The sequence below is a fragment of the Empidonax traillii genome, unplaced genomic scaffold (genome assembly GCF_003031625.1).
Source record: "Empidonax traillii isolate 1590-97213 ecotype Southwest subspecies unplaced genomic scaffold, ASM303162v1 scaffold378:size984864, whole genome shotgun sequence".
Lineage (NCBI taxonomy): Eukaryota > Metazoa > Chordata > Aves > Passeriformes > Tyrannidae > Empidonax > Empidonax traillii.
In genome coordinates this window covers 223,751-295,839 of record NW_020955571.1, presented here as the reverse complement: position 1 = coordinate 295,839, position 72,089 = coordinate 223,751, and the positions used below count along the sequence as shown (strand labels likewise).

The 72,089-nt window shown below is 40.7% G+C and overlaps 1 protein-coding gene across 2 annotated transcripts; it reads right to left on the bottom strand.

The window, feature by feature from the left end:
* Positions 1 to 15,718: 15,718 nt before the first annotated feature.
* On the bottom strand, positions 15,719 to 53,634 carry STMN2 (stathmin 2). 2 transcript variants are annotated; one of them, XM_027893074.1, is made up of 5 exons: positions 53,385 to 53,634; positions 31,505 to 31,600; positions 30,720 to 30,892; positions 21,302 to 21,493; positions 15,719 to 17,080 (listed from the first exon to the last, which is right to left on the bottom strand). In XM_027893074.1, the coding sequence occupies exons 1-5, from the start codon at positions 53,401 to 53,403 to the stop codon at positions 17,021 to 17,023; spliced, it is 540 nt and encodes a 179-aa protein (XP_027748875.1). In that variant the 5' UTR covers positions 53,404 to 53,634; the 3' UTR covers positions 15,719 to 17,020. The 2 variants fall into 2 exon arrangements, with proteins under 2 accessions (XP_027748875.1, XP_027748876.1); XM_027893075.1 differs by lacking the exon at positions 53,385 to 53,634 and adding an exon at positions 45,081 to 45,086 and having other exon boundaries at positions 16,844 to 17,080.
* Positions 53,635 to 72,089: the final 18,455 nt, after the last annotated feature.

Genomic DNA, 72,089 nt, shown 5'->3' with positions numbered 1-72,089 from the left:
AGAAAGTTGAAAATCAAATAGTTGAACTGCTGGGATGAGGTGTTTGAAACTGGGTTGTTTTTTTTTTCTTCGGGACTTCTGCAGCAGTTCTGTATTCAAAGCACAGATGCTCTTGATTTTCTGGAAGAAACAGATGGTGAATACTCCTTCACATCAGTCTGAACTACTTTCCATGTCAGAGTTTCAGGCAATAAGAAGCACAGAGAACATTTAGGAAGACTTCTTCTAGTCTGCTACAGGACTTAAGCAAAAAAAAAAAAAAAAAAAAAAAAAAAAAAAAAAAAGAATCCAGTTTCCACATTACCCTTAATCCTAAGACTGTATTTTCCTCTCCAAAGTCTCCTAACACATTCAGCTCTTTTGGCAACAACTAGACCCCTTCACTACTCCCTGATGAAAGGAAATGCAGCCAGTGGTTGGAATGAAACAGGTTTTCTAGGCAAGATTAATGTTTCCCTTAGATGCGTTTTCGCATGTTCGACTTCAAAACTAAACATTGTATTTTTAACACAGTCTTTTGTGTATAATGTGCTAGGTATTAAATAAATTATTTGAAGGCATGACTTCACTTTTGATGACTCAAATCATCATGTGTATGGTTCATCAGTAGGGCTGAATGTCTTGGATTTGCTACACAGACCCCTTCAAAGAGGAGGGATAATTGGTAACACATGTAGGTTACCTTCATGTGGACCAGATCTAGAGAAGAGAGGGTTTAAGGGGAGAAAAATGTCTGTTTGAGGAGCTCTGTGTGATCGTGGAGGATGCACAGGTAAAGGTTCTGCTGAGATGGCACAGATCACCATTGTGGCACAGGATCATGGTAGAGACATGGGGACGTGCAAGCTGGGATCACAGTAGAAAATCTGCAGTGACAAAAATGTCTAGGAGGTGAAAACTGGCAGTTAGTGTGCAGCTTTGGGAGGAGTTAAAGGCATGAAAAGAAACTGGTTGGGACTGTGGAAAGAGGGTTGAAGAAAGGCCCATACGTGAAAGGAGAGGATACTCCCCTCAATCCTCCTCCTTTGCCAGAAATGTCATGGTGGTTTCCAACCCTGTTTGATGTATCAGTTATTCAGACACAAGAGGTAGGATTGCCGTCAGTTGGGCTGAACCTTGACTCTGACTGAAGTTGCCTCTGTTCATGAAATGAATGTAATTACCTGGATGAGAAGCTGGCAATAAAACATTACTCCTTTTGCACCAGGCGGCTCAGGTCCTGAATTTCTGCAGACACAGCTGTGCTCCTAAAGTCTTCCCTGGGCACAAGAAGTACCATGGTTTTGTTTTCCCCTGGCTAATTGCTTGTTTCCCTTCTGTTGCCTCTCTTGTTCTACTGCCTGATAACAGGAACAATGACAAATGTGTAGCACTAACAAACAACTAGATGCTTCAGCAAGGTATTTGTGCCTATGCATGGCTCAGTTGCTTCAAATGGCCAGTCTGTACCTTGGAGTGATGGCAGGGACATATTCAAGAAATCAAGACGGAGTCCTTATAACCTTGGACGAGTTGCCGTCACATGATGGTGTCAGGAAAAAAAAAGGCAATTTGGACAGGAGACTGGTTTAGCAATCCTTTGTAAGACTAAATCTCCTTAGAGTGGGTGGGAAAACTCTTTTCTGGAGGACATACAAAAATATGTCAGTTGTGTCTCTTCTTAGGGAGTGTACAGAAAACACAGATTAGTGTCTCCGAAACAATTTTGGTTTATGCTCTGGCTTTCACAAGACAGAGGAGGAAGGCTTTGAGGCAGCAGACTGACTGCTGTATTCAGTGGTGTGGCCCATGGGAGCGAAGGAGCGCCGTTTGGGGTGGGGGTGTTGGCTGAACAATAGCCATTGGATCTGTTTGGGAAACACTTTCATACAATTTTATGAGAGAGAGAAAATAGATGCCTATAGAAAAAACTTTTACAACTCTGTTGTTTTTAAAGAGAATGAGAGTGCAATGAGAGTGCTTTTGTTCCAGCAAAGAACTTTATAGTATGTATTGTATCCTGACATCTCTGTGGTTTTCTGCAGGTTGGGGCGCAGTGGGCTGACTCCCCTGGGTTTTCGTTCTTCTCCCTCTGAGGCCAGCAACTGTGTTGGGGCTCAATTCTAACATTTATGGCATGTGAGAAAAAGGGTTTCCTTAAAAGAACAAAACAAACCAAAAAAACCTTGCAGAGACATGGTATCATGGGTAATAATTAAGTTTCACCTTGCTGTCTTCAGAGGGATGAGGTCACTGTTGCAGTCTGAGATTGTTGTTTTTTTCCTGGGACCTGTGGGACCAAGTATGACATGATCAAAACGGCAAAATAATGAATTCAGTGCCACTGAACACTGAGAGATCCCTTAGTGTAAATAATCTAGTGTCAGAAAATATCTTTCTGCCCTGGAGTTGCCCTGACATCTCTGTGGAGCAACAGCATTACAGTACTGGAAATACCTATTCCAGATGAGAGGTTATGTTTATGCTCTGGTGAAATAGTCGCTATTAATAAGTTTGAATTAAGTGTTATTAAAAAATGAGAAAATAGTGAAATGTGTCAGGCACACTGAACTGTCAGAGTCTTGCAGGCTCACTGACAAGTACACCTAAAAAGTAACAGCAGTTGCAGGCATCACCACAAATCCTCCCTCCTGGCCCCTGAACTTGCTCCTATAACCTCAGAGAGAATCCTGCCTGTGCATCACACACAAGGGATGACACAGTGTGACCTTAACAACATACACACTCCTGTGGTGTTCAGATGAGCAGGTAAAGGTCAGTGTCAACAATTTTTTTCATAACAGATGCTATTTTTGCCGGACAAATTGTTGAAGAAGTGAGATAAGATTCAAACCACGCACACTACTGGCTGAACCAGCTCACTTTGACTTTTAGAGGCAGTGATGCCTTGATGAGAGAGGAAACCTGATGGCAAAGCACAACCAGAGGATTTGCATCAGCGATGCCTCTCGTATAACTAAAGTGCCAGATAATAAGCCCAGGCTTCTGGGAGGGAATGTTTGCCATCTGCTTCCCTCTGTTGACTGAGTTACTGAAGTACACTAAACTTGGGTACACTGAAGGCAAGCCTCACAGACAGTAAAGTGGGGTTGAAAGGCAGACAACAGGCCAGATTCCTGGCATTTGTGAATTGCTGGAGTTTTAATCACAATATTACAATGGCTGAGGATTGGTCCACTTTGCTCTTAGTTGAAGCAGCCCCCTTTACATAAGATCACATTCTCAAAATGAAAAGGCGTCTTCTGTGTACACACTTTCAGAGGTGTATCATCTTTTTCATGTCTAATAACACCCCAACCTAAACTTTTCTTTGTATCAAACTGTCAGTCACTGGGGGCACTTGGCCTAAAATCAGGGAGGAAAATGAAGCAGAACTACATATTTGTTGTTCCAATGTTGTTTTAAAAACAACAGCTTTCTATTAGTCACCACAGCTACCAAATGCGGGCAGCAGTTCAGGAGAGCTTTCCAAGAGTATTGCTCTCTGTCACTGAAATGTTGGTAAACTCACAGTGGCTGGAAGGCTCAGGTTCCAGTCCTTCACTGGGTGCTATGCAAATGTGATGTGCATTATAGAGAGATGCCTTTATTAAACCCTAACAATGCATTTCCACTGGAGTCGAACTGCATAATATCCATCATCCTGTCCTGCTCTGCCTTGACCACAGACTATGCATTTCCCTCCTCTGGGCAGGGATAAGTGGCAGCAGTGACTCATGTTGACACGTATATCATTTGACATGAAAACCATTTCCACTGGAGTCTTGCAAGACCCTGGCTTGCAGCTTCTTTTGTTTTCCCACTACTTGTCTGGCATCCTCCTACGTGACATTGTGTTTGAAAATGCTCAAAAGGGACACTCCGTTGGCATAAGATCCATACAATTTATTTTTTTATTTACAAAACAGTGTTACTCAAAGGAGCTTCAGCTCTCCATAAAGCACCCCTCAAATTTGAACTGATTTATATTTGCCCTGGTTGTCTGAGATGCACAGCAAAACAGTATGTCTGTGCCAAGAAACAGACTTCACCCGTAACAAAGGCACCTTCATGGCCTTGACACAATCCTCCTCTGGGCATACAGGTAACTTTGAGGTGTCCCCAGAGTTTGTTGCCAGAGCACCTTGAGCGCTGCTTTATCTTTTGGGAAGTGAGTTGACAGGCCCAATCTCCTCCTGGGTGCTTTTTCTCAGCTCTCCCTGAGATGCTGCTGTCTGGGAGAGAACTTAGAAATACTGTGGACCTCTTTAAGAGAGTAAATCTCTTAAAGCTTTTTGGCAACAAGATGTGATCATCTGCCCATTTGCAGAATGTATTGACTGGCCACCACCTGGCAGTTGTCAAAAATAGCCATGGGATCTCCTGAATGTGCCAAGGAATGCTGCAGCTTTTTCTTGGTGGCCTGTGATCACAGGCACGAGCTGATGCTTTGCGTGGCTCTGCTCAGCAGATAGATGTTTTAAGACTCTGGTTTTAGCTGTCAGCACCAGGCATGATTTTTTATTGTCTTTATGCCTGCTCTGGTACATAACAACTATCAGTGGATTTGCTCAAAGGTCAGTCATCTTTTAACGCTGGGATGAACCAGATTCTTCCCTCATCTGGCTCCTACATGGTGCTTTGCTCAGTTGGAATATCCTGCCAGAATCCTAAATAATCCTAAATGTCATGGGATCACTATTGAGCTCTCCTACTCCTAGCAGTTTCTTTTGGTTCCCTTAAATGTTCTGGGTGAGGGACAATGGGGAGCATGACGAAAAACATGTATCATTAAATCAAGTGAGCATAAATGTTCTATTATTTACATCTTTCTCCAAAAGGACTGATAAAGAAACTCCTCTTTGGGGTGGCTTAAAATAGATAGAAGTAATCTTTGTCATTATCTTCACAGATGCTTAACTACAATCTATACAACTTGTCCTTGACTTTAGGTTTAGTACTTAACATGAGGGAGGAATTGCATAGCACGTGCAGGACTGCAGCCTGCCTTCTGACTTTGGGGATAGGTTGGTTCGTGGCTGGGAGTTATAGTAAAGCAGGCAAACTCCTCCAGGCATTTTTTTTGCTGTCAACATGAGATCAGTGCTGCCCACATCCAGCACACAAGGACTCGCTCTTAATACATGCCACTGCTTAGGTACTTTATTGAGATGTAGAGTCTGCAATTGTTTGTCTGCCACCAGCTATTCTGATGGCTTCATTAACAGCACAACAAGAATTGAAAAACTCATGAGAGTTTGTCCTGGCAAGAAAGAAGGCAGGAAGAAGGTAGCTCACCCAGAAAATTCATCCATGCCAGAGAATGGGGAGATGCAGCTCCTGAGCTGATCACACATGAAGTCATAGGTACTTAACCAGATCAATTTTTCTGTCTTTGTAGGCAGCCAAGGACATTATTTCATTTGCTGATACTGCTGTTTTTTTCTGTTTGCAGTCAGAAACAGGTGCTGTTTGGATGTGTGATGAACAAAAGAATGACTGCCATAGTTCCAGATCAACAGCAATGCATTTCCCATTTTAGGGGAAATTATTTCATGGTATCTGGATAAAAAGATGATATTATCTGAAGGGTCTTGATGTGTGCCTTTTCTTATTTACTCAAGTGACTACAAATGCTTCTTTTTTGAAGTGACTCCCCTTTTCAACTATGAGATTTTGAGTTACCTATTTGGTTCCTGATTCAACATTTACTGACACTATGGAACAAATTTCTGTTGGTAAAAGTGCATATTCATGTCAGATCCTTTATTAGCCGCGCAAAGATCCAATGAACAACCACACCTCTTAAGCGTTATTTTGTCTTTTTCTATGAAGTTTACAGATAATTTTAAACTTTACTGGCTTTTAAAGTGTGATCAAAATGTAAAGACTTAAAACTATAACTGAAAGATTTTACTTTGAGGATGTTATATTACCATCCTTTTTCTTTAGAATAATAAAAACGGAGATAATGTTTCAACATCAAAAATTTATTCCATATTTTCTCAGGGATGAAAACATGAATGATCAAAACCAATTAAATGCTAATGTAATAATAAAATTTGCAGCACTTATTAGTGATATCCAGTTAAACAATTCCATATATGTGCAGATTGCCATAGTCGTTTCAGCATAGCATATCATAGCATAAAACAGGATGGAATAGACAGTGTCAGTTGAAAGGGATCTACAATGATCATCTCATCCTGATCATTCAGGGCTGACCAAAAATTAGAATGTGTTTAAGGGCATTATCCAAATTCCTCTTAAATATTGACAGATTTGGAGCATTGACCACATCTCTAGGAAGTCTGTTTCAGTGTCTGACCACCCTCTTGGTAAAGAAGTACTTCCCAATGCCCAGTCTAAGCCTCCTCTGTAACCCATTATCTTTTAAAAATTCATGAAAGTGATCCTGGTTTAAGTAAATTAAGTAAATCAGCTTGTGATTAATGGGAAAGAAAGGGAAAGAAACTTATCCTGAAGTAATTTTGCAGATCCACATCTGGTTTTGAGAGGCAAAGTTAACTCTTCACAAAGCAGAACACTTCTTCAGTTTGACAAATACTGGATTCTGTGCGATTTCTTGTGTGTGACTTAAATAGGTTTCCATAGGGCAAACAGTGCACTGTTTCAAGAAGTGCACATGAATTGATGAGGTCCAAACACCCAAAATGATGTGTTACCTTGTTATCTATGTTACTTTATCCCCTCTTCCAAATCCCAAAGAATGACCTGCATTTGCCATGAAACACTTTTACCAGGACTCGTGTTATTTTATATTATGATACACAAAATATGTAAACTGGAGTAAGCCAAAACATATTTTAGAAACTGTCTGCCTTCTCCTTTACATACTTTTCTCACTATGGCTTCTGAGACCTTTTTTTTTGCCAGAAAATGTTAAGTAGTTTGTAGTAAGGGGGGAGTGTCCTTCCTAGAATGTTCAGTAGCACTTGATAAGTTCATGGGTTCCCATTCTCTTATGACTGCTATGACAAATGAAGCCCAGTGCCATACACAGGTTTATTCAGAGGATGAGTAGCTTGTAAGGGCACTCAGGGCCCCTTGTTGTCTAGGGAACTCAGGTCATGAGAGAGGCCCACTTAACTAAGGTAGGGAGCATGTGAGTCATCCAAAGTGTGACTGAGAAGACAAAATTAGAGAAACTTTATTTTCTGCTTTGAGTTGCCTTGAATTTAATAATATTTATAGGAATACTGTCTATGCTTCCAGCAGCTTTCCAAAGGCAGCTTAAAACCTGTTACTGATGGACGAGTATTTGCCTGAATGGAGGACATTTTCATAGAATCACAGAATATGCCAAGTTGAAAGGGACCCAAAAGGATCATGGAGTTCAACTCCTGGCCCTGCTCAGGACCATTCCCAAGAGTCACACTATGTTCCTGAAAGAATTGTCCAAATACTTCTTGAACTCTGTCAGGCTTGGTGGTGTGACCACTAACCTGGGGAACCTGTTCCAGCACCCAACCCCCCCTCTTGATAAAGAACCTTTTAATATCCAACCTAAACCTTCCCTGACACAACTTGACATCATTCCCTTGGGTCTTGTCACTGGTTACCACAGAGAAAAGATCAGTGCCTGCCCTTCTTCCCCTCACGAGACAGTTGTAGACCGCTATGAGGCCTCCCCTCAGTCTCCTCTTCTCCAAGTTGAACAGACCAAGTGGCCTCAGCTGCTACTCATATGGCTTCCCCTCAAGGCCCTTCATCATCTTCATTTCCCTCCTTTGGACACTCCCTCATGGCTTAATATCTTTCTTATATCATGGCGCACAAAACTGCCCTACCACTGCTGACTCATATTTTCATATTTTCACAGTCATATTTTCACCAGAACCACGTACCTATCTGACCAGCTTTTGATAATAATGTGAAAATAATTTTATGATTCCATTTGGAGTTGTCGATGCCTCGTAGATTGTGTTACATTAGTGGCATCTCATGCCCAACACCTCTGAATGTGTGCTGTAAATAATAATTTCTCCAACAGCAGGCTGATTGCTACCCTTGCTATCGAAAACGCCATATTTGTAATATCATAGTAGATTTTATCCTCATACTTAAATTTAATGCAATGTCTGCAGTTACTGAAATGCATTTCTATGAATATCATGCATATTCATATTATCATTCACATACCTACTTGATTTTGTCTTCCTAAAGCCTCTTGCTTTATTTGTGTCCATCTTCGCAGAAGTAGCCCTCAAAACAGTAATATTCATGAGTCTTATCTAATGCAGGCAGAGCTGCTTAGAAAGCTGGAATACTTAGCTGATTTCTTGGTTTTGTCCTGCCTTTAAGTCTATTGGAGAATAGTCTGAAATGTGATGAAGAAAAAAAAGGAGAGAGACAGGCTACACTTATGTGTTTCACTCCCCTGGGAAGCAATTATCTTCAATTTAGAAAACTCTATCCTTTCTCTCTTTGCCTGGAGAATCCATGGAAGATTACAAGTAAAGTAGCATATGACGGCATAGTGCTCCCCCTGTATTCCATGAGAGGGGAAAGCATGAATCCCCTTCCTTTCTCCTTTGAACTAAGAAAAAATTTCTCTCGGAAAGGAGAAACAAGGGAAGATGAAAAAATAATTCCCTGTATTTTACTGGTTCAAATAAAAAGGGATGAATTTTTCCAGTATTAAAATGTGGAAAAAATTCCAATTTCCCATTTCATCCGGGACAGCACCATGCTTACAGCAGTAAGCAGTAGTATCTCTGGGTGATCTGTGCTAGCAGTGAGCTGGAGCCCACGTAGCCATGCTACAGCAGCCAAGTGCTTCCACAGGAGTGTCCTGGGACTCACAGCTTGGCTGGGGAAATCTTGTTTTCAAGCTGGCTGAGCTCAGCTGGCTCAAAGCCCAGGGCCAGGGCTGTTTGAATACCTCCTTGCACATGTGCTGCAAGGTGACTCAGTCAGTGCAAAGAATTTCATGTAGCCAGGGTTGCTTGCTGCATCTGTGAGCATTAAACATGTGAGGGAGTGGAGGCCAATCGGTGCAAACGGCCCATGTCTCAGTAAACAATCCCAGTGTCCAAACAGCACAGCTGCATGCAGGCTGCCTGGTAGGAACGTGGGACTCTCCAGCCCTGCTTGGCACATCAGCAGCTTGCCCTGGCCAAAAGTGAGCCTGTCAATACTGTAAGCTCTTCGTATTGCAGAGCTCTGGAAGAAGATGTCCAAGCTATCAACTTCTTTGTAAAATGGTCAGGTAGGGAAAAATGACACAAGGTGGCTTTTTTATTTTTAACTGTCTCCTAGTCCACCACAACTATGTAGCTTTGAAAGAAAAAAATCCCTGTCTTCAGCTTTGATGTGGAGTGGCTGTACCCCTTGGATAACCATAAAAATAATGGGAAATAGTGAGAAACAATCTCTCTAATTTCAGTGTTGTAAATTCCAGCTTGGTTTGCTGATAAGCTGTATCAAAGCTATGGAGGTATACTCCTGAGAGAACAGAGGTGCCTCCCTTCCTTCAAGAACTCATTATGAGTCCTTTTATAGAATAACACTAATGTTTGAAAAACTAGTCCAAGCACTCGATTATTGCATAAAACATGAGGGTAGAAGTGCACTGAAAAATACAGAAGCAGCATAATTTCTACACGGAGCCAACAGTTGTCCATAGGACATAATGCCCAACACTGATAATCTGCTGTGAGCTGAGGAGTGCAGGGCAGACACCCCTGTGGTAGTGTCGGTGCTGGAAAGCATCTTGGATGGTCCCAGGGGGCAACTCCCAGGATTCCCTGGGACTCCAGTGTTCTAGTTTCAGCTGGGATAATTTTCTTCCTAGTAGCTGGTACTGTGCTGTGTTTTGGATTTAGGGTGAGAATAATGTTGATAACATACTGATGTTTTAGTTGTTGCCAAGCAGTGCTTACACCAAGGCCAGGACTTTTCAGCTTCTCACACCACTCCACTTGGAGTAGGCTGGGTGGCACAAAGAGTTGGGATGGGACACAGTTGGGACAGCTAAACTCAACTGCCCAAAGAGATATTCCATACCATATGACATCATGCTCAGTATATAAATTGAGCATGCTGCTGCTTGGCAGCTGTCTGGACATTGGTAATTGAGCCACTTTTTTTGTATAGTCTATTTCATCATTATTATTGTTGTTGTTGTTATTACTTCCCCTTTCATTTCTGTCCTATCAAACTGTCTTAACCCATGAATTTTGCCTTTTTTTCCCCAGTTCTCTCCTCCATCCCATTGGTAGCAGGGAGTAAGTGAGCAGCTGTGTGGTTTTTATCTGCCTGCTGGATTAAAACATGATACCCATGCATAGATCACCTTTCCACATGACCCTCCTAAGGTCACAGGGATGGAGGGAACTCAGAGCAGAAGCAGCACCCACCAACTTCACCCTTGTCCTCCCTCAGCCTGGCCGCTGCTGCCAATTTTCTGTTGTCTCCCAGTGGCAGCTGTCAGCCTCTTCCTTCCCTGTATTTTCCAGAAGTCATCTTTCCATACAGCTTTGCTGCAGGCTGTAGCTGCATGGACAGGCATCCAAGGCGACATACCAGGTGGGTGAATCAGCCACTGATTCCCCCCAGCTCCCTCCAGCATTGGTAGGGTGCCTCAGACATGGCCCAAGAGAAACTGAGCTGGCCCTTCATGGGGACATCCAAGGTCTAACAGAAATTATTAATTCAGGCACAGGCTGTATTTTTTGAGCAAGCAGCTGTGTTGCCTCCAAACTTGTCCCTGGAGGCAGAAGATGTGCACCTATCTGGTGCTGTTTCCAAGCTAATACCTGTGTCAGGAATAATATGGAATCTAGTCACCAGTTCTTGGTTCATGGAGAGCTGTACACATGCCACTGCACTCCACCTTTTCTTTATAATTTTCAAACATCTAAGTGTAAAACACAGTGCAGGAAGGGATGTCCCAGCTGTTGAGTCAGGTTGCTTCTGCTGTGAGCATCACCCTTTCTCAGCCTGCTTGAAATCTATCTGAAAAACAGTGAGGTTTTCCTGCTTCCATCCAGCACTCAGGAGAGCTGGTTCAGACTCACTAGGAGTAGGAATCAGCTTCTAAGCTCCAGACTAGTGGAACAAGAAATATTAACCTTTTATTCATATGGTTACATTATGCTTTAGCTTATTTTAAATGCTGCCCAGTGCTGTATTCTTTAAGAAATGCAGCAAAAGTAATGAATTTCACCCCAAAAATTGTATTATCTTTTATGTTACCTGTAAACCCAAATCCAGATTTTAGGGTAAATACAAAACATCGGTCTCCATGAAGGAGGATTTCAGGAGGCTCCTAAAAATAAAACTTACCATCTGTATCTGCCTACTAAATAATCAGAGTTTGCCATCTTCTGGTCAAGAGCAGTTGTACATGGGGATTTTTTTTCAACCTATGTGAACCTGTGGAAAATATTATCTAAAAGACTTCTTGGAAAATGGTGTATTTTAAGAGCTAATGATTTAAAAATGTATTTTGCTATGGTGTGCTTATTTTTCCAAGTTTGTTTAAAAATCTGTTGCAACTATAATAGCTAAAAGAAATTCAAGTAATAGCTTGGCTGTCTCCTTACATCACACTTGTCTGGGCTGTATCTGGGATAATGCCTTTCATGTCCCCATCTTCAGGAGCTGCCCAGGAACTTCCTTTTCGGGGACCCATTTGACCAAATCCAACCTGTTTCAGCAGGAAGATATTTTCCAGCAGCTATTTACTGCCACCTGAAAGAAAGGGAGCATGGCATCATGTTGACTTAAAGCAAGTGCATGGCTTCTGAAGTAAATTATCAATCATATGCATTCCTGTGGTCTCTGAATAGAAAAAGGAACCTCTGTTAATTTTCCTGAAGGAAAACTTAAAGCTCAGATGGTATCAGAGCATCACTATGGCACTGAAGTTATGAATGGCTGAAGCACAAGCATTTCACATACATTAGAGAAACCTCTAATCCATGAGGAGTCCACAGCATACTCTGCTTTCTGCTGACCACAGAGCTATGGTAATATTTACATATATTCTGTAGCCTGGATTTTAGTCTGCTCTGTTTTGTGCCCTAGTTCTAAGTATTGGGGTGGGAGTGGAGAAAGGGAGACCTTCCAGCTTCAGGGATGACCATCCTCTCTCCTCCCCTGGGAGATGAGAACTACTTTTCAAACGTGAGAGTTGTTTCTTGTTTTTTTTTTTAGCCCCTGATTTGCTGATGGTTTTGGATGTAGCTTTTCTTGCTCTTTCCTGTACTTCCAATGTTCCTGTCTCAGTCTCTGAGCTGACCACTGTGCCCTATCTGTTGCTTTCTAGACATGTCTGAAATTTCAGTCATGCAGATGTCATAGTCAGGAGTGTTTCTGATGGTGGTGTTGCAATAATTGTTTATTCTGATTGCTCCTTCTTCCACACAAAAATATCAGTCTTTTTGGTCATGTCACTTCTGTTACAGTGGAGCTAAAACTGAAAATGTCTGGACTCAGGCTTTAGATTTCAAAGCCACCATCTACCTTATATAAAGACCCAGTGTAAACTGCGCAGCAGATGGAATGGATATCCTTCAGAGGAAATCCTTGCAGTCCCTGGTGTATTTAGAAATGCTCCCCCTTGTTCAGACTGACCACTGCACGGCAGTATTGCACCAGCATCACTGCGGCACCAGCCGTGAGGCATGCGAAAGATTAGCTAAAATTCTCCCGTTACCGCCTTGCCACTATTCCTTCTGCTGAGTGAATAGCTTCTCCTCTTACCGCTGGAATATGCTCAGAACGGGGCATGTGCTGCAAGATGGAAGTGGGGCCTGCCTCTTCTTGTGCAATCCTTGCTTCTCCATCAAAACCTGATGGGAGGGTTTGATTAGATATGATGGAATCTGACAGCAGCTGGATGAGAAAGATGTTCATGCTGCCCTAAATATAGTTTTAAACCTATGTCTTTCTCCTTCTGGGAGACGAGAGAGAAGTATGTCTCTTCTCTGTATAAATTAAGATGCTGGGATTAAAACTCTTTCCTATGCTGGTCAGGGCTGCGGGATGGAAGGCAGGCAGACAACTCTGTGTGTGTGTAGGATGTTCCTGTACATTAGTGGCATGTTTGAGGACTCTGGAGTGAAAGAACAGACATTATTTGGTTATAGAAGGGTTTGGGTTTTGTTCCAGTCATTCAATAAAACTATTCATTCAATGATAACGAAGGGGAAAAAAGGGCATTGCCAAGTTATGGACTGATCATGGATTTAAACCCTAAATCCAGCCTTCTGACTCTGGAAGTATTTAGGAGGTTGCAGCAAGGTGGGGGTTTCTTCTCCCAAGTGACAAGTGACAGGACAAGAAAAAATGGCCTCAAGTTGCACCAAGGGAAGTTTAGATTGGATATTAGGAAAAAATTCTTCACCAACAGGATTGTCAAGCATTGGAACAGGCTGCCCAGGGAAGTGGTTGAGTCACCATCCCTGGAGGTATTTAAAAGACATAGAGATGTGGCACTTAGGGACATGGTTTAGTGGTGAACTAGACAGTGCCAGGTTAATGGTTGGACTCTATGATCTTAAAGACTTCACTGCTTTTCAGGTGGATTTCAACCTAAATGATTCTATGATTATATGACTTGGTTTGAGCATAAATTTTGTGGCTTTGGTAGGACCACGTGAAGTGTGATAGGTTTGCATTGTTCTCTTTTGATTACTAAGGCAGTCTCCTCATGGCATCCTTGACCTCACTGATGAGTTAACCAAGAGGAAACAGGACCCCACCCCTTGCTGAAGGGGCAGTCCTGGGACCTGCAGAGGCCACAGGCCAGAAATGCCTCTCTAGAAGTGCTGCCCTGATTCTGAGCCATCACATATCCCAGTGAGAGGAGGGAACATCTGTGTGGTGCAGCACCAGTGTTACAGGCTCCCTCCTGTCCTGTGGGAGGTGTCAGGAAGCCTGGTCTGCTCACTGCTCGTGGCATGGAGTTGGGAATCTATGGTTAATCAAAGAAGAGGCCTGATTTATTTATCTAAAAGTCCTGAGCACTCTGCTTGCTGTTGAATTAAAAAACAAACTGTCTTATCAGAATGGTAAAGCTTTAAAAAGGGACATTTTGAATCTTTCATTACTTTTCAAGATCCTTAATCTGTAACTCCACACGAAGAAACCCATGGCAACAATACACTTTTGCTAGCACAGTCAGGGAGGAGCTAGGAAGGCACTACTGAAGCAAAATGTAAGGAAATAATGTAAGGAAACAGGAGCGAAATGAGGAAATGTGCATGCTGCCGGTCTCTAGATATTTCTTTTTCTTATTAGAGATGAAATATGCAAAGTATTTGCAAACAAGCTTTGAAAGCATACCTATACTTTAATAAAATGAACTGTAAACCCACAATTGTTAACAGAGCCAAGTGTGCAAAGCAGAGCATGGGCTCTGACATAGGTCAGCAAAACTCTCACTGTCTGGTTCTTCACTCATTTCCCTGGTGCAGCCTTGGTACCTTTTGAGAAGCATTTCCCAAGCAATGCCCAAGTCTGTGCTGGGAGCCATCCAAGCTGGCACTTTGGATGTGGACGCCCTCATCTGAGGGGGGAAGAGAGTTGAGCCTCATGGATGTGAGGCAGGCTGCCCTACTTGGACGCAGCACCAGAGATTTGTCCTTGGCCTATTTTCCCAACAAGCATAGCCAGTAGGACTAACGGGAAAAGGGCTTGAAGCGCTACAAGAAGTTGTTAAGTCAATGGACAGGAAAAACTGTAAGTGACTTGCCATTGGGAAATGAAACTAGAATCCATAAGCCCTCCTGGACCTTGAAATGAAACACAGTAATGTAGTTTTTTGTTGGGGCTTAAAGCAATATACAAACTTTGAATCTGGAAGACACGAGGTTCGATGTTGCCAAGTCTTCAAAGTCTGCTACCTGGCTTCTTGCCAGGTTTACTTCTGGTAATTTCACCAGAGAGGTAAGTAATTGATTCAAGAAAACCCCGTTGTCATAATAAGTTGGAGTACTCCTTTCATTCTGTGGTATGGAGCTCACTCGCACAGAGAGCTGAGCTCGCAGCCTTTCTCCTGGATCAACTTCTGCTGCTTCTTGACTGTGGGACATCACTTGGCTCTGAAATAAAATAGTCTGCATGGGTCAAAAAATGACTGTTGCAGATCTGGAACTTTATGGCCATCTCTCTGAAGGACCAAGTAAATGGTGCCACTTTCGTGACTTTTAAGCAGAAAACTAATCATAGAGGTAATTCTCGATCACCTGCCTAGTTCAAAATGTTGTCTGATTAAATTTTACATCTCAGCTCTTCAGCTCAGCAGCTACCTTAGTGATTTTTTTTTTTTTTTAATAAATCCTATAAATGAATCCTTTTTACTCTGAAAACCAGTGTGTTAGCACTCAGAGTCTTGATGCAGCTATTGATGTATGTACCCAGAGCTATGTTATTCACTTTTCTTTCCCTCACTTCCATTTTCCCCCCCCCAGTATTGAGACAGGACTAAGGAGTCCATGTGTATGTGTGTGTAGGTAGTTCTTTTTAATAAACTTAGTGCTAGAAATCACATTTATAGGCTCAGTTTATACAGTAATCTTTGAAAACAACCAGCCCAAGCACTGGAAAACACATAGCAGGGATTAGTCCTGTCTTGGTAGAGAAATAGGCTTGGTTTATTAACAGCTCTTATTTAAGTCTCATTTCCATGCTTTTATAACTACACTGGGTTTTCCCCTTACATGGGCACGTGTCAGAGAAGTAATGGAGCGAGAGAAGAGACAAGCCCTTTTTCAGTTCACAGAACCCCAATTCTTTATTAATCACAGCTTGCTCACAATGACATACAGGAAAATAGCACTAATGAAGAGTAGAATATGCAGGCAGCAACCTCCCAGGGGGGTAGGGACAACTTCAAAACTGCAGCTATTTTGGGGATGATGTGTTAGGTTTGGTGATACTGTACTTGGCACAAGCACCCTGTCTAGTCATTCCTCCTGCTTCAGCTCTCTTAGTCCTAGATGTCTGTCACTAGGTAGGGTTGGCTAACACTGAAGAGTAAAGGTCATAAATGGAAGTCAGCAGTGTCAAAGAAAAAAAGGTAACAACTGGCTCATGGGTTTCAGGAGAAATATTCAGTAGCTTCTTGTACTATTTATTACACATGTAATGTCGTAGCATCAGATAAGTATCATAGATCATGGCACCTACAGATAAAGCCACTTGATGCTATCTATTATTTAGTTGCTCCATCAATAAATTTTCAAGTGGTGAATTAAGCTCACTTTACAATTAGCATTTGTATGGTTGTTGGCATCATCCAGAATTTGCCATAGCTTGATGGTTACAATGTGCCTCGTAAACTTGTCTTAAACTGATCCTACTTGCTTTCATTCTGTTGGCACAGCTGTTTTTGTTGCCTCTGAATCTCGAAAAGCAGAAGCAACAAATACTCCATGTGACTATTTAACCTCAATCATACAGCACACTGCAGAGTCCTGCAGCGCAAGTTGAAAAACCATTTTAAGAGCCTTTTGTCTTGGGCAGCTGAATGTAAAGTCACAATACCTGTGACCTAGTCACTGTTTCAAGAAAGCTTATTGATGGCAAAGCGGTCTAGGTTATTAGGCAATGACTGGTCTCTAGCACCATAGAACTACTACTGACCTCATGGGGGGTTGGAATGAAAAGTCGCAGGGAATGGAATTAGACGTGAGGTGCTTCAAATGAACAGACCCAGCAAATTCAACCGAGTGGAAGTAGACAACATCAGAAGCCTGTTACAGGACATGTAAGATTATGAAATAACTTGCATATGCAATAATTGTATTTTTTAACAAAAATGTAAGTATTTACAAAATAAGATCCAAGTTTTTTAAACATCAAGCAAATCATTCTGCAAAGAGACCGCATCATTTTTGTTTTTATTTCTGTTTCTTTTTTAAAGTTTTTTTTTATTGAGTTCTTGATTTTTATTTTTTTTTTTAAACCATGTCATACATTTCCCATACTGATATCGCATGATCCATAATAATATAGGCAGGGGGAGTTTACTAATGGTGGGGATGGGTCACATCCACCATTTCTGTTTTCAGCCAGACAGTTCCACCTGGAGCTCCTTGTTTCTACGGACCTCTGCGGCATGCCTCTCCTGGAAAACATCAAGAAGGGAAAAATCAAACCTTTTTCTCATTCTGCCTGCCCAGAGAGGCTCATGCTGACAACCCATTTAGGTCATGCACTTGATGTTTGCACAAAGCTTGTTTTATACCACAATCACCTTTGAAGGATTCAACTCAGGAGAGGTGTCATTCACCAGACCAAACCTGAGGCATGCTCGGTGCTTACTTTCTACTGCTGCTCTTGAACTCAGTCTTTTATCTAATATGGCCTTATAATCCCCAGCATCTCACAGAGTTTCACTTCAAAAGGCCTCATAGGGAGGTGCTCCTGGCAGCATAAAATGGGCCATGAGCTCACATTTGCCCTTTGAATTCCTGGGTATTAAAGTAAATATAGGGAAAGATGACTGGGGAAATAATTGCCTTGATGTTGTATGTAGAAGAAGTGTTAGTTACAGTGTTATCTGTAGCATTTAGGAACCAGAAAAAAAAGGTCCAAGAATTTCAGTCCACCAAGATGGGTCAATTTGAACATCTCTAATATCCCCTTACTCTGAATGCTTAAGCTAGCTGCCCTCTCTATTCTTTCTTTAGCAATGATGAAGAAGGGACATGGTTACCAAAAATCAGTGCTAGGCTCTTCTGTCCACTTTCAGTAATATTGTCTTCTCTTTTACAATAGCAATTGTAATTAGTTTAACCTTATTAGAGACACTGTGTATTCAGATACTTCTGTGGAAATGGGCCTGTGATCAGTGTCGTGGTTTTGCCCCTCAGTCCATCCCTGGGGCTGATGATGGTTTTGTCCAGGTAATTTCCGGACAAAAAGGCCAATCAAAAGTCCAGGAACGCCTTTGCTAATTACATCTTCAAGAAAACGGAAGAAAAGGTTGTTGGCGCAGTTGGAATTAGAATAGCAGCCATGTAGGGGAGAGGAGTAGCGGGCCCGAAGCAGGACCAAACTCCCTCCTCCCCCGGCTTGGGCTGGGGGGGGGGGAGCAGGTGCAGCATAGAAGTCCTCCCTTCTCTCTTGTAAGAGAGTGAAAAGAAAAAAAAAAATTTAAAAGATGGACTGCTTAGACAGAAACTGCTGTGGAAGAATTCCAGCCGAAAGATAACGGAGCTTCCAAGGTCGGAGCTGGCAGCCGAAGCTGCAGCAAAGAAAAGTAAAGTGCGAAAGGGGGGAGGCTTGTTTCCCCCCTGCCTTTCTGCTCTCTCTCCTTAGCAGGGAAAAGACTGAAAAGTAAACCCTGCTACTTGTAAAAATTTGCTGGAGTAAGAAGACCCCCCATGCAGCTGATAAAAGAATCTGTGGATATACCAAAAAGAACTGAAACTTCATGAAAAGGACTGAAGTGAAGCAGAGTCCTGGTGGAGATTTGTGACCCTGAGGGAAACCTGTGCTGGAGCAGTGATAACTCAGGTGAGATACTGAATCCGTGCGTGTGTGAATCTATACTACTATTGAAGATTTTGTGACTCTAAAAATCTCATGCTGGAACAAGACGGCCCATGTGAGATGCTGAAATCCGTGTGTGTGTGGATTCGTGCTAAATCCATGTCGAGAAGTCTATCAAAGACTGTTCTCCCATGGAGAGGGACCTCCATAGGGAAACAGGGGTGGACTCTTAAACCATTAGCCCCTGTAACCCTGTGGAAGAAGATCAATAGTAAGCAAGTGTCCCCTTGCAAACCTATGGAAGAAAAAACCCTTCGGGACCTGAGTAATCTCCATCCTTCAGTCTTAGCCCAGGAGGGGAGTAAGCCCAGCCCTGGAAGCCAACACAGAACAAGAGGAAGAGAGAAGAAATTCCAACTGCAATGAAAATGTGCTGCTGCTGAGAATCTGCTATTAGAAAGAAAGAACTGGAACTCCAAAGATACAAAATGAGACTACTTCTTCTCCTTGGACTAGTATAAAAAAGGAAAAAGTATTTCTGTGTATATATAGCATTTCAACTTGAGTAGAAATTGTTATAAATATAATTCTTTAGTTTTTAACTTATTAATAATTTTTATTTTACTAGTAATAAATGTTTATACTGTTTTCCCCAAGTCCTGTCTCTCTTTTGTCTGCAAATACCTTCTCTCAACTAGTAGTAATTATGTGGGGGGTGGAAGGCAAAATTGACCCAGAGCAAAACCACGACAATCAGGAATGACAGTTGTCAAATCTATTGAGTAATGTCCTCCTTGGGGTGTTTATAAAACTTATTTTCAGCAGATTCTGGGTTTTAGAGTTTTCGGTTTACACCTCTTCCCTTTCAACTGTCAAACTATCAGAGTTTTACCTCTTGTGTCTGATCCCCTTGAAAAACTCACAGAAAACCAGATGACAAGAACAAGGTGGCAGCAGAAGCAAATGTCCATCCTTAGCTGACTTCAGTTTAAGACACTGCCTAGGTATTTCCATGCACTAGAGGGTCTTTTCTGGTAAAAAATTCACAGAAGTCAACAGTTATCTTTTCATTATCTGAGTTGGACTGTGGATCACAGGCCAAAGTAGCTTATTGCATCCACTGAACCTGTAAATCAGTTCTGAATTCTATATTTTAAAAGGGACTTCTTTCTTGGTGTTCTTACTAGCTGCCCCATAAAAAAGTTATCTCTGATTGCAAGAACTTGTAGACACCAACACCTTGGGGTATTCACAGTTCTGTGCAGCTTTGGAAGACTTGGACACAGATATCTTACTTCTCTTCCTGTATATTCAGGATTCACTTTTGTGTTGGCAAAAATGTAAAGTCATACAATTTTTAACTACTGGTCGGTACAAATGTTCCCAAATGAGTTACTGTCATCTTTGCTCAGAAGCCTTCCTTGGGTTTCATGCTTACATGCCATCATACTTCTGTGGAAAAGGGGTTTAACAGTCTGTTAACATTAACTAGGACACAGAGATGTTTCAGCTGTTCTTCCCATTTCCTTTTGGACCTAAAGGATGACAAATTGTCTTTTTCCTTTGTTTTCATAAGTTCTGGGATAAGTGCCTACAAACTCATCTAATGCAAAAATATAAAGTAATCTGGGTATAGTTCTTAAGATCAAGAATTATCCTGTTTGCATAGTTATTTGAAACAACATCCTTTGGTTTTTGTTGTTTCTTTCCTACTCTCTGAGACTTTTGTCTCCATCGAAGATGTTGAGGTGCTTATAAAGATCTTGAATATCTCCAAGAGCTATTTTCTTTCTGTTATTCAATTTACCAACAGATTAGAAAGTTCGTTATTGAGAGGAACAAGTGATCACTCATGCAGAATTAACTGTTTTTTCTTAACACTTCTAAATCTTCATTTGCATGTTTCCCTCTTCTGTGAAAGGGGTTTTTGAGAAGGGCACACTTCGTCTCATGTGGGGTTTGTGAATTCCCTGTTTCCTCCAACTGCAAGAAAGATCTCCACAAAAAAATTCACACTCTTTCTCTCAAGACTTGTGGAAGGACAGACACCTTTTTCTGTATATGGAAGAATTCTCCCCGTATTTTTTCCTCTTTGTCCTCTGAGAAACCAAGAACTACAGATATAGGACAATTGTTTGATTTGATCAATGACTTTTCCTAGAAAATGAAATCTAAACACAAGTGACCTTTCCTTTGTTCACAGCCCTTCTTAAAAGCTAGAAAATCAACCTTTCTCTGGAGACAGTCCATCAAAGGGCCATGAAGATTAAGGCCACGAAGATTTCTCAGTTCTCTCCTATGAGGAAAGGCTGAGAGAGCTGGAACTGTTTATCTTGGAGATGTCTCAGGGGGTCTCACAAATGTCTATAAATACCTGAACGGAGGGTGCACAGAGCCAGGCAGTTCTCAGTGGTGCCCAGTGACAGGACCAAAGACAATGAGCAAAAACTGAAACACAGGAGGTTCCCCCTGAACATCAGGGAACATTTTCTTTGTGATGGTGACCAAGCACTGGCACGGGTTGCCCAGAGAGGAATTGCAGTCTTCATGCTTGGAGGTATTAAAAAGCCACCTGGACATGGTCAACGAACTCTAGGGGCTCTGCTTGAGCCATGGGGTTGGATCAGATGAGCTCCAGAGGTGCCTTCCAACCTCAACTATCCTGTGATTGTGTGATTACAGAACTTCAGTCTTTTTCAAAAGTGAGTGGTGGTTTAGTTAATCACCAGGGGCTCTGACTTAAAAATTGCTCAAGTGTAGAAACTGATATAAGGACTGTGCTCAGCATCTCTGCAAAATGTTGATTAGATTCTCCTCTCTAGTCTAAAGGGAAGAGTGATGGTGTGGTTACCTTCTCTTGGAGACGTTCAATAAGAGCAGCTAAATTAGCTTCACGGTTTTCTTTGATCTGTTCCATTTTCAGTATCAGCTTTTCCTCTGCCATTTTGCTGAAGTTATTGTTCTCCTCCAAAGCTTTTTGAAGCACTTCTCGCTCATGTTCTCTCTTCTCTGCCAGATGTTTCAGCACCTGGGCCTCCTGGGACTGAAAACAGAGAGATGCGGCTTAAATAAAAGACTCATGTAGAGCAAAATAACCCCTATAGGGCCACAGTTTACTGAGTTTGGAAACTGCATAAAGTTTGTTGCTTTTTTGTTACATGCACTGTTTGGAAAAACCAATTCTGTGAATAAACCAGATTAGTTTCAATAACAGGAGCTTAGAGGCACTGCCTAATGTGGGGTACAGGCCTGAGGCAGCAGCAGAGATGTGTCCAAAGCACTTCTGTTGAGAAATCCTGTCATGTCCCGATGACCCATTACTGCCCTGGGTCATGGGGATTGCTGCAGTGGTTGCTCAACCTCTGACAGCTGCAGATTTTCAACTATGAGCATTTTATTTGTAGAGAGAGGGGACTGGGGGCTGCAGGGACATACAGTGTTAAAAGGGAGATTGCTAATGCAGGAGAAGTGCAATTTTCATTTGAGTTGGACTATTTTTTAATGCACTTGAGTAGTTAATAAAAGACTTTGAAGTTTATTGTTATGAAAGACAGGCAGCATCAATTCAATGTTTTTTCCCATTATATTTATGTTTGGCTAAGTCTCACTGCTTAGGAAGGGAAAAAGAATTGAATTCTACAGAAAATAACATAAAAATAGTTTCAGTTACAAGTCCAAATTTTGCAAGGAAGATGAAAACTGCAAGTAGGAATTAAACAGATGTAGGCTTTGCTCAATATTGTGTTCTTCTTTGCAAACTCACTGCTCAGAAGCATAAGCTTTGTTATTTATTTTAAATCAAATTGCTAACACGAAACCATTAATCCTAGGAGAGAAGCCAAAAAACTTGCAGCATTGGACCCATTCTCCTGGCAAGTCTGGTTGAAAAGACAGTTATTTGGAAATGATAAACAACATTGTACACTTTTGTATAAAAAATAAATTAGAGGGAGCACCAGAAGTAAATAGAAAAGAGAGAACAAAATATGGCTCCAGGAGGCTAAGTGCAGATCCCAACACACTGTTGCCATTGTTATCCATAGAAATGAATTAGTTTAAGGGCTAAATTAAGGGCTTTAACCATTAATTACAAATAGCTGTAATGAATCCTATTAAATTCTTTCATGTGGCTTTAAATGGAGTGAAAAAAGCTGCAATTCTTTTATACAAACAAGATCCAACTACTAGGAGAAAACAAATATTTTAGTGAAGGTAAGATACACACAAAGCCAAAGGCACTGATGAGGATAATTAAGGAGATTCTAGAAAAGGTTGCAAAGGCCAGACAGAACATCTTGCAACAAGACATTGGCGTGAAACATATCTGGCTTTGAAAGGCTGTAATGGCTTGCCTGAGATCATAGGAGAGAGCCACTTCCATCCATCCTGGACACTTAATGTATCTGCTTTCACCTCTGGCCTGACTGCAGTTACAGGCTCATTTCTCGAACTGTGATCTCTGGAGCACTTGCTGATGGGAATGGTCTCCTGAAATGGCTGGTTCCTCACAAAGGCTCTTCCCCCCCATTTTAGCATATGATGAACAGAGAGTAATACAGCAAATGTTTTTCATCTCTTTGACTCTTGTGTCAGATAAAAGATGTTACAAATGGGAACAAAAACCACCCCCAGACAGATGCAGTAAAACCAGGGAGTTTCACTGGTGGAATATGTAAGGAGGATGAGCCAAAGGCAAAAAGGCAAAAAGAGCTAGGCAAAGAAGGAATTTTGTAGAGTAACTGAAAAATAATAAAAGCCTGATAAGTTTAACAAAAATATGTTAGAATTTAATAATCATATAGTGAAATAGCCTATTTGAAGCAGACCATTTGATTCCAAATACTTAGAATTTAACAGTTCTTAACTGTACGCTATTTAAAAATGTAAATAAAGTTATTTTGAAAGATTTGATGCACTGTAAAACTGAAATAATTAAACATCTTCATCTTGCTTTAGCATTTTTGGACCAATTTGAGTGGCTCAGTTAGACTAGTGCTTCTGAAGTTATTCTATATTTTCTGTTTAATTTACCACTCAATGGCAGCCTTTCATCTACTTTTGGAAAAGTTATTGTCATTAAATTTTGCTTGCTGACATGAATTTTGTGAAACCTTTGCTTAAGTCATCTAAAAATAATGAATAATCTAAGAATCTATTTCCCTTCCTGTAGGGAGTTTGAAAAGACACAATAAGCCTAACTGTAACATCCTTTCCCATTAAACATTTAAGAATTGACTTGTTAATTTGAAAAGCTAACATTTCTATTGTTTAAATATGTCTATATAACATGTTATAAAATCAGACCTTTTCAGATTTAGAAAGCAGATATTGTGAAGGACATATCTATAACTCTAATAAAAAGTAAGATTTGGACTACGCATATAAGAAGCATTTTTTAAAAGAGCACTGGCTTTCAACAGGAGATAGTAAAATGCCTTTGAGGCACTTGCCCATTTTTCAGGATTTGTTTTCTTCCATTCAAGCCCTTTGTCTTCTGGAACTACTTGTTATCATAAATCCAGTTGAGAAGTGAAAAATTAGAGTTTCATATAAAGTATACACATTTCTGGAGGCTATCCTGGTAGACAAAACATTCAAAAATAATTTGTCCACTAAGGCATGATAATGAAGAAGATTTTTATACTCTAATTCAGTATTTACAGGATGCAAATTGTGTTGGCATCAGTAAGAGACTGTGTGAAAGCTGAACCAGGCCTCAGGAACTAATTGCAACCCTAATGCGATTTTCCTTTACAATATGCCCTAAATAGCATATTGTGAGGAATTTTGATTGAGGAAAATCACCAACACCCAGGACTGGTTCAAAATATAGGAACCCCCCACCCTGCCACAAAACACCCACGGGGTAGTGTCTGATTTAGGCTGATGTCCCTCGTCTAATGGCATTGTACCCCAGCTGTCACTCTGCCTGTTTCCCTAGTGTTCAGACCATTCTGAAATCCCCTTATGACAATTCTGGAAGGCAGCTGGTATGTGTTTGTACTGGATTGTCAAATAATTTTCTGTTTCCAACACATTTGGCAAAAGAACTTGGCCACCCTTGTCTATTCAAAGTCTACTACACATCCAGAAATGGGTAAATGAATGACCATGGATACCCACAGGAGCTGGGATTAATAGACTCCCTTTGTTGTTTGTCTTGGCTTTTAACTGCTGTGTTTTGGACTCACACAGTTCCACAGTTATGCAGGATTCCAACATACATAGGAAGTTTTTATTTCAAGTTTATTTTCAACACTGTATTGTTTGAAATGCTGGAAAGGGTATTTTCAAATCCCTGATAGTCTATGTTCTAACGTACTTATAAAATGGGTTATGAGAAGTGCTTCTGGTACAGCTGTTGTGAGAAAATGAGTAAAAAAGACTGAAAATGGGGTGAAAGAGAAGATTAATAAGGAGAGAAAAGTATGAAATAGTGGAGAAAGAAAAAACAATACTCAAAGGGGAATATTCAGAAGACTTCTTAAATACAACAAAGCACAATCAATGAAGCTCCAGCTGCAGAATCTAACATTAGATCATAGAATCAAAGATTATAGAATGTCTTGATTTGGATTGGACCTTAAAGATCATCTAGTTCCAACCCCCTTGCTATGGGGCAGCAACACCTTCCACTAAAACAGGTTGCTCAAAGCCCCATCCAACCATATCTTGGACACTTCCAGGGATGGGGCATCCACAGCTTCTTTGAGCAATCTGTGTCAGTGCCTCACCACCCACACAGCAAAGAATTTCTTCCCAACAACTAATCTAAATCTCCCTCTTTTTGTTTAAAACCATTCCTCCTTGTATTATCACTATCTGCCCTTGTAAAAAGTCACTTTCCCTTTTTCATAAACCTTCTCTAGGTACCGAAAGGCTGCAAAGTAATGTAGAAGAATAAAAATGTTTATTTGGTAATGTTTAAATGTGGAGGAATAAAAATATTGGGAAACATTCCTGGTACAGGTACCTCTGCTCCTAGAAACATACTGCAGTGCTAAAAGGATACTTAATGCAAGCAAACTTCTATGATGTTCATGCCATATTTTTAAAGGATCGTGTACATCCTCAGTTTTCAGAGAGGAGAGGTCCAAAAGGAAATCCAAATCTCTTACCTAGCTGGCCAGAGACATATGCAAACAACTAAATGCTCTCTTCATGAGCAAAATTATTTATGGAAACCAGCTTTGGAGATACATATAGTTTTTAATTATTACTCACAGAAAGAAAATTCTCTTTATCCAAGTAACAGGTGGTTTATTTTCTCACATTTATCTTTGTTTGACAGATACGTCCAAATATTGAAGTAATTTATAGAGATAAAAGTAATCCTTTATTACTTTTAAGCAAGAAATGGGCTCAGACAACTGCTTTTAAACTGGGAATTTCAGCTTGAATGCATTCACCTTAGTCACCAGCATCCTTATACTAGGATGTATGACGCACATTACCAGTCATGAGAGTTCCCCTTTCACAGCACGTTCATTCACCGGGTTGAATTTGTTTTCAGTTTAGTTATTCAGAAGAAGCTGCAATAGACCCAGCATTCCTCAATGTATTGTGTATTTAAGAGATACTATTAATGGAGCAGAATGTGAAGACAGGAGTAAACACTCCTACTGCAATCTAAATGCCAGTGTGCAGCCTAGGTATGGTGACTTGAACTGATGTTTTCACAGGAAGAAACTGAGGCTGGGATTTTTCCATGAAAAAACATGGAAATGGACTCAAACTTCACTCAGAAATACCCACATGGCAGGAGAGTGAGAGACATCTGAGCTGTAACCATAGGTGAAGTTCTGCTTCTAGTGAAATTAGATGGTGCAAAATTTTGCTTATATTTTGATGAGGATCTTTTTATTTTTTTTCATCCAGTCTGCCAAGGGACCTTTGAGTCAAAGTTACTAAGGATGTGGAGGGAAAAAAAACCCGAGCCCATCTATGATGCAATTCAAGAAAATTCACCTTCTCTTCCTCAGCTGGCACACAATTGCTGCTCCCAATGTTCTGACCCATGGGGGTGAACAAGGCATGTTGGAGGGATGAAAGCAGCACCACCTGCACCCTCTGCCTGATGCTCACCTAACTGCTCATGAGGCACTTTGTGATCTGCTGCAGTTTGAGGTCTGGCGTTTTAAAGTTAATGAAGATCAATGTCAGATTGTCTTATGATTTTTCATTAGAGGCAGGGCCTGTGACAGACTGCAGGGAGCAGCTCTGCCAGCACTGGGATGTATGCTCCGGCTGATTTCACCTATTATTGGGACCTTTACATGAAAAAACACTTCATGCTGAGAGCAATAGGAAGGGAAATCAGTAGGTAGGCAAGACAGGGGACAAATGTCTTGAGCAGTGTCTATCCTCCCTGCCAGCCTGCTTGCCTACAAATTTGGTGGGATATCAAAGAGGGGAGCAGGAATGAGATGGGAGAAGAAAGCTCCACTTTTGCCAAGGAAGGTGTGGATCCTTTCTGTGCCTCTTCTCTTACCTGGAGTGGCAGTTTTGTAAGTCCCATGCAGTGTCCAGGAGGGAACACCTGTCCCCCAGCTCTGCTGCCTTCCCTGCCCTGGCAAAGCCTTTTCACCCATTAGCCTTCTGTACAGTGTGGCAAAGCATTTATGACTGTTCTCCTGCATTCTTGTAGTGCTAAGCTCTAGGGATGAGCTTGATTCAATTTCATCCCAATACAAAGCCATTTAAAGGACTTAATTACATAGAATTTCTTTCCCATAATCCAAAGTCTAGTAGAAATGCATATTCCTACTAGAAAAACTACATTTCTGCTAAGGAACACTGCTGCATACAATGTCACAGCACTCTGATTTCTGAAGTGAGAAGGATGAAAAGATCTTTCTGCTTATCCATCCAGGTGGGAAAATATAGCACACCTATGCTGAAGAAACAGTGGGATAGCAATGACATACTGTAGAGAGGATTCTATAAATGGAAAGGACAAATCTGAAACTAGCCCAAATGAGTCTCATTGTGTGGTGCAAAATGAAAAAATGCCTCAGGTGAAGCTCTCATTTTGGTCTGAGAGTATGAGGTCATGATTGTCAAGGGAGGTAGAAAAAAAGGGGGAGAAAAGGAGTCCTGTAAAATCTTGCAAGGAAATAAACAAGAATGATAAATAGGAAACAGCATGAGTAGGAGACTGCTGAAGTGCATGAATTGCTGTAGATGTTCTCATGAGTTTGAAAATTTATTAGTGAACACTGCCTAATTACAGAGCAGAGCCTAATTCCTAAACAGTGTGAAATTCATTAGCATTTTTTTCCAAAAAGGCAATTCTCATCCATTAGTTATACTTGATTTTAATTAGAACTGTGCTGGAAGGGCAAGATCTAGAACGGTCATGCCTGACAGCTCTTGTACAGAGATTAAAAAGTATGATAACAACTGCAATGCTGGCTGTCAGAAAAAGTCTGCCTGGTTTGTCGAACAGCAGAAAGTAGAAGATGCTTAGAACTCTAGATGAAGCTAGGCAAATCTGCCTGGTTCCTTCCTTGAGATATATATATGCACACATTTCTAGCTTTCAGCAGTCAGCAAGTTACACATATTCTCAGTCTTAAGTTGCATTCATATAATAATTTCCTAAAGTGTAATGCTCTATCAATTTTGAACTAAATATTTTAATAATCTCTGAACAGTCTGTGATAACAAATATACCTTGAATAAACAGTACATGAAAAGGTGATTCCTTTTTGAAATTGCTGTCTGATGATTTCCTTGGGTGTTTCTTCCCCTTTAGATTGTGTGAAACAGAATATAATTGTTCTTATTCATCTTGTCATTACCATTCATGACTTTGTAGACTTCTCTCTTATCTGTTGTCTCTTTCCAAGCTGAAAAGTGGACTATTTAATTTATCTTCTTATGGAAGATTTTCTGTTCCTCTAATTGCTTTTTTATCCTTCTCTGCACTATACTCGTTTTGAGGCCAAGAATGAAGCCAATAGTTGAGATGTGAGAGCACCAGGGATTTAAACAGTGATGTAAAGAAGCTTTTTGTTCTGTTCTTTGTTCCTTTCCCAGCAATTTCTGCTGCAGTGCTAGTGTGAAGGATCTTGTCTATTAAAATAACTCAGTTATATGTTCATTCAAAATTAATGTCAAAATTAATGTTCATTCAAAATTAATTCAAAAAAGGGGAACAAATGGTAGGTGTCTGTATTGCTATCACTGATTACCAGTCTATTGCATAATGAGTTTTTCTTTTTGGAAGAAATGAACAGTAATGAAACCAATGGAATGAAATATCTGGAAAGTTCACTTTATATTTATCACCAAGTATATGCATAATATCAGGCTTTTTAATTGCTGCCATTTAACTCTGCGTCCATATCTTTACTTGAGCATTTGTACTCGGCACAGGAACTCCACACATTTGAGTTTTCGGGGCATATCATTGCTTGGGTGTGTAAGAGCTCATACTTTTCAGCAGGTGCTAGTCCAAATGCATACCCTTTCATACACAATCATGTCCTTTTACCGAATTGAATACTTTGGCAGAAGTATTTCTGCAAAAGAAGCAATAGTGCTAATGAGTGTGGATCAGAACCACAGTCTTTGCAAGCAAGCCAGCAGAAATGGCAAAAATGGCAACACTGCAGTGCTCATCTAGATGAATTGTTCAAATTAGCGAGGTCCAGAATAGCCAAGTTTCACTGCAAATCAAAGCTGAGGGCCAGGTTTTAAGGACCTGTCAATAATCCAGATCTACTGGCTCCAGCAGAAACACATCAAACCCTACACCAGTGTAGTTTCTTGGCAGCAACCCTAATCTGGTCTGACAGGAGTGAAAGGAGAATGAAGCTGCTTTTCTTGGATCTGATCCATGTGCTATCTGTAGCGTAGCTGCTGTTCCTGGACTTCTGTACTCATCTTTGTCCATATTGGGGAAAGTTCTGTAAAAATCAGTTTTAGTAACAAATCACATTTTTTAAAAGACAAATGAAAGACTTAGAGACATATAAGCTTGTTTCACTTTCAGATACCTTCTACCAGGGACTCTGAAGGCAGGTGGAAGAGGTTTCTAACTCCTATTTAACTGGTGCAAGCTGATTTGCCTCAAAACTGCATTGATCTCCTGGCTGAAGGACACAGAAAGTCCTTCTATGGCTCCTAAGGCTTCTGTGGCTCTCCTTTTGTGCAACAGCAAAAGGAAACATGAATTAACTAGGACAATATATTGCCAATCTTGAATTTTCTGTGGTCATTGCAGCCAGTTTTGACTTTCCTGAAATGGTGCAACACAGCACAAATGCTGGGATCATATAGGATACAGATAATTTCCAGACTGGCAATTCAGGCTGGCTATGGTGAGTCTCAGTGGCTTTGCCTGTCATCCTCTGGCTTAGTTGATCTGGAATTTGTTTTTTTCTCTTTGGAAAAAGAAAAAGCAACCTGATCTAGCTCTGACCTAGAGCAAATGAAGATCTCTTCAATACATCAGTAACGATGAAAGCCAAATAAACAGTTAGTTGGGACTTCCTGCTGCATCTGTGCCAACTTTGTGAAGAAGGTGCAGCAACTCTTCCAAACACTATGTGACAAACTCACTGATTATGAAACAGGACTTTACCTTTATGGGTAAGATCATAAAGAAGGGAAGACTTAGTCTGTGGAAAACCCTACAAGGCCAACTTCCAGCACTACTGAGACTGCTAGAAATGCTTCTTAGTAGCTGTGCTATGCTAGGGCCTTCATTCAAGTGTGTGTGAATGATCCAGAACATGCTTTATTCAGGGCTGATGTTCCTCCATACTGCATAAATAAGACATTTTAGCTGCCTCAGGCAGGCCTTGTGAGAAATTCTCACAGGCACTACAAGGAATCAAGGTCTGGTAGCTGAGACAGTAGTAGATTGAATTGCACATCCATCTCTTAAACTCAGACACCAGAAGAATTGCACTGGTTTTCAGCAACTATTATAGGTGTCCTGAACGAACCACTTAACTTATGCTCACACAGTATACACATGTGTATTTGAGCCTACCTGGGCTCCTCTCTGAAGCTGTCTGTAATATGTGACACATACCTCCCCAGCATCAAAACCAGTGAGGCTTGTTTGCAAGCTGCTGAAACAAAATACACTCATTTCTTTAAACATGTTAATAATTTTTGTCCATGCAGGCCTGCATGGACATCACATCACTGTGAGTCAGTGATGTCAACGGAAAACGTACAAATGGACAGGAAACTTGGTTGTTATCCTGTACACTGTCACATCTAATTACTGGTATTTTTTTAAGGAAAGATACCTTTCTCCTCTCCTCTGCAGCCTCCAGCTTTTTCTGGATCTCCTCAAGAGAGAGTTCTTTCTTCTTTGGAGAAGCTAAAGTCCGTGGTGCTTCTGAGACCGGAGATGGCGGCTTTAGGATCAGTTCAAAGGCCTGGCCTGAGGCACGTTTGTTGATTTGTTTCACTTCCATGTCTGCACAATAAAGTGGGAAATGGTAAGTCCTTCAATAGGCCAGCAGGATTGAGGAGAGATCAGAAGCACAGACAAAAGATTTAGCATCTTTGCCCTGGGCATTTTAAATGCAATGGCAGATTATGGGCTGAAAACTGTTCTCAGGAGTACATTACATTTCATGTGTAATAGTTTAATTGTACCTTAATGTCATAAAGATAAAAATTTACAGCAATATTTGAGGCTTATTGGGGTTCTGTGTCATTTCACACCCCCTGTGAGCAGTGCCCAAGCTGATTAATTTTTTAAGCCACGCTTTCATCGTTTCTTCATTTCTTTGGGAATTATGTCAGCTATGAAGAGCCATGATTCTCAAGTGGGGAGCAGGGAAAGTACAGCTCAGTATGAGATGGATAGCTTTAAAAGTTTAGTTAGCTGCTATTAGGAACAATATCCAGCATTATCTACAATCAGTAGAAAGTAATAGGCCAAACTAGTAAATAAAAGATTCAATCAGCAAAACATTCACTGACTAACACTGTGGACTGTGAGGTGAACTGAGTCATTTCCCAGCACTAGAACATTATCTGACCTGTAGAATGATCTGGATGATTTACAGAAAACGTCACTCACCATCATATTTATAGATGTTCATGTTGCGAGGTTCCGGGTAAAAACAGGAGCAGATCAGAGAGAGCATGGACAGCTCCTTCATCTTTTCCTTGTAAGCTGAAAAGAGAAATCTTGTTAGCATGCTTTACTTCCCCAGCTGCTCCTTAGTGAATTTCTAGCTGAGATGACAGGCTGGGGATCAGCAAACCTGCTCTATCACTCATCTGGCACATTTCTCTAGAATATTTACTTTCAACTATTTCTTCTCAACATTGAACCTTTCTCAAATCACACATTTGATGGTGAGTACTGCAGAGACAGCACCCCATCTCCTACATGACCTCACCCTTGGGTGTAATTCAGACAGTCCTCTCTGGTTTATAGAAAGTGAATCTGGCTACCAGGAAATGTATTTAGTATTGGAAGAATGCCATGACTCCACTCTTTCCTGGCAGGTGGAGAGAGAATGAAGCTCTTACAAATTCTCTGACGTATCCAAATGCAATTGAGAACAGCTCTGAAACACTGCCCATGTATTGCCACAGGCAGATGCTGAAGACATTATCTGTTACAAATGAAAATGTCACCCAGATAATTAAAAATAAAACCAGAAATGAGGATACATTTATCAAATCCCTTCCATAATGTCCTTAATATGAGTAACTACTTGAAACAAAGCTTTTCCTTCACCACTTACTGGCCAAAATATGTTGTTTTCACACTGAGGTCTAGTGTACATCAGCTGATGTGATAAATACCCTTGTAGTTCACCTTCATATTATCTTTACTGACTTTGTAATACTGGTAGGCCCTAGCGGTGAACTGAGGCATCCCTGGTCTAGAAATGGTGATACCAACACCTAATCATTATGCAGTGTTCTGCGTTCACCCTTTCTAAGTGATTTTAAGTAGAAAAAGAGCCTTGTACTTGGTCACTTGGTGAGTCAGTGACAGAGCCCAGACTAGAGCCCAGATCTCCTGAGTCCTAGAGCTTTACCCTAGTCATTGCCTACACTGCATAATGCATATATATAAAGGGGAGGGTGATCAGAATTCATCTTGGCACACAAAAATCCCTGCTACTATCAATATCATATCTACAGAAGCAGACACTCATTTGCTGCCAGCATGTGAAAACATGGCTTAAAATACGTGTGACTGAAAGTACTGTACTTAACAGATTAGACCAAATGAACCCTTGATGTTGCTAAATTAAAATCAGACAGTCCTTTGATCTTCAAACTGTGGATAAACATGAAATTGTCAATCAGCCTTTCTAATGAATGCTCTTATGGGGTTTGAATTTGGTTTTCCTACTCAGAAAGGGTCCTGAGGTTGAAGAGGTCTTGACAGCCTTTGGATGCTGCTCACTATTGTGGTATTTGAAAGAGCCATAGTTCAGGAATGGATTTCTAGGTGTCAGTAAATGATTAGTTAATCTAATTAAGCTTTGCATGGGGGCCTCTAATCATGTACCTTGAATAACCCACCTAAAGGACATTTAGCTTTTCAGTAAACATTGGTAAAAGCCAGCATCTCAGGTCAAGAGCATACTGAATATTTTGTTTCGTGGGAACTTAGGCTGTCAAGGAAGCTTGGGCTTGACAAGACTTTGGCTTAAAAGCTAAGTACCAGCTTGCAAGGAATAACTCAAAAATCCTCTGAAGAGAAAATAATGTCCAACTGATGTGTGTTGTCAAACAAAATTAATTGTTCACTTAGGCCTCCATCCAACAAGCACTCAGGTGTGGTTGCCCAAACTGCCCTTTGAGGAGGGCTTGCCCAGCCAGCTGCCCACACCACTGGAATTGCATCCTTTTCAGCAGTAAGGTCGTGGAGTGAATGCACAGCAGACCCTGGCAGGTTGCTAAACACAGAGAAAATGGAAACTGGGTTGAGTGTTACAGACATGGCCATTGACAACACAAGTTGAAAGCTACATGTGCTTGTACAAGATCTGCCGAGTCACTGCCAAAATGTATACCTGGAAATGTCTTTGTAAAAAGAGGCATATGAAGCAAGATCCTATGAATTTTGCCTTTTGGGGCCTTTGTTATTATTTTTTATCTTTGCTTGACATTAAATTTGTTTTGGTTTCTAACAGCATTTAAAATTATTAGGAAAAGGTGTTTGTTCTCCCAGCTTGCCATCTGCAAAACACAGCTGGAGAAAGATAACAACATGCTCAGCTCTCTTTCCTTCAGTGCAATAGCTGCACTGAAAACCCACTGGTAAAATCGCTGTCTTATTTAATTCTGACCACTTACAGAATCAGGATGACTTTCCATACTTTACAAGAATTACATTTTCTTTTTTTCATGGTATTGATTTAGTCTTCATTTGCCCTATAGAGTCCTTCAACTATAACTGGAACTTGGCTTGGATACCCAAAGAGAGTCTGGAGGCTGCTGCAATTCTGGGAAGCAAACAACCTGCCATGCTGGCAAACACTGCTTTTCCTGTTGTAAACTTAAGGGTTGAGGGCATCAAACGAAATGAGGACCTACGCATCTCCTCTGGTGTCCAACACCAGCATCATCATGACATATCCCCCTCCATCAGGCTTACTTGGCAGTATTGAGTAGCAGGAGCTCTGCTTTGCTCAGCTGTCCTTTCCTTAAACATTTCCTTAAAATACCCATAAAGACCTGAAAGCAGTAATGTTAGCCTGGTTAGTCATCTGATTAAAGTGGCTGGTCCCTGTCACACAGTTTAACCTGGAAGGTAACTGTACTTTCCCAAATCCCGAGTGTTTAGTGTTTTAGCCATGGAAGTCTGTTCTCTCAAAAAGCAAGCAGCATGCACAGACCAGACAGCCAACAGCACGGCAGCTGTGCACAGGAGTTCTCGTGTAAACTGAAATAGGCACAAAAATTACCTGACTTGTAGTGGAGCTTTTAAAAACCATTGAAGACACGCAGTGATTGCAAGGAAGTTTATTTTCCAAATGTGTTTCAACTGGCTTGCTAATTATATATGTCCTTGTGCAGTCATGTAGGGTACATATCATTCCATTAACTGTGCAAGCTAAATGAAGGAAAGTAAATTATGGTAATCGTAACATTACAAAAGCTTTGATAGGGAAATTGCTAGGAAAGAACAATGTTGGCAGAAGATGGCAACAGAATCTTTTTAGTTATATGCAGCAAGATCTAAATGTTTATGTGCATTAAAAACGTTAAAGCTGGGAAGAGAAGAATATTGATTTTTGTTAAAAAAAAAAACACCTCATCTGCTTTTTTAAAATAAATTCCTCATATTCAGAGTTGCAGAGAAAACCTTAGAAATACTATCAAATGCCCCTAAAAGCTTTGACAGCTTCAGAGAAGGGTAAACCCAAATACCTCTGAAATTCAAGAACATGTGTTTGGGTTTTTTTTTTTTTTAACAAGTCCCAAATGTACCTTAATATTATTGTTTTAAGCCAAACTCCTTTTCTCAAACATCAGGTATTATATTTAAGAGCTACATTTAGACTCTGTGAAATTACTCTCTGTGTTGGGTGAACATCCATGCTATTCCATTTTGGGCTCTTTACTTCCTGATCCAGGTAAGATCTTCACATCAGCCAGAGCACATCTGCTTGAGCAAGAAGGGAAGCACAGCAAGATTGGATCTCTGGGGGGATGCAATTCTAAGGATTTCATACCCATTCTGTATAATTTTGGGGATCTTTTCTTCAGACTAATCTGGCCTCATGACCTGGACAACCATTAGGGCCCGGGGCCTACCAGATGTACTGCTAGTACACACCTTCCAGTTTCATTACCTATCAAGTAAACCAGTTTGTGCTTCAAGATCTCTCTGAAGTGTGAACCAAAGCATGGTCAACTGGGGTGTTCTGATGATCCTCTTTGAAAGTGCTCTACTGATCTCAAATAATGTTTATTCAGACACATTCCACATTCCTCCACCGATGACAGAAAAGCAGCGCATGGCCAGTCCTGCAGCTCACTTGCCTAAGGAGTGAAGCTACGGCTGCCATTAAAAGTCAGCAACCCCTTATTTACTGCGGGGAGAAATAGGAAGGTTAAGGAAAACACTACTAAACCCATCCTGTCTGTTCTCATCCATTATCCAGTAGCTAGAAGGAATTTTTTACAGTTTATACTGTAAAATGAAAATCTGTCCTGACTGATGTGCCATGGGCAATTTGGGTCACATTTTGTTCCTTGGCAAAAGCACAGCTCAGACAGATTGCTGTGTCACAGCAGAGACCATTATTCATAAACAAGACTATTTTTAACATGTGAAGGCAGAGAGAAAAGTGTAAATCTTATTTATAACTAACACTGATTTTTGTTAAACCCATCCCATGGAATACACAAGCAGCTGTTTGCTTATGCAACGACTGTCCATTAATGATTTTCTTGTATCTATGGTGCACAGATAAAAACAAATGTAAACATGGATTGCAGAGTGGCACAAGTATGACTAAAAATTCCAGGTGCCATGTCTGTGATTTTTACTTAATGTGTGTCGTTAGAGTCAAATGTTTATTTTCTGATGTCAGAATGTTATGATGTAAAGTTACTATTTTGTATTATTTCATTGTATGTAATTTTCATTGCTGAAACAATAAAAAAACCCATTTACTGAACCCTAACTGTTACAGTCATCTGTGACATGAGTTAATGGGGCTATTTTTTTTGAGCTGATGCAATTGCATTGTCAAAATGAGATTTCGATGGAAGGGGTTTTTTGAATTTGGAAAAATATAAAAACCTTGTCATGGGTACTCAAAACAAAGAGTGATGTAGAGGCTTTGCCATAGTCACTTTGTGCTTTCTGTTTACTGAAATGAAAACACACACATTACCTCCTAGCGTGGAAGGAATACAACAGACATGTACCTGTGCAGAGCCTCGGGGCCCTGACAGCCTCACCACACTGCATGCTGGTGGAAACATGGGAAGAACAAACAAGAAGGCCACGGGTTAGCTTCTCATTCCTCAGCTCTGCAGAAATGTCTGTAGCAGTGGAAGAGGCAGATGTTGCACTCTCTTCTGAGCCATCCTCTTGCATCACACTGGCATGAGGAAGCCCTTGGCAGTTCAGTTCTGAAAGTCCTCTGGGACTGAGGGAAAGGCAAAGGACCCAGTGCTAACACAGAGGACTGTGGCCCTCCTGAAATTAACTTGAACTTCAGAGGACTTCAGCCAACGTGAAAACAAAAATTCCAGAGATCTTTTTTTTCCCAAGGGGAGAAGACCTTCTTTAAGGTCTGCTTTGCCTTTACAATTTATCAAGGCTTCCCCCCATATTTCCCTCTGTACTTCCACACCCCATCTGTTTTCCCTAAATTTTCTCCCCATAGAGCTCTTTGTGTAGGAAAGGACGTGAGTTACTAAAACAGACTTTGAAGACAATGGGGAGGACAAAGAGTGAGGAATGAACTTAAAGGTTATAGTATACCTAAGACAGTTTTATTTTCTGCTGGTTAACTGAACGTAACTGTTTAATTTTTGTGCAGTGAGAAGTTCAAACCCTGTTCTTCAGATGGTTTGGCAGGATGTTGATATTTAAGGTGCTGAACTTATGCCTACCTTCATAATAGGCCACCATAAACACAGTTAGTTCCCGATTATCATGTAAGTGTGAAAGTTATGTGAACATCAACAGTTTGAAAATTTTTAAGGCAGCCCCAACCAGTAACCATAGTGCTATCTGCTGTCTCCTGTATTCTGTAGAAGCAAAAAAGACTGTGGAAATTGAGCTATGGGATGACGTCAACCAAAGAGATTTTCCTGAATGTGAACTGTATGGAAAAAGGGAGTAGGCTGTAGCAGCAGCACCAGGAGGAAATAATCCTCCCTATTTGGCTCATCTTACCTGCTTGAGAACCATTGTTTGTTTTGTTACGTACCCGCACATGGAGCAAACAGCTTCTTCTGATTGGCATTGCAGCAAGCTTGGCTCTGTCATATCTTACAGAAAAATCTGTTTTACCTTTAGTTTAGTACTCCTGTTACTGTAGTAGTAAGGATTCTGCATGTATCATTCTGGGTCTGATGCTATCACTAATTTTCCAGTTCTCAAGAAAAATCCCTTTCCCCTGAGGTATCACTTAGAGTCTTACATGAACGATTTAAGAAACAAAACCTTGAGCTCTGAAGTTTTTGAATGGGTGAATTTGCTTCCCATGATTTAGTATATGATCTATTTCCTTTGCATCATATGCCTGAAGGATTGTGACATACCCTTTTACCAGCACACAAAGCCATTAAATTCTTTTATTTCTGAGACAGGGTACATATAAAACGACTTAAAAAGCCAGATATTTCACTGCAAAGTTTTCACTAACATGGCTTTGAAGATCTCTTGTGGTAAGCAGCACTGAACCAAGATCTTAATCTCCATTCATGCTAAAAAGAAAAGTTTCAAGGAGTCCTGATGCTCATGTCTGAAGGCCAGGGAAGCAGAAGACTTTTCAGAGACTCTCCTCAACCCAATCACCCCAGTTTTGCTGTACATGGGTTATCTTGTCTTAGCATTTCTGGGATTTGGCTATGAACTGTACTAGCCTGCCATAAGAGCAGCCTAGTGGAGTTTGCTTCAGGAGTTTCCTGCAACAGGACAACCTCAGATTGATGATCCTTCCCTCAGAAGTGGCCAGGCAGTGCTTAGGAGCTCCCTGAGCCATGCTTTTTCCTGCATGCAAATCTGTGGTGCTTGGGGTGGTTCTGGGGCCATGCTGGCAGCTGAAGAACCAGGGAAGGACTTGCAAAGGAGTTGGAACTTCTTCAGTGTCTTTCTAAGTTTGGGGTGGGGAGAACTGAATTACAGATTGGAAGCTGCCAAGCCTGCAAGCAGCCCCGTGTTCCTCAACAACCCTGGCATGCAGGCATCAGCCACCACAACAGCAGCATGTTGCTGCTGAACTGAGTACTGGTGGGAAGTAAAATTTCAAGTCCCTGTGTTGAGCACACTGATCTCCTCTAGAGCATCATGCAGAGCACGCAGCAGAACACCCAGGGCTAGGCCATCAGAGATAGCTGCTGTCTCCCAGTACGCTCTTAGGGTCATCTCGCCATGGCATTAGGGGAACATGCAGAGGCTCAGCTGAGATCTGCACTACTTTCTGTGCAAACTTGTCAGATGCAAACACCCTATGCCAAAGAGCTTATGGTCTAAATGAGAAAGACAGGCAAGGGATTCTGGGAAAAAAATAACCCAGAAGTGAAAAAAATCTGCCTCAGGTCATAGACTTGTTCATAAAAAAGCTTCTTGGGTAAGAGAGTTCTCCTGAATTCTATATAAGTGACACCTCTGTTGGTACAGGCTGCCTCTTTGCGAGTGCTGCAGGCAATATGGGTTCTGGCTGGTGAAACAGCTCCTTGAGTGAGGATGCAAATCAAATACAATGAAATAGAACGGCAATGGTTTAGTCATGCAGCCTACTATGATCAAACAGCATCTTCCTGAGGTATGAATCATGCTCTGGATTCTGTTCTAGCACAGTAAGACTGGGTTACTAGAGCAGGGTGTGAGAGAGCTGGCTGCCAGTGTAACTTTTATTTATCTGAATCTCACCCTCAGCCACGTGTTTTTGGAATGGTGAAATTTATTCAATTTTTCCTGATGGTAATTTTTCAGAGGCTTCAACTGACTTAATTTTGCATCACCCTTATCCTTTTATGGAGGCTTGGCAAACTCTTCGTGGTCTTGCATCACCTGGTCATGCATCACCACTGACACTGGGTGTCATTTTATTCTGTGGCATCTGTATTTTGTCACGCCTAGGGAGTAATGGCATAATCTTGCATATTGCCAGCCTTCATAATGGAAATAAGAGTTCTGCTACGGTCTCTTTTCATCTGGTCACAGCAGATCCTTTCTGGACTTGTAGTGATATTATTTCAATTATGTTATGAAATCCTTCCCCTCATCTCTGAACTGATGTTACAGTCAAATTGTTCATACTGAGCTTCTCCAGAAAACAAATATTAACAGAACTACCCACATGTTCCAAAAGTGAGCCACTGATCATCAAGGAAAGAAATGGAACAATATGGTTCAGGTAGAGCAAGTAATTAAGAACGAATGGGTAAAAAATCCAGTGTTTTCTGCTTTCATCATTCAGGGAGTCTCATCTGTTTTGGAGTACCTCACCTGAGGGAACAGAGAGGGATTGCTACACCACCAGTTTCCATTAACAGACAAGCCAGTTCTTGCCATTTTTCTGGGCTCAGATATGCACAGAACTGTAAATCTGATATGTGACTTTTTTTTAGAACTCATATAGGAGTTGTAACCACAACGTTCATTAATACTCATCCTATGCCATTCCAAAGTGCAGATACCTTTGATGTCTTCCAGTATTTTCAAAATTGTGATTTGAGCTGATGAAGTCATATACTCGTTAGTGGTAACTTGAGGCTCAGAAAATAATAAGTAAAATAAATTGCAAGTTGCTTTTTTTTTCTTTATTAAAAAGAAAAAAGAATGTGGACAATCAGCTAAATAGAAATTTGTCTTTATAATATAGGACATAAATGCAGTTTTAATTTTTGGTGAGGTTGGGCTACTGATCTTTATATTCCAGTGATTAAATGCATTCCTTGCTTGCTGAGTCATTTCACTGAGTGCAGAACATATTGAAATTATTTTCACACCATAAATATCAGGAGAATCCATTTTAGAGAAAATATGCTGCTGTGAGGGTTGTGAACAGTACCCCTCAAACTAATGATTTCATATAGACAAGAAACCCCATTTTATAGTGTCTGAATATCAAACAGAATAATCTGTTAGTTAGTTTAGACATATATGCATTTACATAAAAATGTGTGTTTGTATATATGTAAATCTTTATTTATGTAACTTTATTGGTTGATTTTGAACAATTGACATGTATTTAATGTACTTAGCCCAAAGCCAAATACGTGTAACTGCATCTTTATGCTACACAATCACTCTTGCTGGCTGCCATGACTACCGACTAAATGTCAAAATGAAAAAGACAATGAAAGGAGACAGTCTGAAAAATTCAATTTACTTCAGGGTTTTTGAATGGAATTTTAATTTTGTGAGACATCTTAAAATAAGGATGTCTCATCATTTTGAATAAAGGCATTAGTTTGCTTTCTGTACACAATTGCAAATGATATATGTAAGGAGATTAGTTACACAGGAAGAGTTCCTATTCTTGCAATAATACAATGGCACACACATTATATTGTGTTAATTAACAATAGTATTTTAAATTCAAATGGCAGAACCAAACAAGCTCCTAGTAAATGACTTTTGAGTTTCTGGGTAAAAATATTTGATTTTAGAGTCTGCCTGTCAACATAACTTGTATTTGTGGAAGATTCTGCTTTAAACCCAAGGAGGTGGGATAGCAGGAACTGTGTTATTATGATGCTTTATACTGTATGGCTTAATTCCCTTTTTTCATAACAAAGACACTATAAATGCAAATGTCTTTATACAAATTTGAGTCTACTCCATGGGGTATATGTAGGAGCAAGGGGCTGTATTTATTTTTATTAAAACATATTACAAAGGATTGAATTTCTGGTTTTAAAGAAATGTAGTCCCTAATTTAAAAAAGTCTCCCTATGTAGGAAGCCTGTCAAAGGTGTGTTTATCCTTGGAGAAATCCTCTAGTCCAAAAATAATGTTTTTAGTTTTTGAAGGACTATGAAAGCACTCTACAGAGTAAGCAAAAAGGACAGCAACTCCCTCATCAACCATGTTGATACAAAGCAGGTTCTGCAAAACTCATCTTCTCATTTGGCGTTATCTCCTAACAAGTGGGTAGTAGAATGACTAGGAAAAGAATCTTTTGGCAGGTCACCAAATCTAGAAACTAGGGCTAGTATGAAAATCTATTTTTGCAGCATTGAAAGACATAGGATAATTTTCTCTTAGTCTTCTATACAGTCCAAAAGAAAGTAAAAATACCTGAGTGAGGTTTCAGATGATGTTTCAGTGCATGGCTACCTAAACCTATAACTGTCAATCCTGAAGGATGAAGTCTAGGTACCAAAATAGGAATGGATACTGGGGCAGGGACTTTGTTAAAAAATAAACTTATAGGGATAAATTTGGCATGTGTAGGTTGGCTCCAAAAGTCTCACAAGGAAGAGGTTGTTTTTTGGTGCAGGTTTTTTTGTGTGGGGGGTTTATTTTCCTTTTTTTTTTGTTTTGTTTGTTTTTTTGTGTGTGTTTTGGTTTGGTTTGGTTTTTGTTTGTTTTGTTGTTGTTGTTTGTTTGTTTGTTCCTCCCCCCCCCATTCATTCTACCTTCCTTTTTAAGGGTCCAAATTTGGAAGAACTGAGAAAGGAAGCAAAGGTGTGTGTGAACCAGCAGGAGGGGAGGTTGTGTTCACCATTGCTTGGAGACATCTGGTGATGTGCAGCTGCACCTGAGGTACTGTATCCAGTTTTGGGTCCCCCAGTTTAAAAGGGACATGGAGGAACAGGTGAAAGTCCAGTGGAGGGCTACCAGGAAGGTGAGAGACCAGAGGCAGGTGGCTTGCGAAGGGTAGTTGGAGACGGCCTGGTTTGTTTACTTGGGCAAAGGGGTGGCCTAAAGGACAATAAACTAGCTGCTTACAACTATTTGAAGGAAAGATCAATGAAATGACAGAATTAAACTTTTTCAGATGACAGACATCTGTAACTCTGTGGCTTTCAGATTTTTCTACATGACCTTTACCTAAATGATCTAAGCAGCTATTACTACTAATTACCAGATTTATACTTCTACTATTGTATCCTGCCACGTCTTTATGCATATATGCAAACATCTGACTGCCTCCATTACAAAAATAATGATACCACTCAACAGGATATTGCTAAAACTTATCATGGTTGGGCATAGATTATAAATATTACTGAGTATGCTAACCAGAAGATACATAAAATTATTAAGAAAAAAAAAGAGAGATAAAAAATTACAACCTCTTCTTGGAAACCATGCTGACGATGCAAAGAACTTCTTGTATTATTCAGAATTGATTAAATTGGCTGAGGGAGAACATTTACTGCTGGGATACTTTTGTTATAATTCATGCTAAAATAAAACTAGAACAAGAACCACTGGTCACAGGAAATGACCTGTGTTTTAAGTAGCTTTGCTCTGATTTGCATAATAGAAATAAATGGATTTTTGAAGATGTGACATTAATGCATAAATGTCTACACTATAAGAATTTATATGGACTCTCAGTAATATGACTACTCCCAATTAGGTCTTTCATGACTCACCTCTCTTTTTCATCTTTCTCTTCTCCTTCACTCTTTTATACTGTTTTTCATTTTTTTTCCTATTCTGAAATATTACTGAAGATTTCTAGAGCACCTTTGCTCTGTCAATTTATCCCTCTGCAGCTGTCTATCTGCCTGTCTCCCTGTCTCTCTATTTTTCTGCAAAACTGACCTCCACTTAGAAGAAGATCTTGATGAATTCAGAGACACTGCTCTGCTACTAAATTAACCACATGAGTAGTTGATCCCTGCAGAGATGCTCCACTGATTGGTGGTGTGAGGGCGCTTGGCTCATTTAGAATAATAAAAAAAAGATTTTCACTTGCAATAGTGAGATTTTCAGGGCACTGTGCACCAGCATCAACAGTCTGTCATTAACAGCAAACCAGAACTTCTGTGTTGCTCAGCCTGCTCTTTCTAACAGACTCATCAAACTTCTAGGACTGGCTTGTCCATTTGATTTTTAGTATGTTCTTAAAGTAGCAGGAGCTGGATATATCCAAATGTCAACTTGTAATAGACTGTTCTGTCTCTTTTGTTGTATAATCAAATTCTTTTTCCTGTATAAGAAAAAAAAATCTCTTTGCCTGTATAATCAAATTCTCCTTTATTAGTGTAGCTGGCTTTTACATGACTTTTCAAACTATTAAAAAGAGATTTCTTTCCTAAGCTGACACTTAAGGAGATTTAAAGGGTGAAAAAATGGGTTCATCAGATGTAAACCAACACAGATTTATAAATACATCCATAGATTTATAAATGCATCCACAGATTTCCACAGGTTTAGGTTCTAATTCTAGCAAGATTGGAGTTCCTGGCCTTTGCACAACTTAGCCTTAAACATTTGACTGTACACCACAGTCGGCCATTGTTATTTCCCATACTGTGCTGGGTTTTTTTCCCCACTGCATTAGAAAATATGGGAGTCCTTCTTCCACTGAACATCACTTTGATAAATTACAATTTGGCCTACAGTTTTCTCAGCTGGAAGGCTGCCTCTTGTTGAATCCTGGAGAAAACATTTCATTATTTCTATGAAGATGACTAGGGAAAAATTCATGCATGTGGTAAACTAAACAAGTGCTTATTTTATTTATTTTAAAGGTTCTAGTGCTTTGTGCCAGGAAATCATTCTTCATTTGAAAAACGTCTGTCCAGGCCTGGCTGTGGAAGTCACTGAAATACTGGATTTCAGGCTTAAGCCATCGCTGAGAGATACAAATCCAAGCTTTACAGCCAGTTTGTCTCTAACTGAAATTTGACCAAGAATGAGGGTGGATTGACTGGATAATGATACTGGGTTAAGAAAATCAGGGAAAGGGTACCAAGGAAATGGACTGAACTGGAAATCAGTAGGTGGTGGGGATGAAGCAGATGGGAAACTGATTAGGACAGCAGATTGTTCACAAGAAAGTTGAGAGTCATCTGAAACAGAAATCTTCCTGATTGCTAGCTCAGACCTTCCTCTAATGCAAATGACATTAAAAGAGTATAGTAATAGAGTAGCAGTTCAGGGGCAGACTGGGGTCCATCTGATATAATATTCTGTTTCCAGAATACTTTTTCTTAATTTTGTTTTAATCTAGGAAATTCCATCCATACAACTACATAGAAATGTACTAAATATAAATTTGCAGCCTTTATATTGTAGATTACTTCTGTTTGCTTGTCTAAATGTCTTGATTTTATTTTTACTATTGCAATTTTTTTTTTACCCTTAACAGTGCTGTTCACATCTTTGTGCAGAAATGAGGTTGCCAGCAGAACTGAGACCTCTAGAATAGCACTGTCAAGCTACATAAATTAGCAATTACAATTTTGCAGAGGACTTGAAAGTACCTCTGTCATGTTTAATCCTGTTTTTCAGGCCTTCCACCACAAGAAGGTGAAATTCTTTACATTGTTAATGAAATGCAGTATGGTTCTCTAGGTCATATATTTCCCTTCTTGATCTTTCACTGCAAAAAAAAAAAGTGAATGCACTTCAAAAAGGAGTAACTTGAACCCCCAATGCAGCTTAAAATAAATACCTTACTTTACTTAAGAAGTCATTATTGATATTTTACTTAGAAAATAACGGTGTTTAGAGGTAGAACATCATTTCCCAGCAAGAAGTTATTTGCCTTGAGAACAAGTGTTTTGTTGACAAATTTCAAACATTTAAGTTTTTAAATCAGGAGTAAGGGCTTCATTCCTATCTACAACATATACTGAAAGGTCCATGACTGCAGTCTCAACAGCACCAAAAATATCTGAGCACAGGAAAAATATTAGCTTAGAAATAGGGTTTTTTTACTATCTACATAGTAAATTGAATAAACACCAGTACCTGGAGACAAACAATGTATATTCAAGTGACATAAACGTGACTTGAGTGATACCAATTGCTGTTTCTTTTCACATGAATAATGGAGAAACAAATATATTAAAATAGTTAATAGACTAATAAAAATTAAAAATTATAGAAATTGATTCATGCATTCATTTTAAGTAAAAAAATTTCCTGGGAGCATGCAACATTTCTTACAGCTCTATTCAGGTAACAGGAGGATCTGCAGTACCAAAATACCAGGAAACAAAAAAAAATTTAATTTTGGCTACATTTTTATATACTGGTGTTGATAAAAAAAATTTTGTGCATCTTGGACCTGGCTGTTGTCTCTACAGTCTTTCAAAAAGAAAAAATAATTGTAATAATATTAGTCACTCCAGGGATCTCTGCCAATAAAATGACATCAAGAGTCATCCCAGTGGAAACCAGAGGATGAATGTGAACATGTGTATCTGAGAAATCTTAGCCCAAAAGGACAATTTGTATTGTCAATAACTTTGAAAGGATAAAAAAAATAACATTAAGATCAAGAGTTATAGCTATGTAATCACGTAGTGACTGGTGAATATATTTAAATGTAAAAACCATAAACATTAAAAGGTACTTTGGCTATCTCCAGGTACAGCATATCTTAGCTTAAGATAAATTGTCCATTTTTAAACCTCTATGTCAATCAATAGCATAAAATATCCACAAAATTAATTTTTTTTTACCTAAGAAATTCCCTAAGGATTATAAAAAACTACCTGAATAGCACGGAATGCTAATACACCTTTAGAAGGTTAAGTTGCTCTGTTTCCGAATCTGATCACTATGGATTTTTGCAAATTCTAGAATATTGGAGCATAGTTACACATTTCCATGCAGTATGGAACAGAACCTCACATCCCAACTATGATTTTCCCCATCTTAACAAAAAGAAAGTCAGGTCATAAAATGATTAACCCACAAAACCAGTTAAAGGAGTTAGGTGCCTAAAATGATGTTTAAGAAAAAAAAAAGCCAAACCCGCAGGTTTCTAAATCCAAAATGTGGATCCTGCAAATTTCTACACATGTGAGGAGAGGTCATGAAAATCCAGAAAAACACAATTTGTGCTCTTCAAATTGGTGTGCCGTGGAGGGTGTTAGCTTTTTTCACAAGCAAGGTTGTCTCAGACTTGAAATGTTTAATCCCCTAACATTGGGAATGGGGTGTTTTTCCAACTCAGATCCAATCCTCTGAAGAAATCTGTGTAGCCTGTTTCCTGAGAGCATCTGGAACATGTAGATAGGATAGGGTTCTTCATATATGTAAATGCAGCCAAAGGTTTCTTTTAAAATGCAGCTGAGGGGAAACGTTGCTGACCTTCTTACTTCTGCCCTTTGGGACAACTGTCTACAGTGAGCACCTTTGACTAGGAAATGCCAGAGCTGAGTTCAGTCTCTTTTGGAACGAGGGGATTCAGGCCAAAGGGTCCTAACTGCCACCTAAAGAAACTCAAGTTCTATTTTCTGCTCCCATAACTGTTTCTATTTTGACATATCATGCAAAATCTAATGATGGTCCTGGGGTCCCCAGTTACTAGGTGGAGGTCATCCTCCCTCCTGTGTGCTGTCTTGTCCTCTCTCTAACACGATGCTCTTCCCACAGAAGGGTGGAAAGCGGACACAGCTCAGTGGCTCTGGTCTTATCTGGGAAGGGAGGACATGCATGGACAAGGGACACCAGATCCCAGCCCCACACTTGAAGGCCAGCCTGTGGCTCAGGGGCAGGAGTGTGCCCATTGCCACCACTTTTCCTCCCACCACAAAGGTAGAGACTGAAGCAGGGCTTCTCTCTGAAGTGCCCAAGGGATGGTTGAAGTGTCCCTATTCCTCCCTGCATTTTCCTCTGGGTTTCTGAATTGAGTGCATTCACTCTTGACCATAGCCAGAGACACTGACCTCTCCCCACGTGCTGTGGAGTTACAGTCGTACCTGCATGCCACCACAGGTGCCTTAGAGCTTTATTAACCCTATCCTCAGTCACCTCTCTAAACTTAAACTATCTGCCCAGGGCAAAACTGGTGAACAAAACCCTACCAACCCTGTTTCATGACTGTGTATGTGAAGGATCACAATTTCCCCACACACAGTAACTGCTACAACCATGAAGTTTTGTGTATTAGATTGAGTGCATGAGTCATAATTTATTTATGAACTGATTGGATTTGACTGCTATACCTTGAAGAAAATAATTCTATATGTATTCAGAAAAGTCTAATGTTTTGTGTAGACAGTGTGCATCAGTTTCACTGCACATCCTGGCAGAAAAAGCTGAAATTCACTTTATTGGTTAAATTATGTATTAGCAGACAGGAAAAAGAAAAGCACAATAAGTGGAAGAGAAAATTAATTAATTCTGGAGCAGATTTGTATGCTGGTTTTTCTCAGACACACGATGTCTTAAGTATTTAGTTCCCAGGAGCCAGCATTTCTGAATCAGTCCATTTTTTCAACTGAGGATGCAGGTCCATGTGGGTTGAGGTCTCCAAAGCAATTTTTCCTGCTTTTGAAAAGTGCTGAGCAACTAGGGCAATGGGTACTGCCTGCACTGCAGTCATGGGTGCCCAGCACCTTGCAGGATTGAGGTATGTGTCCCAGGCAGAGCTGCTGGCTGATTTTCACAGAGGGGACTCGCACTTCCAAGTGGGATCAACAATATTGTTAAACTGAACAAAAACCAACAACACCTCAGGCTATATCCACAGAATGCGTGAGGGTTGTGTGTAACCTAGAAAGAACTGTGAATATCAGACATTCCTCCAAATCAGCTGCCAACTTCTGTGCCCCATAGGCTGTGCCCCCAGTTGTACTGAGGCCAGTGGCTGTACTCCATTGGCTGCAGTGACACAAGAGTCATTTGCAAAATCTGTTCATCTATCATCCATTTTATGGATACTGATGAAGAAGACACATTCTCTGCAAGCCACCTGAGGATGGCAACAGTTTTTGTTTATAAAGGTGACTCGTAGGGAGAACTGAGAGTGGATTTTTTGAGGGTAGTTACTGCAGAGGTAAGCAAGCACCGCTGCTGCTTTGTGATGTGACATTTACTCCTCCTGAAAGCATTGGGCAGATCTGCTGAGAGTGCCAGGATAAAGAGTTTTGAAGCCTGATAACCTAAATTGAAAGGCAAATGCACTATATATACACACACACACGTATATATATACATACACAGCCTGTGGGGAGGGCACACTGTGAGAAGGCTCAATGCCACTCTCAGTCCCTTACGTTTCAGTGGTGGCTTTCTTGCTGTATCAGCTTTAGCAAAGCTCTTAGTAAGTTAATTTTCCACCTATATCAATTATGTGGTGTGACACCATTTTAGGATGCCTACTTAAAGACACCCAGGGCTTGATGTTTTTCAAGAGTGCTGAACATCTCTTTGCTTCTTTCGACTCTGAACAAATGAGGTAGTTAAATCAGAAATACATGAAAATGCTTCAGAGATCAAGTATTGCCCAGACTGACCTATCATGGGAACCCTCTGACCTCTGTGTTTCAGACTATATAATGTCTACTTCTCACTGCAGGCAATTATGAGAATTAATTAGTTTGAAGGATAAAACAGTATCTAAATATATTGCTGGATATGAGTGTCTCATCTGTCTTCTGAGTTGTTTTTAAATCAATGTTATTAATTTGAAAATGGAGAATCCTTTTCTAAAGAAATGAATATAAATGTCACCTGACATAAAACTAACCATTAGGTTAGATTACACAGTATTTATACTAAAAAATAAGTGTGCAAAATAGGATCTAGAGAAATGTACTGTTGTAGTACAAATATAAAAATAAATAATAATAAATTCCCAGAGTTAAATAATAAATTAAAGAAAATTCAAACTGACAAAATTGATGTGAATGAACTACAAAAATAAGTTTTTAAACAGGGAAGTCTTTAGTCTAACTAGAGCTTATATTTGGAAAAAGAGGTGATGGAGGTGGAGGTGAGAGAACATTTTGGAAGTGTTCAAGCTGCTGAATTTTATTTTTATTTCCTCAGCATGTTATGGGATCTCTTCCATAAGAAAATGAAATTGATGACATTTTATCCTCCTGCCTGTACACATCACAGAGTAAGTAAAAATCTGCTATGAGGTAATATATTCTTAGCCATATGGACTGTTTTTAAAATTATTCCTGCCTCAATTCTCAATAGCAGGAAGAGTAACTGACTCTTCAAAAACCAAGAAAAGAATGTGAATAGGTGTTAATCTTCAGTTCTCTGGTGAAGTGTACTTGCAATGAACTTTATATTAGCTCAGTAATAAAAGTTCTCAGAAAAATGTTTCTTCTGCTAGATCCTGAAAAAAAATTGGAAAAATAATGTCTCACATAATGTTATCACATTTCTGATAACATTATGACACAATACACTATTTTCTGATTCTTGCCTACACTGGCTCTCATATTAACATAATTTCCTACTTGCCTATGCAAAAATGTTATTTTCTGACAGCTGAAAATAATTCAGAGCTGATTTGTGTTCATTTATTTATAAAAGGGAAGGTTAAAACCTTCAGCTAAAAACTGCATAATATGGAAAAGAGCATGCTCAGTTCAAATTCAGCCTGGCACTTAAGCCATATGTTGTTTAACTGGAAGCTTGTCATTGCCACTGATGTCCAGATGACTACTCGTGTGCAATTGTTAAAGATCAAACAATTGTTTAAGTGCAGTGGCAAATCAGAGGCAGAACGCTTACACCTTTGCAGTAAAAAAGGCCTAGTTATTAAAGTAATTGAACCAGTTAAACTCAACAACCATACACTTATTTATTACTTCATATGTATGTTTACATACCAGATAAAACAATAGTGTAGTACTCAGTTAACACACAAACTTAGCAATGGCCTTGCATCCATCAAGCTAAGTATAGATGTCTGAGCTCGTGACTAAAATGTAAATGACAAAGTAGAAGAACAACTCTAAAGCACTTTTACAGGAGTTTAATCAGTCTTACTGAGATATGCAAAAGAGGCAGCATGGAGCTGCCTGAATTCCCATATCCTCATAATTCTACCCATTTATCACCTCACAGCATTCTTGACTGTTTCAAAAGGAGTTGAATTTAAACACTTCCTTAACACATTATTAACATATATCCCACATATCTCTGTTAAACAACTTCCTATAAAATAAACAAGAACTATAATCAGGACTGAGAGTTTCTTTGTGATGATTGTCTGAAGATGTTCTAATAAATATTCTTTAAACAAAACACCACAAGGAAACAATGAAATAATGGTTTCAAACACCCTTTTTTAGTTCCAGTGGCACCACAGACTGCTTCAACCTCACACTGCCAGCCATGTATGTACCCTGAGTAAGTCTATCAAACCAGGTACGTGCCTGATTGGTCTTTAGTGATCCCACCTGCAAAGGCTGCTGATTTATGTAACATACATCCTGCACAGTTGGGAGTATGAAGAAAGAAGGAGTTCCTCTATCCAATACAGATTTGGTGTAGAAGATGGCATCAAAGGGGGGATGAAGTTTAAAAGCCCCTAGAATTTCTCTACAGTTGTGTTACATGGAATTTTAAAATAAGACACACTTAAAAAAAATAAATAAAAAAAAGTGTGTGTGTGTCTGCTATGCATCATTCACATACTCCATAAACTAAACAGAAAGAAGAATCTCATGGGCATTCAGGCCATATTGATCTCCCAGAAGTTCTTGCAGCTGTTGAAATTCCTAGGTAAGTCAAAGGAGCTTTCTTTGAAAACCTCTTATTTTACTGAACCTAAGAGAAAATGAGGCCTAATTTTGCTTTTTTTTTTTTTTTTATAGCAAAATATAAACATAGGTTTATCAAGGTATTTAGTATCTGTCTAACCTGAGTTACATGTAGAGTTCTGTCCAAAGCCAGCAGGACTATTTTGCATGCTCACCCTCAGACACCTGCTTAAGTGCCTTGCTGGACCAGGGCCAGAAACATAATAGTGGGCTGGCTTAAGCTGATTAGAAATGTTTTGCTGGCTCCAGTGGAAGTAGGATCCAGCCTTTATTGCCACTTTGCAAAATATGGTGCTCAAAAGGGAAAAAAAAAGTCAGGCACTGTAGTTTTCTCAGTGGTCTACTGGGTAAAGCTTGAGTACAGGACAAATGTAGTTTATTTAGCACTAACTGGAAATGTGTATTACAGAGAATATCTATTTTTTCACATGAAAATTTGTTACCTTGTAGTAACTCTTGAAATAAAGTGGCTTATTATAATAGACTGTCTAGATCCAAATTTTCTCTACTAAGAACTATAACAAGGAAAAATAAGGTTTAAGGAAATAGTGAGGAGAATCCTTAGAGCTTTGTGAGTTTAAAGAGGGAAGATGCTTTTAAAAATGTAACTTTCTTTTTTTTTTTTTAATTAAATGCTATTGTAATTAGTATTTTTAGAAACTTGAGCTAGGTAGTTACACAGCTTTCTATTGTTGGTATATGTGGCTTGTTAACCAGGTATCATTAGACAAACTGGCATCATATAGTCCCTTAGTCTCTGGGCAAACTTAATGATTCCTGACCTCTCTCTTGCTGCAGAAATCTTTATATTTTTGTGCTGAGACCATTAACCACAGGCTGAGGAGCCCTTTCTTCCCTTGTGGTAGAATTCCTAACAGGGCTTTCTGCCGCGATAGGTCCCCTACCGACTACAAATTATCAATACTGATTACCGGATTGCTGCAGTGGGGAGGGGACCGCGTGCTCGGCACTGCAGGGCTGGCCAGACTCCCACAGCCCTCACTTCCCTCCTCTGTTTGCATCTACAGCTGTCTCATGCTGTTCCCAGGGGTGCCACGGCCAGGTTAAAATGTTTTCAGTTCACACCGATTATTGCTCGGGAGTGGAACATCAGCATTCAAACAAATGCACTGGTGTAATACATTGATTACAGGCACTGCCAGGAGGGTTTGTCGTAACTTTATGCAACGTGATGAAGAGTGGCAACAAGAGCCTGCACAGAATGAAAATCTGAATGGGATTTGTTTCTTGGGGAAAGGCAACAATTGTGTTGGGAGCTCTTTCATTCTTATGGGATTTGTGCGTGCACAGTATTAATGGTGAATGATTGTGAAAACTTGAATTTGAATGCGTCAAATGCAGGTCGAGCCTCATTCCCCTCCAGGAAAAAAAAAAAACACAAAAACAACTAAACAAAAAACAACAAACAAACCCCAAACTGTTATCTCTCTCCCCCACACCCTCACTGCGATTTTTCCGCTCTCCCTCCCCAGCAGTCTCCATCGAACAAAGGGGCCAGTGCCGGGCTAACGCCCTTCGCTCCTGCCGGGACCAGCAGGACCAACAGCGACCCGACGCCCACGGGTTCCTCGATGACCCAGGAGCCCCCCGGGGGCCGATGCTGGGGCGGGGAGGGAGCAGCTGCCGCGCCCCGCCCGGCGCTCCCCGGGGCCCGGCGGGGTGGGCTGGGGCGGGGGGCGGCGCGGCGCGGCGGCAGGGCGCGGCTCTGCCGGGGAGGGGTGAGGATGCTCTGCTGGCAGCTGGAAAACGCCAAATAACAGCTGCCCCCCGGGAGAGAGAGCAGGGCGGGCACTGCTAGCGCACACCAGCTCTCCGTGATGCAGTGACCTACTTCAGCCGCCCCCATGTCCCTCCCCCCGGCAGACTGCAGGTGCGGGCAGTGCCGGGGCAACGCCGAGCGACAGCATCTTCTCACCGCCCCTCCCGCAGCCCTCCGCGCCGGGCTGGGCTGGGCTGGGCTGGGCGCGGCCGGCCGCAGTGCGCGCCTGGAAGGGCCCGCCCCGCTGCAGCCCCCCCGCCCGGCACCGCGGGCCCCCCGCCAGCCCGGCCCGGCCCTCCCCGGCCGTCGCCTGCAGCCCCCCGGGCGGCCGTGACCCTTTCGGGCGGCGGTGCCTCTCCCCCGTCCCTCTTTTCTTCTCCCCACGCGGTTTCAGAGACAGAGGGGAGCGCTGATTCCGGCTGCCGGGGACGGGGGGAGGCACATTGACAGCAGGGATAACTTCACCGTTCGTTTTGTTTCCCTTTTTTTTTTTTTTCTTTTTTTAAACTATATAAAATACATATATATTCATATTGAAATTAATGAAAGCAGTTTCAACATTATGCTATGCTCAAGTACCGACCTCACCCATCGGTTTATAATTAATCCGATCTCCATTAGGACGCTAAAGCAGCCCCTGGTTCCACCCACCCTCCTGATCAAAGAAATTAAATATGTTCAGCGTTGTCTTGATTTTTTCCCCCCCAAACTTTCGGGACAGCGAAAAGAGCACCTACTGTATGTAGAGGACCTAGGAGACAGCGGCCGTGGTACTGGCTGAAGGAAAAGAGAGGTGGTTTCTTACCCATTGCTGTTTTAGCCATGGTGGGATGTGCAGCTCTCAGAGGCGGTGAAGGCAAAGGGGTCCAGCTACAGCAGTGGAGAGAGGGAGAGAAGACTGAATAAGGCACTGAGTCAGCAGAGTGGGGCTGTGCAAGAGAAGGAGCAAGAGGCAGGAGCCCATGAATAATTATCACTCCTCCACCCAAGCAGATTGGCTCGAGAGGTCCCCTGACATGACTCCTGCAGAGCCAGAATCTCCGGGCATTAAATATTGATCCGCCAATAGTGCTGGAGTACAAAGTGCCAGAATGCAGTTTGAAATGGAAATCAGTCCTTGGCTGCCTCTCCCCCCTCGGTCTGGTGTTAATAGTACATTCCATGTCAAATGTTTTATGTCTTACATGAAAAAAGCCTATTGGTGTTGAAGGCTCTGCTGTTGCTACCTGTAAAACATGCACAAATTCACTTTAATACATTTTTTTTCCAAAGATACAAGAAAAGGGACCACTACGGCAGATTTTCAAAACCATTTCAGTGAAACAGCTCCTCAGATTATTTTTGCCTCCTGCAAGCATACACAGTTATCCTATACAATTGCTTTATACTGAATGTTTCTGCATTTCAGTACTTGTTTTAGTGTCCCCAGACCTAACCCTGGACATGCTGAACTCTGCTAAACTATGGGGAGTGGCAGCTGGACCTGCTTTCACTGTCAAAGAGCTCTGGAAAGCCAAAACCAGAATAAATGTGCAAAGAAGTTAATAACCACTTCCCTCATGCACTGTAACAACAGCCATTGGGAAGTGCTTGATGCCCTTGATAAAGTGTGCAGCATAAGACCCAGTACTGTTATTGCATGAAAGGGGATGGGCATGTTCTAAGGATTGCCTACAGTAATTTTGAGGATTCTCTATCCTCATCAGGAGGAAAGTCAGTGGCATGACTGGGAGCTACTAAACAAATGTGAGTAGTTAATTGAAACCTTTGCTAGAAACATGGCAATGATGGGACCTGTTTGGAAACCTCATGGGCCTGGAAGCCGTTGCTGACCTAGAGAAGACAGTATCCAAGAAGATGGTGGCACAAAGAGAAGGATGCTCCATCTTTACCTTTTCACCTTTATGCTGTCCAGCTGGAGCTCATGTGCTTCTCCCAGGGGAAAAACAGCCTTACTGTTAAAAGCTTGCAGTGATAACAATCTCTCACGCTGCTTGCAGACAGACAGGGCATAGGACAAATTTTCAGCTTGGAATTTGGAGGACATTACTTACAGATTTGTTTCATGGTGTAGCATATAGGTGGGTGGGAAAACCAAGGAGAGCAGACACAGGTCTCCAGAGTGGGTGGAGCTGGGTTGTCCCAGAGCAGGCAGGGCACTGACACTGTTCTCCTTCCTTTTGTGATGCTGTTTGCAGCTGCAGAGGCTACACCATGTGCCATCTCTAAATGTGGTACTCTCATTCTGTGTGTGCTTGCCTAGAACAGGTAACTCAGGATTATGCTTTTCAAGCTTGCTTGAGGTCAGTAAACAGCATCTTTGATTGAAGCAGTACCCAGAGAATGAGCATGAGGCTAGCTTTCTCTTTTGAGACACTAATGATAATCCCTGAATTGCAGAAAATATGTTTTTTTCTTTATATGAGAATAATGAAGTCTGGAAGTGAGTTTGAGGAGAAAAAACATTCCCGTGCACAGACACCATCGAGAGAGCCGTGGCGGGGCAGACGCCGTGAGGTCTCCCTGCCAAGGCGGCTCTGGCTCGCAGAAGGAGGGGATGAGGCAGGTGTGTCGGGATGCAGGGCCGATCCGCCTTCCTGAGAGGCCCTTCCCGCGCGGAAAGCAGGAAGGCGGCCCGGGAACCCGGCGGCTTTTTGGGGGGTTTCACTTCTGGGTCTTTGGCTGTGCGGCTGAATGGGGGGTTGGGTGAGCAGGGGACAGGATTGTGCCTGGATGTCTGTAGCGAGAAGAGCTTATTCCCAAAAGGAAATGGTGAGCGACCACGCGGTGCTCCGCACACAAGGGCGGCCTCGCCCCAATCGAGACACACCCAGGCCCCCACTCCGCGGGCAGGGGCGTGCGGAGGGTGGCCGGGCGCTCTCCGTGGTGCTGCAGGCGGCGGCGCCGCCCAGGGCAGCTGCATCCCCACTGCGCCTCGTGGGCGGGATGGGGGACGGGCAGGCAAGGAGGGACCGGCAGGGAGTCGGACTGAGGGCGGGAGGCAGGCAGAGCCCCAACGAGGAGGGGGTAGGCAGGGGTGGATGCGGCTGCCCCCCCTTCCCCCGTCGCGGTGCTGGCCTCGTCCGGCTCCGTCGCTTCCCCTGTCTGTGCTGCCTTCCCGGCACGGGACGGCATCGGGATTCGGCTTGGCTCCGCGGGGCTCAGCTGCCGGGGAGGGGGTGACACCGGCAGAGCGCTGACACAGTGCATCTCTGCTCGGCTCCCCATCCCCCGCCCGGCACGCCCAGTAAGGAGGAGAACCCGCCCCAGCGTCTGTCTCTTCTATTTAGTTCTGATTTTCTTGTTCTCCGAGCTAAAGCAGCGGCACGGGGCGGCCGGCAGAGCCTCCCCTGCGGGAGGGACCTCGCTTCTCACTTCCCGCTTCCCTGCGGCAGCAGCAGTGGCAGGAGCGCTTCCCTGCTCCCTTCGCGGCCGGGAGTGGCGCCTCTGCTCGACCCCCGGGTGCCCCAGGCCTGGACTCCTCGCATCCCCGAGGGAGCCAGGGGAGGTTGTCAGGCCGGGACGGTGGTGGGGGGTGGACACAGCTCGGCTCTCCCCCAGGAAGCTGCTACCGGGCTCCTACGGCTGGTAATGCCGAGAAAGTGGTGCAAGAAATTGCTTGGCAATCACTGTCATGTCAAATCTTGGCATTTACAGGAGCAGTTACCAGACACTCCATACATCATTTCTGTTCCACTGACTGCCGCCTTTTGATGTTTTGTTTCATATAAATTTTACCGGAGCATGAATTAAACTCCAGCGTATCCTAGCAAGGCTAGGACTTTTTTTCTTTCACAATCTGGGCCTTTTCTTGATTGACACTAAAATCCATTTGCAGCTCAGCTTACCTCCAGGTCTGTGGCTGCCTTACTGTGGCTTTCATCCCACTTTTGTTGGACACTTCTGTGGCCTTGGCCAGATGGTTGAAAACATTTTGTTAATTTTCCCCATTTGTTCTTTTCTCCATTTGCTAAGAAAGGGTTTTACTTTTTACCCCGTTTCAGACAAGGGAGAAAGGGAGATGGTACTGGAAAGAAAAATGTTTGTGCAGCACTTTGAAGACAATTGCTGCTAAGAAAATGAATTGCATTGGCATTGAAATACAATGCCTCACAAAGATGGGAGTAGGTCATGAATCTCCTACTGTCTGCCTGTGCTATGTGTCTGTGCTGCATAGGCTGTGAGGCCGTGCAGCGTGGTTTAGTTTTCTTAAATAACTTGGAAAGTCAGCTTTTTTCTTTCTGACTTCTGCGAGACTTGTTTACACTTAGCCTTTGTCATCAGGAAGTGTAATCGACCTTATTTAGAGGAGGCTGATTTTTTTTTATTTTTTTTTTCCATTTCTGATTCTTTAGGCCTTCTGGAGTGATTTCTCTTAGTGTCTGTGCAATTTTAGAAAATTAATTAGTAATTAATTAATGATTATTTTGTTTACATCGCTCTTACTTCCAAGCCTTCACCAAAACCGATAAAAGATATTGTTCATTTTGTATGGTAAAGTTCTCAAAAGTCAAAAAATGGTGCCTATGCAACCTTAATTACTCTTCATATGCATTTATATAATTATACAATTTTTAATTATATACTTAATTGTATACTTAATTATAAACAATCCACCAGATTCTCTCTACATACATAATAAGATGGATGATACTCCCTTGGTGAACACTATTGGATTTTTTTTTTCATTCTGTTCTCATAGAAGAGAACCTTGACACAGTCCTCTTTGTCCTTGAAAGCATGGGTACAATAAAGATTTTCTTGCAGGAATGTTTGCCAGACTATCTTCCTAACATGGGTGAAAAAATCTTTTGTCTATCCTCACTCTTCACAAGAGGTGAAGTATAGATTAGATTTTAGCATAGTCCATGTTTCAGTAAGCAGCTAAATCCTGCATGTTTTCATGGGAAAGTTAGAAAGAAAAGACTACGAATATATACATGTGGGATTTTCATAATCTTTGTAATGTTTTGGCTTTTCTTTGTAACTTTTTTCTGATTTTTTTCTGTAAAACTGCATAAATATACCAAGCAGCTGAAAAGATTAGCTGTGTACTGAATGCACAGGGAGAAAGAAAGAGCACAGATACATATGTATAACTGTGTCTTGTATGTGAAACACGGTTACCATTTTTTTCTTGAATTCTATCTTATATTTCCCTATGGAATATTTGACTTATAAAGCAGTAAAGTGCTGTTACATTTCCATTAGCATTTCTCTGCTTCTGAAATTATGTTTTTTTTACTAGGCACAACCTATCTAAAAATCATCTTGTTTAAGCCTGGAAGTGTCTTGATTAGCCAGCTGCAAACAATGTCACCGTTAGTGATTTCAGTTGCTGCTCATTCCATACACATGTAGGAATAGAGCAGCTTTAGCACTCGCCTGGTTTCATGCAGGCTTTTATACTTGCATGGCTGCACATGATATTCCTTTCAGCAGCATTCAGGATCATCATGGGCAAGCTGTATTAGGACATTTGTGGATTTTTAAAAAGATTTTTTTTATTATTGTTGTTATTTTCCCCAGAAATTTGTAAGCAATTACTTAACGCTAGCATGGGGATTGGACATAATGAGATCTCACTCAACGCCTTTGTCCATGAGATGTGAGCTAGAGCTGTGTGAGGCCACATGATGGGAGTGGCCTGGTTGCATCTAGTGTGTTTACACTAGCAAATCTGTGCTGTGCTGTAAATACATAAACCGCTATAGGCCTGGTGGGGCAAGACTGGGCAAACTGAGGTGGAAACCAATTGTGTCATTCTGAATGAGGACAGCATGTGCATGAGACCATGAGAACTGTTGTGTGGAATCAGACCAAGGGGCCATCTATCCAGTAGCCTGTAAATTGCATATTCCTCCCCTTCCAAGGCCCCAGCAGATAACAGGATTTTCTAGTCAGTAACGTTCTTACCTCGGGTGAACCCCTCATCATCAGATCTTCAACGGGGCACACTGGAGGGGAATCCCAGTGCCTCTGGAACAGTTTTAGTTTTCTCATCCTGACCCATCTCTCTGGGTATGCCACCAGCAGGCAGCCTCCCCACATCCTTACATACATTCAGTATGCTCAACAAATGCTGTTAGAGACGCTCCACTGGATGTCCCCCTGTGAATCCCTAAATTCGTAATGCTTTTGCTCTCCCTTCTTTGTTTCCACTTCCATGTCCCTGTGCTTGCTTTTTTTTTTTTTTTTTTAATGTCTTTCCTCTGAAGTTCACTGTTCACAGGTAAAGTCTTAGTTTTTATTCTTGGTAAGGGGTGAGCTGTGTCTGAAATGGGAAGCTGTGTAGCAAGAGCAGCCACAAGTACAGGCCTAGGAGCAGCAGCAGAGGGCAAGCTCCCATTACTTTCCCAGATGCAGTTTTAGGCCTTCCTTTGGTCTCTTCACATTTAGTTATCCTCTAGTAGTCCAGCTTCTCTTTATCATCACTGGTTGTAGGTGAACTTCGGGGGAAGGCTGAGAGTAGACAAAGCATGTGTCATACTCCCTCAGAGATTATTACAGTCTCTGCTCACAGGAAATGCCCGAGCCTGATACAATTTTGGGACTCAGTAACCCTTGATGGATCTTTTTTCTTCTATGGTATCCACAATGTCCCATGTCAATAGGTTCCACAGGATGGCTCCTTGCTGTGTAAAGAGGCATCTTTTGTTGTTTTAAAGCACTTAGTTCTGTCTCCCTTACTGTTTGCAGTGAGAAGATACACAGCTATTTTAACTTGCTGGTTTTGCTCTTCTTTGGATTGACTAAATTTCTTGTGACTGTTGGCTGGTTATCAGCTGTTTCATCATGGCTTTTGTCTCCCACACCTTGGAGAAGACCAACCAACCATTTGATGCTCGAAGTGTATTCTAGACCATTTTTCTTTATGTAGTCAGGCATATTTATAGATATGTTTTCGGGCAATAAGTGTTCTGTAATTGTTGGCTCTCAAATAAAGATCCAGTTCTTGATATCATCTATTCTTTTTGCAACTAAAATTTATTTTGACTTACTCAGTGATTTAGACACCAGATGATGATAAAATGTGTAAGAGTAAAAATGTGCTGAAGATGGATAAAACAGACTGAAGATATTAGCTGGGTGAAATTCACATTTAGAAGGAAACAGTAGCAGAAACCCACTTTGAGAATAAAGCGTAGGAGAACTTTTTTATTTCTAATCTTGCTCTTAGTGCATTAGAAAGTCTACAGGAAATTTTATTTAACAACTGTTTTTGCTCACAGCTTTGCCAGACTTCATTATCTTTATCTGACATTTTTAGTATTGCATGCCCGTTATTTTTTTTTAGCAGTGTCTGCGTCATCTTTTGGTACTGAGAGCTGGTCAAGGAAATAGGAAAATGGGATGAACTAAATGCTAATTATGAAGAACACAAAGACAGGGTAACAACTGGAGTAATGAGGGAAAATGGGTAGTGGCTGGACAAAGAAACAGCAATGAAGAAGCCTTTGGGAGTGTGGGTAATTAGGGTCACAGAAGCAGACAAGAGAAAGGGTAGGGTTGTGAGACAAGGCCTGGCATGTGTTTGCTGAAGAGATGAAGGACAGGGATTTGTGGCATAATGTAGGGAGGTGGTTGCTTGGCAACCTTAATTTGGTCCCCTTATGATACATGGGTGATCACATATTGTTTTGATGCAGGATATCTGGTTCTCTGCAGGATTGACCTGCTCTAGGGATGTACTTGGGCTGTGTAGGAGAGACAAGTGATGCCTGTGTGGCTCCTGCCTCATTGCTTGAGTTGGGAAGGCATTAATGAGTAAAGGAAGGGAGGGGAAAGAAAGGTCACGTGATTGAAATAATGCACTTTTGCAGAAAAGATGCTTTTCCTATCTAGTGCTAATATAGACACTTAAACCAATTCTGTGGTCTCTGTGTGTGGAACCTCTAATTATCTAATTATCTAATTTTTAATGACCCCTTTTAGAGTCCTAAATCCAATTTGCTCAACAGTCACACCTGCAACTGATGCTGCAATGTCCGTATTTGAAATATCATTAAATACTTTTAAATTAAGTCTCCAGTCCCTGAGACATGAGATCTAAAATCAGTGAATACCTCTGCCTTCAATTTTTCTGTGCTTCCTTGCCCTGTGTTTTGAAGAGCAATAGTAACTTTTCTTTGCCACAGTGGGTTTTTATGAAGCTAGAGTAATTTGCTTTTGTGCAGCACTCAGTTGTTGAAGTGATGAGATGCACTGAGAAACTCTGGAGGAAATTAATATTTCTGCCATGATAACAAAGTTGAATAATGGGTAGTAAACAAAGCACAGGCCACATAGTGAATTATGAGGTGAAAGCAAAGTATTGATTAGATGTTTGGTGAATGTAGCAGTGGTCCTATGCAAAAAATAGCAATTAAACACTGTAACATACATACAGAATGTTTTCACCCTTGTACAGGATAGATTTCCAAGAGAGGGCTGAGGGTAGAAGGTGGTGGAGCTTTTGGAGGTTCTTATCTCATGGGGACTTGCTCCAAACTGCGCCCCATATAGTCACTGCCTCTGAGCAGTATGGATAAGTATGTTAGGACTGAGTAGTGTTTAGATAGGTACTTAATTTGTGCCATGGAAAATAGTGGCAGTGCATTAACAACTTGTACTGGTTGGAGAATAAATAAATGTCTTTAATGATACTATTTGCAAGGAAAATGGTGTTACAGTAGAGTTCATGTAGGTAGGGAGCTGCGGGCTTAGTAACTCACAACAAAAATAATTCAAAGAAAATAAATAATAGTTTCCTTTTGTATTCACCTTTTGTTTTGATAATTTTTATATACAAAGTGGCTTTTTGGTAGTGTCTGCTCATAGGTAGTGTAGATCTGGGTCTCAGAAGGAATTTAGGTTTTGAATAACATAAATTTTCCCCCCACGTTTGTTAGTTCAACTCTGAACTAACAAAAGCCAGTGTGCCACCTGAATTCCAGCGCTATGACATGGATGATGATTCTGCTGCCTTACATATATCTGTTTTGTCCCCTTTTGTCTTTTTCTATGCAGCTCTGCAAATCCTGGCTAGTGCAATCCCATGTCACAAAGTGCTCCCTCAATTTCTGTCACATGGTACACGTGGAGAAGGAGGTAAAAAACCTGGGCTCCCAGCAGCTTATACTAATTATGCTTTTTGCTTTGCATAGCTGTTTCTTTTTTCATGTCTGAAGTTTGAATGTAATCACAATGTTCAGAGAGGGAATGAATCTTTTCCAGTAAATCTTTCGACAAAGAAGTAAAAAGGAGTCTTATTAAACCACAGAACTTGAAAAGACCATAAGCTATTATTCATATGAGCTAATTCAACAGCCAATTAAAGCAGTAACTCACTTTTATCTTTTCTAGGGCTGAAAAATTCCTGTCTGATTTTTGATTTCCTATTCAGGCAAATAGTATTAGATTCAAGTCATGTAAGAGCTCTAAGTTGAAACAGAAAATGAAAAATCTGCCCACTTTTGTCAGTGGCTCCATGGTACACAGCCATTGTAATAAGAAAACATGAAAAATCATGTTAGATGGAAACTTCCAGTTCAGCTGCTGAATGAGACTGGCTAAGAGTGCATTTTCATGCTTGTTTTTAAACTTAAAGTCAAGTTGTTAAAAAATTCTTTGTAGTGTGGGGGTTTTGAGTGAATAGAATCATAGAATATCCTGAGTTGGAAGGGACCCACGAGGATCATATAGTCCAGCTCCTGGCTCTGCACAAGGCAGGCCCAAGAATCACACCATGTACCTGACAGCATTGCCCAAATGCTTCTTGAACTCTGTCAGGCTTGGTGCTGTGACCACTTCCCTGGGCAGCCTGTTCCAGTGCCCAGCCACGCTCTGGGTGAAGAACTTTTTTCTAACATACAACCTAAATCACCTCTGACACAACTTCAGGCCATTCCCTTGGGTCCTATCACTGGTTACCACAGAGAAGAGATCAATGCCTGCCCCTTCTCTTCCCCTCATGAGGAAGCTGTAGACTGCAATGAGGTCTTCCCTCAGTCTCCTCCAGGCTGAACAGACCAAGTGACCTCAGACACTTCTCATGCGGCTTCCCCTCAAGGCCCTTCCCCATCTTCGTTGGCTTCCTTTAGACACTCTCTAACGGCTAAATATCTTTATTATATTCTGGTACCCAAAACTGCACACAATATTCCAGGTGAAGCCACCCCAGTTCAGAGCAGAGCGGGACAATCCTCTCCCTCAACCGGCTGGCGATGCTTTGCCTGATGCCCCCTAGGACAGGGTTGTCCCCCCTGGCTGCCAGGGCACTGCCGACTCATATTCAAGTTGCCATCAACCAGGACCCCAGGACCTTTTCTGTGGCACTGCTCTCCAACCTTTCCTTCCCCAGTCTTAACTAACAGCCAGGTTTGCCCCATCCCAAGTGCAAAATCTGGCACTCGTCATTGTTAAACTTATTCCTCAAGAGAAGGGGGTCGATAGACAAGTCTGGATGGGTCATAGTGTTGGTAATCTACAGAATATAGCTTCAAAAAATACATAAAAGCTCTTTTTATCTGAAGGGAGAAAAAGAGAGGTGACTGAGGGAAGTTCCTAGGGACCAAATGAGGTTGAAAGCAGAAGAGTGAAGCAATCATTTTCTAGGGAAGATTCAAATAGGAATCTACACTGGCAGATGAATACGTATTCCTGTTGCCATCCACAGTTGTATTCTGTGGGCTGCTATAAGTTGCCAGCTTCGAAAAGCTGGTAGCTTTTAGAGTAAAGTGTATTTTAGAATTATAAATATTTCATTACCCAAAATTTCAAAATTTAGAATACCACGTTTATATGATGGTTTTCAGTAGAAAATCCAGATACTAGCCCAAAACCTTTTACTGTCCTTCTCTCACATCTCTAAAATATAAGTAACATTTTGATGCTGACTGAAACTCAGAAACTCAAAAAAAAAAACTAGGGCTGTAGACTTATCTCCATTTTGTACTGTTCTGTTAAAATATTGCAGTGTATATCTGACATGAGATCATGCCATATGCAGAGGGTACTATGAATATAGCAATATGACTTTCAAGATGACAACTTAAGGCTTTTGGATTTACAGATTGAATAGTTAGGTAATGATTAACTTCTACCCTTTCAAGATGTGGATCTTCAAAAATGCTTGTTAGATGCTTGGTTAGCAGTGAAATTCTGGGAACAGGATTCACTGAGCCAGAAAACTTTGCTCTCCTTTAGCTGACATCCTTGCTCCACTGACTTTTCTACCTTTGCAGATGAACAGAACAGAATAGTAAATCATAAATTCTCTTTATTTCCTGTATTGAGGAAATACACAATTTAGGAAGAGATGAAAAATCCACTAATCTTTATGAATAAAGTTTAGCTTTTAATTTCTCTGCCTTCTGAGTCTGTCTTCTGATTTTATTAGTGTCTTTTTCTGTTTTAGTTTCCAGTCTCTTTTCAGTCCTTTTCTTGAAAAACCAAGATGATCTGGTCCCTGAAGCTTTTTGCTTTGAGGCATTATCTTAGGTCTTAGCTTTATGTCTCTTCTTATTACATTTCTGTCCTTTTCTTAAACATCTTTTTAAAAGCAAAGGTAGTTAGGAACACATAATTCTAAACTGACCTCAGCAACTAGCTAAAACTGCGTCTCTGCTTTTACTCATTTCTTTAAACGTATTTAAAAACTGTATTGGCTTTTCTTGTCATAATGTAGTTGCTTTTATGAGTTCATGTCATTTCTCCACTGGGACTTGCAGATCCTTTTCAGACTCTGCTTTCCAGGTTGTTGTTTTCTGTTTATGTTAGACTGACACTGTCTGGATCTATATGTTTGTATTGGAACATAATAAAATGCATATTTTATTTGCAAAAATAACAAATTTATTTTTACACATATTAATTTCTATAACAATGTTTTAAGTTTAACTGATAGAAGAAACAAGCGGAGTGTTCTTTTACATCAGATTTTTAGCAGTATTGCATCATCAAGGATCGGATCCTGCAATTTACATGTCTCCTAAGTACCTTTAGATTCATATGTAGGTAAGCATAAGATAACTGAAGTTAATGAGAAACACTCTCTGACTTCACTAGTACAAGTTGTAGGCTCCTCAGTAGGCCACTGCATGAGTATGAAAATGTTTGAATGTGGAAATTTTTGCAAAGAACCAGAGCATAGGGTCACTCTGCTAAGTCCTATGTTTAATTCTGTGAACAGTTTCATTAATTAGACCTATTGAAGGTGCAGTAAATGCTCCAGTCAATAGGATGTTATCAGTTCATAAATTTTTAAGCCTAGAAAGGTCTATTACTTTCTCGGAGTCATTCTGCAAATAATTATTTATGAAATTACAAATTTTTTATTAGTATTTTCATATCTTTAGCATCAGTTTAATGCTCCCATTTATATTACTTAAAAAATGCAGCTTCAAATCTGATTTAAAGTAGGTCCTGCCTAGAAAGTGCCTCTTTTTGATAAAGATGCTGTACTTGCTATTGCTTTCTTCAGCCTCTCTGGTTAATCAGTCTTTAGGCATTTAGTGTGATCATATTTATTTAGGACATTTCCAAAAATCAAAAGATCAAATTGGTTCAAGTTAAAGAGTGTATCTTACTGATATCTGTTTTGAGAATATAATGAATTTATATACCTTGTGAGTTTTTTCATGATATTACCTAAATTCTAAGCCTAAGTAAATGCATTTTTTTTTTTTTTAATCCTGGGTATTAATATGGATCAATAAAGTATTCCTGTGTTGCCAAAACAACTCTCATTCCAGTCATTGGGTTTTACTTGCAGTCCTTCTGCTGGTAATAGGTTTTACAAATGGAAGAAATTCAATTGTCTGAAAGGATGATAAAAATCCTGAACAGCAAAAGGAATGAAGCATCCATAATTTCTGAGAAACCATGTATCTTTATTCCAAAAAGGAATAATTTCAAAAGTAAATAAGGCACATTCTGGAGAGCCAAGATTTTCAATTCAGTAATGCATTTAAATTGGCATTATTAAACATCAATTATGGCAGCAGTGATTCTAAAATGAGCTAAAATTTGCAAAACACAATAGGTTTGAATTAATACAGTGCAGTCTGTGCCCTTTTTTTATTTCAGTAGCCACCTATCTCACCACTGTAGCATTAGAATAAAAGCTTTTCCTATGTATATGGTGGTTTTACAGGCTGAGAAGTTGCTTTGAATAGCCCCTATAGAAGAAAGAACTTTTGCATAAAATTGTTTTTTCATAGAATCATATAATGATTTGGGTTGGGAGGGACATTAAAGATCATCTACTTCCAATGCCCCTGTTATGGGCAGGATCACCTTTCCCTAGACCAGTTCACTCAGAGCCCCATCCAACCTGGCCTTCAACACTTTCAGGGGTGGGACATCCACAACTTCCTGGGAAACCTGTTCCAGTGTCTCATTACCCTCACAGTAAAAAATTACTTCCTACTCTCTGATCTAAACCTACCATCCTTCAGCTTAAAACCATCCCTCCTTGTCCTATCATGCCCTTTTAAAAAGTCCCTCTCCAGCTCTGTTTTAGCCCCATTTAGGTACTTCAGATCTCCCTGAAGCCTTCTCTTCTCCATGCTGAACAAGCCCACTAATGTGGCATAATTATTTGAAAATTTCAGTTGTGGTGAAGTACAGAATTGATACAACAGTATTACACAAAGATTTTTTTATGACTTTCAAAAGACCACAGTTTGATAATCAGAATGTTCCAGTAAAAATTTGTTTTATTTACTCAGGAATCTGGGTGCTCAGCAAAACCTTTATATATAAAAAAGGTCTCTCATATAGTAACTGTCAGTCCTCTAATATGGATTTATTTTGTCCAGAGGAATCCAGTTTGTGTGCTCCAGTCAGTGGTAGGATGCCCATTAACAAACAGATTCCTGGTAGAAGTGTGGAAATGTCTTACTTATCTGCACAGAAATGGATTGTATCCTGTTCATCTTCATATTTTTAAAATGGTTCAAAGAATTAAAAGAGCAAGGGAAAAAACTACTAAAATGATTCATGAGCTGTAAGAAATACCTCATCCCATGAGAAATAAAGAAATTGGCATGTTAGTGAATTAAAAACAAGGCTCAGAGGTGACCTCATTAAAATGCGTGAGCATATTCACAATAAGAAAATTCTGAGTACTACAGAAGCAATGGCTGGAAGCTGTCACTGGCCAAATTAAAATTAGAAATTCTATGCCCATTTTTTACAGGAAGAGTGATTAATCATTGAAGGACATGATGAAGGGATCTCTCATTTGCAAATTAAGATGGGATGTCATGCTGGAAGATGTATTTAAGTCAAATACAACGTTACGTAGCTCAGTACAAAGGTAATGGCCTGTGAAAAGCAGACCAGATTAGGTGATCACAAGTGGCAACTCTGTATTTAAGCACTGTGACTCCATGAGATCGGGTCTCTGCCAAAAGCTGGCTGAGCAGCTGGTGGTTTCTGCATGGATCAGAAATTGTATTGATTATAAAATGCAGGTTGCCCAGTCCCTACATTATTATTATTCAGGTGTATGGAGTATGCTCTGGATGAATTTCTTTGCGGTAATCCTGGAAATATCAACTAGACCAGTTTAATGACTAGAGAAGCTACTGAAGACTGTTGACTTTAATATATCTTGGATCAGGTGACACAATTTTGTTTATTACACAGTGTAAAATCTTCCATACCAGCAAAAATCAAATGTCCATGTAGCCCTCTAACTTTTTTTTTGTACCAGGCAGGTTGTTAACAGTGTGAGATGAGCACATGTATAAAGAGATATACCATAATTCAGGTTGGAAGGCATCTCAGGAGGTCTCTGGTTCAACCTGCTTTCCACAGGGAGTTTGGATTCTGAGGAAAGACCATGTTGTTCAGGGCTTCCCAGTTTCTGGAAATCAGTGGCCAAGAGATCCCTTAGGCAGCACCTGGAATGCTGTTTGTAATGTCCAATTACTCAAATTTGCCTAGTGCCATTTATATGTTGGCTGTCCTCAGGTTCAATAATAATCAGTTCCATAATGATACGCTGTGCAAAAAGTGCTGCTTCTCTTTACCTGGAACTTGCTCTTTACTCACAGTTCATCCTGTGAGAATTAATGCATAATTGTTTTCCATCTCCCATGGTCCACATTTTACCAAAGATCTATCATAGTTCCCTTCTTTTACCCTGGTAATAAAATCCAAATACATCTTCAAGATCTTCCCACTTTAATACATGAGATTAAAATGTGATGTTGATGGCATTAAAAATAATGGAGCAAGCACACATTGTTCCTAATGGTCTAAGCTATAATGAGTTTTGGCTTCACTCAATAAAAATTTTTTACAAAGCAGTGCCTATTCAAGACTAAGTAAGCTGTGGAAAATCAATTTTCCATGGCTGCTTTGGCCTTGTACAAAAGCTTAGTGGTTTTTATAGTGAACCAAGCCTTTCGTTTCATTATTTGCTCTGCTTATAAATTGTGAGGTTTGAGCTACTAATTTACAAAGGACAAACAAATCTTGTGTGACAGTTTAATTGCCCAATTAATAAACTTAAGTCAAAAGTTTTATTGTATTTTGTTGCATTTATGAGATTTTGTACATCAACACTCGAGCAGGAACATGTAGTAAAATGTATCATGAATTTATCAAATGTCAAAACCCATGACACGACTTAAATCTGTAATTCTTACAATGAAGCGATATTTGAATAATCGTCACATTGTAAAACCGCCGCCCTGTGGAGGCTAATGGAAAATTACATTTCAGCATAGTTCCCGAGGACTGTTCCTAATGCATTAATTAGGAAAATTACCACTAGCTTTGTCGGGATGAGATTGGGTCCAATTTCTTGGAATAGCAGTGTGATTCTGTTATGCAGACTCATGTGCCATAAATCCTCTGCACATTAGGGTGCCAGCTTTCAAACCAAAGTATTGCACGCCACGAACAAGCTTTAGTTAAGTCCTGCTGGCTGTAGATATTGGTGCAAAGAGCCAAGACCTGGTCAGGGAGCATGGATTGTTTGCTCAGCAGGAGGAAAGCTGACTTTCTGTGCTCTGCTGAAGAGCTGGAAACAGACACAGCCCTGTACAACAGGAGTCCGTGAGCAAGCAGGAACGGGGGCTGGGGAGGAGGGGAGGCCTGGCTGCACTGCAGTTCTTTCAGTGCTGTTGATGGGCACAATTGCCAATCTCAGGACTTGATTTGATCCCCAGTAGGAAATGGAGATAGCAACTTCCTTGGCCAAGGTTTGCAGAGATGATTTCTGAAGAGATGTTTTGGCAGCGGCATCCCAAAAAACTAGCTGCTGAACATCCTGAGATGGATGCGAGGCTTAGCTTCCACAGGTCTCCTGTGTTTGTTTCCCTCATCTTATTGAACTGGAAACTATTAATTGTCATTCTCAGCAGAATTTTTTAAAGCCAGTTTGTTGACTCCCTGAATGACATAAAGCCATATATAGCAGCTCTGACCAGCTGCAATTAGCAGACATATTTCCATGGGTTTACCCTGGATTTATATGAAAGATTACACTTTACACAGTGGTGTTTTACTTTTAGAATAGAGCATTATCATACCAATGTTGTGACCTGCTTATAATGGTTTCTGAAAGCTTGCCTAACATTGCCTTTTGTTGCAAACTTCAGTCATCTTTCCTGAAAACTTCCCTAAGGTTTAGAAAACTCTGGGCTTCATGCCTGAAGGTCTTTGCTTCAAAGCAAATCCAAATGAAATTTGGATTGGAGTGCAATACTCACTGGGTATCACTTTGATATTTGGAGTTCATTTGAAACCTTTGGCAGATACTTTGGAAATTCTGTAGGGTGGGAGCGTTGGTAGTGACACACACATTCAACAGGAATGGGAGCCATTCAGGATCCTTGCAGTATTTGGGGGAGGGATGGGATGGGGAAAGAGTGGTATTACACCTTTCAGAAGTTAGGAGCAATCTGTATTTTTCAAAACAAGGTATTCAGGTGCCAGTTGCACTCCCATTACCAGAATTGATTCAGTCTCTGAGCAGTGTATGTGTATGACTTAGAGAGACAAATACAGAAAAAAGAGTACTGTTTAAAGCTGACAATGTCTGCTTTTAGGCTATTATAGCCCTAGACCTGTATTGCATCACCCTTTTAATGGGATAAAATGAGATTATTCCTATATATATGCATATAACCTTAACACTGAAGAAAAACCACAAATGTTTAGTTCAGTCAGCATTTTGAATGGTTTTGAATTTAGGATGGAAGACCATGATGTGTGTTCACACAGTAACTTTGCAGGTTTCTTCCTGAGACTGCCAGTAAACGTGTTCATCCACCCACATAGCAATGGCTGCTGTAGCACTGTCAGAGACCACAGAAGTAATTGGGCCTTTACAAAATAAGGTCGATTAATCTATTGAGCTCCCAGAGGAGGAAGAAAAGTGATTTCAGGGTAATTTAACATGAGGAAAAAAAATTGATAATGAGACAGGAAACATCTATAGTTCTATAGTTATAGAAATAGTTGAAGTTATAGAAAAAGATTATCTTAATCCCATTACTTTTGGCTTGGTTGGCAGTTGCTGAATCCCTCACTGTTTTTCACTACAAGAGGCACAGTGGCATTATGTGCATTGGCTTGTACAGGGCTGCTCCAAGTACTGTCATGACTTTAGTTAAAACCAGTCACGTCGAGAAGGACATTTCTATGTGTTACTTGAGTCCACAGTAATTATTGTTTGCTGTGTAGCTCCTTCCTGTGCCAGGGCTGTCTCTCTTTGCCCTTTCAGTTATTTGGTTGTCCACCAATGGCATCTGGCTCTGAGGTCACCACAGCCCCAGGTCAGGTTGGCAGGGGAGAAGGAGGACAAGGTGATCCCAGTGTGAGTGCGATGAAGAACCTCTTTCTGTTTGTGCTGCTGAAATGTGGGATGAAGAGGCATACCACACTGCAGCCTTCAGCTCCCCACAGCAGGTCTCTGCCCAGTGCATCTGGGTCTATGATGTGGATAGCCCAGTGCTGGGACAGAATTCAGGAGACTGAGATCTGAGATTCTCTTATCTCCTCTCTTCCTCCTTGACCAGTCCATGCCTGCGGTACTTTTTAAATGTGAGAGAAACTCTTGTGCTGTTCTGTGCTGCACAGTCCACAGCAGAACTGTTTCTTTTAAGACACTAGGATACATATAAAATTAACTATAACTTTAATAATTTCTAAAGCATTATCTGAATCTACTTCAGTGAAGGTTTGATGATTGCTGATGAAGGATAGGGTGTGTCCTGTGTGTACTATGTGGAGATAGAGCTGCAACAGGGTGCATTAAAATACTTTTTTTGGTAAGGATCCAAAAAAGGGGTTTTTGTTTGGTTGTGGCTTTTGTTTCTTTGTTTGTTTTTTGTTTTGTTTTTATTTTAGTTTAAAAAGAAGAATAGAAAGCAATGATCTCTCATCTCTGTTCCCATTTTTCAATTTGAGTGAGTAGGAACTCAGAAATCCTAAGAGTCTTGAATTTTTTTCCTTTTTTTTTTTTTTTGGCAAGGCATATCCTATTAAAAATGTATTATTATATTCCAGGTTACACTGCAAGTTCTAGCAAAGACCTGAGCATTTGTTTGATTACATATATTTATTTGGCATGCGGAAAAGACCACAGTTAGCAATTTTTACTTTCAATACAAAACCATTACAATATTTTAAAATATTTTTGCACAATGAGGATATGAAACACTGTAATATTTGAATACCAAGAAAAGTTGATGAGTAGCCATCCTTGAAGATATTTGAAATTTTCTTGGACATGGCCTTGAGCACCTGGTAGCTGGTCCTTCTCTGGTAGGTCCACTTAGATGATGTAATTTCCTTCTTACCTAAGTTATTGTAGATTCTTTAAGAAACTTACAGAACAGAGATAGCTCTTGTTTTGGAGATACAGAATTATGATGTGGTCTCCCACTAATAGCTCTGGTTTGTTTGTTTTTTTTTTTCTTCAGTGTGTGCATCCTGGACTGCATAAATAATGGAAAAGCCCTATAGAGACTTTTGTCATTTTCCATCATATAGTTTTATGAGAAATAATCATAGGATCCACAGTGAAAAGAACTGCTCTCTGGTGGCCACAGCCCTGGCACAGGAGTGTGTGTCCACACTGGGAAAGTCTATGAGATAGATTATACCTTGCTGATATGTATTCCTACTCACTGGATAGGGATTGCCAGCAAAGGATTTTCTGCTTTCTTTTCCTCAGGTACATGCTTCAATTCCAGTTACAAATAAACATTCTAGTTACAAAGGACAATATTACATACCAAATGTAGGCACATGGAGAAATGGTACAGGAGAAATGGTAATGTTTCAATGCCCATGTGTTTGACCTTCAGCTAAAAAGATAACATAATAATAGTGATTGAATGTTCAGCCTGTTTAAATTAGTGACAGCAATGAGAGATGTGCATTAGTCCACAATTGACTTGACGGTACCCAGCAGAATATTCTCCCTTTACATGTTCTCTTTCATCTGACATGATTGCTTTCCCTTTCTGTTTTGTGGGGCCTCAGCTCCAGACCTACTGGGTTT

Coding starts and splice junctions, on each gene's coding strand:
- STMN2 (XM_027893074.1), bottom strand. Junction 30,893..31,504: donor GAACATCTATAAATATGATG/GTGAGTGACGTT, acceptor TTTATTGTGCAG/ACATGGAAGTGAAACAAATC. Junction 17,081..21,301: donor TTGAACGTCTCCAAGAGAAG/GTAACCACACCA, acceptor GATGTTTTCCAG/GAGAGGCATGCCGCAGAGGT.